This window comes from Myiozetetes cayanensis, unplaced genomic scaffold (assembly GCF_022539395.1).
Source record: "Myiozetetes cayanensis isolate MyiCay16 unplaced genomic scaffold, myiCay2020 scf4, whole genome shotgun sequence".
NCBI lineage: Eukaryota > Metazoa > Chordata > Aves > Passeriformes > Tyrannidae > Myiozetetes > Myiozetetes cayanensis.
Window position 1 is genome coordinate 17,737,082 of NW_026087631.1, and position 72,089 is coordinate 17,809,170.

Below are 72,089 nucleotides of genomic sequence, written 5' to 3' on the forward strand. Positions count from 1 at the left end.
TCTTGGCACTTAAACTCCACATCTTCCTGTTAATGATGAATTTGTTGTGGATGTATCGGTAACACTCCAGTGCCTTCCATTTTAATTTATCGAGAAAACTTTGTACTAATTGTGTTTGAGAGTTGAGTGGCTTTGCTAAAGGGTCCATGCATAGTTTGTATGTCTGCTTTACACCTGGTCGACAAGAGAAGGTCTAAAGGGCAGAAGGACAAGAGTATATCCTTACTTAGAAATATGTCTTGTTCAATATTTATCCAGATGTTTCTTGGAATGAGTTTGGTCTTTGAGCTTGGTCACACTAACACTGATATACTTCATTCTGTGTGGTTATTCTTAAGTATACTGGATTGAATTCAGGATCAGACATAATTTTTCCATCTCTGTTGTATGCCACAGTCTCTATTAATGCTTATGAACCACATCTGCTATTGAGAAAAACTGTCCCAACAGATGTACAGGATCACTTAATAACCAAAGACTTGCTCAGACATCTCTAGTTCAACCACTCTAGAAAAAGATATGTAACACACACACACCCCCCCCGTTAATTTTTTACTGCAGAAGTTGCAGACCCAGCTATCTAGGGTGACTTTGAATTTGTTTGTGTATTATTTATTTTCTACTCTTCTGACATTTTTTGAGCTTCAATTAAAATTTCTATATAACACTGGGTTTACACTGTCTTTATTGTGGTAGGCAGGTGGGGCAGAATTTTACTGCATTTATTTCTTCTGGGAATCGTTCTTGTACTGTCCAAGATATCAAAGAGCAAGATTGCTATAAAGAAAGAAGATTATGCTTTCATTTTACCTCTCTCTCTTAAATTTTCAATTTGGTAATTTAAACAAAACCCATATCTAAGTTCCTGTCATCGTCCTCTAGAGTTTTCATGTTATCTGTCTTGTAAATTCAAGGCATCCCTTGTTTTTGGTCCATACAGTTGTTCTTTCAGCAGTTAATGCCAACAGTTAGGCAACTGTGCTAAGTAAAGGATTTGGTCTCCATGATTATATTTTACTTTTCTCATATGGCTATAAGATTTTACTCATAAGATTTTATTTCTCAGTAACTGTATTTGCCCTTTTTATTTAACATAAATATAGTTCAAGTAGTTTAAATGTATGCAGTGCTCAGCTTAAATGTATGCAGCATTCACTCACATAACAGGCATTACAGCTGAGCTACAGAAGTGGAGGATGACTGCTAGTTGATTAAAAGAAATTCTGTTTCATCTGGCATTAAAGCTTTCTCTTATGGCTTTTCAGGACATTAATTTGCTTACAGTTTTACAAATAGAAGTGTGGAGGCCTAAGTTTGCATATCTTGCAAATTTAACGCAATTTAATCAGTCTCTTTGAACAGCAATTAACTGCTGGTTTCAAATCCCCTCACAGGAGTAATATATTACTCTATTGAGATACCTGCTTATCAGAATATTAAAAAAAAGTATCTTCCCCTGTTCCTATTTCCCCATTTCTCTGATATTTCAAGTGCAAAAGAAACTTTACCTAAAAAATTAGTTAAGCTCTCTTCACCAAAAAGTGTCTACCCTCAGTATGCAATCAAAATGGAAAATATCCACTGCAGTTACAACATCCACAGATTGGCTGCTGGCTAGCACATTGTCCAAAATTCTGATTTCACACATATTGTTGGGAAATTTAAAAGCAATTGATTCTGATATACACATTCAGAGTTATAAAATATTGAGTTTTTTACAATTTCTTAACCTAGGAATTTTTGAGGTGATGAGTGATTATTGAGCAAAAATACAGCACACAGTATTCCTGCAGCAAAGTTTGAAAACTCTACATCAGCACATCAACTGTTTGGCTTCCATGAATTTCCTGATTAATGTTATAAGCCATAAATGTCATTCACTGAATGAACTGCTTGTGATTTATTCTACCTGTTCAATTATTCAGTGAAGATTTTCCAAAAAACCTTTATCAAGCCTATAAGACATCCACGTAGAGAGGTTCTTATCCAGTATGCTACCTAACAGTATCCTTTCCCTTCATTCAGAACTGTTTCTGGAGACTTTAGGACTTTGCAAGTGTAAGGTATGGAAATGGGAGATATTGCTTATGATAAGATGATAGTTATAAAGCTGAAAATTTTAACTCAGATCCTTGACTGCCCATAAAGCAAAGCGAGCTTACCTCCAACAAGCACTTGCAAAACCATAGACATATTCTGTGAGGTTTCTATCAAATTGTCTAGTCCTGCTATTTACAATATACTGCATGTTTTTTGCTGGTTACTGAAGTCATGACTGTGTTAATGCCTTAATATTAATTACCAGCATCTTTCACCATACTCACATTCTCAAACTTCCCTTTTTCCCCTCAGTTCTCAATGCCAGAAGCCTATAAACACCTTGCTAAAATATCCAGCATTTGAGTCAGCATTTGGTGGTTAGCCATTTTTGACAGTGTAATAAATGTGTTGAATTAAGCCATGGTAACTGGACATGTGGTGCTCGCCACACTCTGGAAACAGCCCAAACCATTCAGTGCATAACTAATCACGGTAAGTAGACACGCATAAATACCTGGTGGAAAACCATACATATACTTTATAGAGTTGGGAATTAAACTGAAGAAATGTGATATTTGGAAGGATAATGTGCTCCTGCCTTCTTCAGTCCTTCCACTTACAGAGCCCCGGGGAAGGATGTATATAGGTTTTCCTCAGCCTGCCAACTTATCCATTGAAATTTGGCAGTCTGCTTGCCTTGAAGTAGGGTGGGTGTGGGGTCTTGCAGAGAAGGGGTCACTCTCTTATAAATTCACCAAGCTTATCATCTTGTGATTGAAATTTAACTACTCTCAGTTTAATGTTGGATAGTAGAGGGCATCTACAAAGATCAGGTGAAATATCTCAATATTACATATAAACTTATTTAGCTTATTATGCATAGTAATCCATACTCTATGTATGAATTCTTGCTAATACGTCAGTCCTGGTCTAGGACAGTAGAAACAGCCTTATATTTCTTATGAGAAACAGATGAAATACTAAGGAAGACCTGATCTGGGTGGTTCACGTGTTTCTGTCAAGGAGTTGCCCCTTCAGAAGGAAGATCTTCCTCTGTGACAGTAACAAATCACAGGCACCACTTCCACTTCCACCTGTTCACACACGTGCCAAAAAAAAATATAAAATCCAAGAAAACAAGATGTAAAAAAGAAAGTGACTACAGGTGCTACTGACTGGAAGCAAGATAGGTTGTATTGCTGGTAAATGGAAAAGTCATTAAAACCTCCTTGAGTGTCATTAAATACAGTGTGTAACTTGAGAGTGCAGCCTGACATCACTACTTGTGCAGACAGTCGATCCACTGTCAAGACAGCCCAAGCAGGGACTTGGCTGAGGGTACAGCAGAGTTCAAGGCACACATTGTGTGCTTTCCACAAGAAGCTGTCAGCTGGTGGAAGATTTATAGCTGTGGTTGGTAGGGATGCCAAAGCAGGGCAAGAAAGATGAGAACTGGTCTGAATTTTACATTCCATATCTCTCAGATTTTTGAGGTGGGAAGGGTATTTGTAAATAAAACCTTAGTGCAGAAAAGGTTTGAGTATATCATTTACAGGTACCAAGTAACCCCAGTAAATACTCTAATAATAGTGGTAAAGTAAATTGGCTCATTTGAAAGAAGGGGTCTCAGTAAAACAATGGACAAATGCTTTTAAAGTAAAGATATATGTTTATGAACTTGTATAGTCTGATGTCAAAACAGTGATACAATGGTGAAATAAAATATTTTCACTGATAAATATAGTATCTCCCCCAAAAATTTACTAACAACCATATACAAAACATATTAGAATTGTCCTTTCTTTGTTCCATGGAAAAAAAAAATGTGGATTTTTTTGAGAATGTCTTCTCTACTTTGAAAATTTTCATTTTCTATATGCTTGGAAAAACAAAGTGTAAAACACTTGTTTATACCTATCAGTTAGTAAAATCTCCTTTTCCTATCATTTTCCCTTTCCTTGATTAACTATTACACAATTTCAGTTCACTGAAGTAGTAAACAGCAAGAAGATTTTAAGGACTGTGAGTTAAAAAATTAAATACAAACTAGTTTGCAAACATTTATGCAAGGATTTTCATGGGAAGAATTATGGTCATGCAGTCAAAAAAATATATGTCATGTTTCTTTCTAAATCAGACTGACTCAGACTGAGAATACTGAGCACCCATGATTAATCTTGAGAAACTAAGTTAGAGATTTGAATTATTTTTGGTGCATAACTGGTATATCATTTAACAATCAGAATTCCGTATAGGAAAGTTAAGAAGATTAGCTGTACTAAATCTGGATTTTCAGGAATTGACACCCGACAAAGTCATAGAAAATATTCATCCAGTTTTCATTTTTCCTTTACTCACTACCTTTCTGAATAAGTCAACTGATTCTACAAACTATTCTTTTAAGTCATTAATCTTATAACACCATAACTAATTAGTAGATACATAAGATAATTAAATATTACCTGTGACTGTTAAGCCACTTAAGAGCTCTATAGATGTGAAAAAGGAAGCAGATTTGTCTAGATGTGATATTGAATGTTAGATATTCTTTTATGGACTTCTAGTGTGAGGGGAGGAAGATATTCCTATGTGAGAAAAATGTAGAAATGGGGCTGTTGTACCCTGGGATCTTACCAACAGATTTTATTTGTCTCCTGGCAGATGGCAGAGATACTCTAATTGTGCTGGATCAGCAAAACTCTTTTTTTTCAGTGGAAGAATGAAGAAATGCACCATCAATTTATCTTTCAATCTAACAAATTTTTAACACTCATTCTGTAGCTTTGATCTTCCTTGTAGACTACTATTGTCTGAGGAGTGGGACCTGGTGCCTCTCAGATGCTTCAGGAATGTGCACAGAGGATGGTTCATGCTGGTGGTTTTCAGGGATGGACCTTGCATGGGATCCTGAAGTTACACCACAATATGTTCAACAGGCGAAATGATTGTGAACTCTGAGGCAAACTATTGCTCAAACTGTTAATGATAACCTCCAACTAACAATTTAAAAAATGCAGATCAGAAACCCAGTCCTAAGAATCATTCTTCTCAGTCAGGAGATAGAAGTAACCCTTTGGTTTGCATGACAGTAAATAATCACAAAAGAGTTCCAGTACCTGGAGAACTGATGATCTCTTTCTAATGCAAATATTAAGTAATTTTTCTTTACCCAATAAACACTCCTACAGTATACATGAGACTGGTGTACTCTGGAACTGAAATTACTACCCATTTCTTCAAAAATTTCACATAAAATAGGCCACAGAAATAATGGTGTCCTTGACAAGTGATCTTTAAAAACATTTTCTGAGACCGTTCTTTTTCCAGCAACCTTTTCATATTTGATTAATATTCCTTCCTGTTTTCTGGTTCAGCACATTTCTTCTTTGAGGTACACTGGATCTAAAACTGAAAGTGAAAAAACTCCACAACCTTTTGATCCTAAGAAAACTGACTCTATTATTTCCATGTCTTTGGAAGGCACAATAAAGATAGGTTTTTTGTCCATGGTGGAAGAAAAAGAAAGGAAAATGTAGCTAATGCTTTTCCAGCTAAACTTGCTTTGCAGCACTTTTCAGCTGTCCCAAAAAGAGTAGGTCAAATATTCTAGGATTATGTTCCTTTCTCTCTGAGAGCAAGTTCATTTCAAATACTCCATAAAAGAAAACAATGGACAAATTCTTTTATAGTAATCACTGAATTTCCCTTTGCTTAAAGTTATGTATTAATAACCAACAGAAAACACTGAATCTGTTTTAGTGAAATAGCTGATACTTTTCCCCTCTGGAGACATTAACTATACTATTCCAAATATTTATGAATTAAGTTGATGTGATCTTCCAGTTACCCAGAAATGTCTTGGACACAGTGGATTGTGTACATATATTATCTGGCAGACAAAATGCTAAATGCCTACAAAAGGCTTCTTGTGAGAACAAGGATGAGGTCTCACAGGCTTCTAACATGCAGACTAAATAGAAAGATGGTGTCTAGTAATGTGTGGACTTTCCATAAGTAGTCACAGAATTACAGAATATGCTGAGTTAAAAGGATCCCACAACAATAATTGAGTCCAATCCCTAAATCTGCACAGGACTATCCCCAAGGATCACACCATGTGCCTGAGAGTACTGTCCAATCCGCCCTTGCTACATCACTGTTAAACTCTATCAGGCTTGGTGCTGTGACCACTTTCCTAAGGAGCCTCTTACAGTGCTCAACAGCCCTCTAGGGGAAGAACCCTTTTCTAATATTCAGCCTAAACCTCCCAACACAACTTTAGACCATTCCCTCAGATCCTGTCACTGGTTACCAGAGAAGAGATCAGTGCCTGCCCCTCCACTTCTACTCACAAGGAAGTTGTAACTGCAATGAGGTTTTTCCCCTCAATCTCCTCCAGGCTGAACACACCAAGTGACCTCAGCCGTTGCTCACATCACTTCCTCTCTAGACCCTTCATCATCTTCCTAGCTGTCCTCTGAACACTCCCTAATAGCTTAGTATTTTTCTTATATGGCACTGACCAGAACTGCACACAATATTCAAGGTGAGGCCCCCACAGTGCAGAGCAGAGAGGGACAATCCCCTCCCTCGACCGGCTATGTTGCAACTGACCAGGAGCCCCAGGTCCCTTTCTGTGGCATTGCTTTCCGGCACCTCATTCCCCAGTGTGTACAAAGTGAGGGTTGCCCCATCCCAGGTGCTGAATCCAGCACTCACCCTTTCTAAATTTCATGTTTAGTGATTGACCAGTCCTCTAATTTGTCAAGGTCTTTGTGCAAGGCCTTCCCAAATAAAAGAACTTACCTTAAACATTTATATATAAATTATCTGCTGAAGTGCTAAATGAAAGGAAAACACAATGAATAAAAGCAAGTGTAAACTCTACATCCTAGTATTTCACAAAGGTCAGTTAATAAGTTTTATCACATTTTGTGAAGAGGCAGTCATACTTTACTTTTACTTGTTCTGAGTTACAGTTGGACTATCCCAACTTTGCATTATTTTGCTTTAAAGTTTGTTTTCTGAGAGCAGTCATCATTAATCACTAAGATTTTTTTTAAAAAAGTACCCCCCACAAAAAAAAGCCCCAAAGCAAACAAACAAACAAACAAAAACATTAGAAACACCCACAAGGCCTTTACTGTGAGATACTAGCATTCAACTGGGTGTATTGGCTTATTTGTTTAACAGCTCAAAGGAATAACTTCCTGGATTCTGTTACTCTTTGACATAGTCTGTTGTCAATTTTTCATTCTTCAGTTTTGCTTTTAAGGGGCTTTCACTTCCTGCTTTGCCAGATTTGATTCAGAATTTAGAACTGCTCCTTCATCTTCAATGAGCATTGGAAAATACTCTGGTTGACACTGCTTATTTATTTTTAAAGAGTTCCTTTATCACTTTCTACACCACTATATGTCAAGACTTTTTCCATTACATTAATGGTATCTGAGACATGTATAAAAGATAAAATACCCATATTAAAGATAATGTGTCCACTGAAAATTTGACAAAGGGTACTGCTATAAGTATTTGAACTCAGTAGGCATCAACTAAAGTTAGGCATTAAGCACTCCAACATATAGGTAAGGATCCTTTACATGGGAGTATGTAGAGTGCCAAAATTAGTCTAATCTTCAGTCCCTGGGCAGCTCTACAGACCCCAGTGAGACAGAGGAGAAGATCTGGGGATTTATAAAAAATCAAACAAATGAGAAGATTTTATAACAACATCTACACTCTTGCATTTAGTGATGTAAACCAAAAAGTGAGGCACTTTTTTTCCTAAGAAAAGAAAAGAAGCTATTCTAAAGAGATGCATTTTTGTTGATAAAACCAGAGTGAATAATTTACACGTACAGCTGCCTTCAAAGCTGACAGACATCCACTTGACAGAATTGAGCAGCCAGATGCACCAGAAACGAATATTTCATAGCAAAACTTGGCTCTTTCTGATAAACATGAAAGATGTTCTGGTGGCAGCATTGCCATAGGCCAACTTTTGCTGGCAATGAGTTTGTGGCATATAAATGGTGTCTTTGACATCCAGTCTTTGACTAAGGAGTCTTGAGTCTGTGACAGCCTGATATCCTTTCACATTTAACGTTATTTTATGTCTTCCATGATGTCAGTATGTTTTTCCTTGGAAGAAACTAACATGATGTTGATAGTAGTGATCTATGATAATTTTTGTTTTCTGTTAGTACAGGATAATCAAGGTTTTTGTTTTAGTTAAGGAAAGTGTTGAGAGACTAAGGACAGTCACAAGAAGAACTGTTTATCAAGTCTAAAACAGAGAAGGTGTCTATCAATCATTTACAATTATGCAAGCATTATTATGTCTACGGTTATTTTTATTCAGTGGTATATTTTCTGTATTATTCATGTGCATATTGTTCTTACACTACATAACTTATTCAGTTATATTACTGATTTTTTAATAATAGGTCCTTAGTTTTTCTGAATGAGTAATTGGTATTTGTTTAAAGAATATGCCTAGGCACCTACTTAAGCACTAAGCCACCTTAAATTAATATCTGGACTTCTGTATAGAGAATTCATTCTCTAACTTGGAGATATCCATCTTTTGAAGTCTGGTATTCTACTGGTTACTGTATGTTAACAAACTACCACAGACCATCTATCTTTTGCTTAGAGTAGAATGGAACAATTACTTCAAGTTTTTAGTATCAGAATCATTTGGGAAGCTACAAATGTCAGCAAAAATTAGTGATATTTAAATTTCATGGATGGCTTGTTGAATTTGAAATAACAATGCAGAAACAAAAGCCATCAAGTTATAGCTTTCTGATCTACATATTCATAAATCACCCATTTGAATAATCAAGATGAATTGCTAGAAAGATGCTTTTCCCAAGACGTTCCATTAACTGAAAAACTAGGTCTAACACAGTCCCTTTGAAATAATTAGGTCACAACACTCCTGGACTGACTCATTGAACATCTATTGTCTTCCAGAAAAATAAAACACACAGTCAGTTTTATGTCCTTATTGAGTAAAACTTAGAGGCTCACTGGTTGTCAGAGACACCTCTTACATTGTGCTATTAATAAACAGAAACCGAATAAATTTAGCAATTTATTTAGCCAAAATTTAGCCAATTCCTCAAAAAGAGGACAAAACGCATCTTCTGTAATTTGTAGAAATCAACTGTTGTCTAAAGAAAATGATAAACATAATTCTCTCTTTTATGTATATTTTGCAACTTAATTGATTATATTGAGACTCAACCAGCTTTCCACACACAATTAAGTTTTTCAGTCCATGAGTAGTCACAAACAGCTGAATAAGGTTATGAGAGAAGTATGGTATTAATCACTGCTAAGAAGGATAGCAGGATCTGCTTTCATTGGTAATATAAATAAAAAGTATTGTACGTTTAACATTTTGTAGTCCAGTCATTAAAAAATTTACAATATTAACCAGAAAAAAAATCTTTCCTCTCTCTCATTCTTTCCTAATTTTATTTGTCTACCTTCTGGTAGACACCAATTAGACTGGAATTCAGTGCAAAATACAAAGAAATAAAAGGAATTAATAAAGTTAAGAAATTGTATAGAAAGTTTCAACAGTGTTGCTGTTAGGTTTGGGACTAGAAAAAAAATGAACAAATGCTGCAGAAATTTATTTTCTTATAGGTGGAACTCTTGTTCATTGACTTGTGCCTGAAAGTATAACAAATTTTGCTGAAAAATTGTCCTTTATATATCTTCTTGCAGTAATTACATACTTGGTCTCCAGGAAGAGAAGCATAAATATAGAAGTCTGTATCGTGTATAGCAAATGAAAATGTGACAACATATTATTTTTCACATGTAAACCAAAAGTTATCTGGTGCTTCTTGGTACATTGTGAAATTAATTATTTGTGGCTCTTCTGACATGTCTAAGGAGAGCTAAAAGAAGAGCACTTGGGTATTGTGCTTTTTAAGACTTAGAGAATAATGTAAAGAAGCGTCCCAGCATGCTTACTGATTAATATCTACAGAACTGTCGTAAGCATCTAAACCCATTTTCTGAGTGAAAATGAATACAGATAAATTTGAGATCCTTCCTTTTGACTGTGTTTGGGTCTTAGCTGTCAATGCCATCACTGCATCAGGTGAGCTCAGTTCTGGCATCTGCAATTCCTCACATAAGTCACAGAATTGCAGAGTATGCTGAGTTAGAAGGGATCCCATAAGAGTCATCTAGTCCAACTTCTGGCCTTGCACAGAACTATCCCCAAAAATCACACCATGTGCCCGAAAGTATCATTCAAACACTTTTTGACCTCTGTCAGGCTTGGTGCTGTGACCACTTTCCTAAGGAGCCTCTTACAGTGCTCAACAGCCCTCTGGGGGAAGAACCCTCTTCTAATATTCAGCCTAAACCTCCCCTGACACAACTTTAGGCCACTCCCTCAGGTCCTATCCCTGGTTACCACAGAGAAGAGATCAGTGCCTGCCCCTCCACTTCCACTCACAAGGAAGTTGTAGACTGCAATGAGGTTTCCCCTAAATCTCCTCCAGGCTGAACACACCAAGTGACCTCAGCTGTTGCTCACATCACTTCCTCTCTAGACCCTTCATCATCTTCCTAGCTGTCCTCTGAACACTCTCTAATAGCTTAGTATTTTTCTTATATGGCACTGACCAGAACTGCACACAATATTCAAGGTGAGGCCCCCACAGTGCAGAGCAGAGAGGGACAATCCCCTCCCTCGACCGGCTATCGATGCTTTGCCTGATTCTTCCCAGAATATGGTTGACCCTCCTGGCTGCCAGGGTACTGCTGACTCATATTCAACTTGCCACTGACCAGGACCCCCAGGTCCCTTTCTGCGGCATTGCTTTCTGGCACCTCATTCCCCAGTGTGTACAAAGTGGGCATCAGGGTTGTTCCACCTCTCTGCCATTTTCCGGTGTTCTTACATGGCTATCTTCATAATTTAAGAGTGTTCAGATATATTTTTAAACAATGAATAAAAAAATAAGAGCTAAAAAGATATAAAATATTATCCCCTTTTCCTTTCTTTCAGAGAATAATCATGGCCAGAGAATGGTTTTTTATTTGTTATAACACAGTTTCTTTGGGAAAGAGTTGCTTTCAGGCCAGAGTCAGCTATTTCAGGAAAAGATGCTGGCAATATCAGACCAGGACTTCTATCAGTGAAGTCACATGTCATTGTAGAAGAAAACTCTCATTAATGAAGCAGGTGATGGTCTCAGAAGTCATAGTATTACATTTTTTAAATTGTATAAATGTTTCAGAGTGAAATGTTAAACAAACTCCAGAGCACTACTAGGAGGATTTCTTTGACAACACAATTACAAAAGACTAGAGCAAAAACTGTAGTAATGATAGATGGCAAGATAAGTTATGAAGGAAATATAAATGACTAAATACACATAATATGTTTAGAAGCAGCTGAAATGTTTTGCACCTCCAGAAAAAGTTAACAATAGGGTAATGAATGCAAATTGATCTCAGAAAAGTATAAATTTGGAATTGTTACTAAGAAGGGTCAACTGGGTGCCTTAAATGTGTGACTATAGCCATGCAGAACATTTGAAAATATGATATTGATGATAGGATGGACTGAACAAGTGGCCCGTATTAATTACCCTCATAGGCTTTTTCTGTGGCTCCATGAACACATTCGAGAAATCTACAGTACATAAAAAGCTGCTGTACACCCCTGTCACACATAAAAGGGCCCTTAAAAACTTGTATGACTGTAATATCATCCATATGTTCTTATCATCTAAAATAGCAGCAAAAAGCACAGTAATGGAATGGAGCTTCTGAGTTTGGTCCATTTTTAACACCAGAAAACACACCACGTAATCTAATTTAGAGATCTGTGAAGCTTCATTTCAAACCTAATTTGATTCTGCCCCTCTGATTCGATCCAGTAACTGCTGTCCCAGTACTTCACTCCTTTCACACAAACCTTCATTTAATTTTAGCCTATATTTATTCATGACTGCTTACACTCATTTGTTCTTGTACCAGCACCATCCATTGGTTTTTATAGCTCTTCTCTTCCCTAGTTTTTTTAGAAAGGACAATTATACCCCCTTTTATTCCCCTGTGCTGCTAGGCTAAACAAGCCAAATGTCTTTACTCTCTTCTTATAAGATGGGCTTGTCATTCTGCTGATCATCTTAGTAGCACTGCTTGGCACTTTCTGCAGCTTGAGTTCATCCCTCTTGCATGCATGACCAAAGTCTGCACAACATTCCTGGAGAGCTCTTGCCAACGATTTATGCAGGGGGATTTATAGTTTCCCTGTCGTTATGGGAATACCTCACCTGACGCATTCATTTTCATAACAACAGCAACATTTGAGGTTCATAGTCATGCTGTGATTGATTAAAACACTAAATCTTTCACTTTTACTTGATGAGTTCCCTGTTTATACCGGTGGATCTTGCCAAGTGCATGAGATGGCACTTTGCATGATTAAATTTTATCCCTTCCCAGTGAGCTCTGCTGACCAGGTCACACACATTTAGTTCTTCCTGGATGGTATTCTGATTCTTCTCTGTATTGATGATGCCTCTCAAATTTGCACTATCAGTAAATTTAATTACTACATTCTCATTTCTTGTTCTCAAGTCACTACTAAGATCAGTCTGTGCAAGTCTCTGATGTCTCCACCAGTAGCTTCAGTCCCGTCCTCTTAGTACCGCGTGTTACCATTTTTGTTTTATCTTCCTTTCTAATGATTCCTGTAGTAATGACTGTTTCTGTCATCTTAACCTGACTAATTCCTGTGAATTACCATTCCGTGATATGTTTTATTGAAATCAGGTGAGATAAGTTCATCATTCAGGCTTTGTTCAAAAAGTATACCTTATCAAAGAGTCTATCTCACATGACTAAAACCATCTTTGGCAATCCTTTTTTATGATTTTTTTGTCAGTGTATTTAATTCAACCTATATTTTCTTATACTCCTTTGTCTATCTTCTAGTATTTGTTCAAAGGCCCTGTACAAGGCTTCTGATGGACAGATTGTATCTTGTTTGTTCTGAATACCTTGCCTTGACATGGATATCTCTACTGCTCTACAGTCAGACAGTATCTCTTCAAGCAGAAGATCAATTATGAGATCTTTCTACTGGACCTAACTCTATGGATCAGACCATATATATTTCAGAGATTTCATCTGCTACCTCAGTCTGTGTATGCTGACTTTCTATGGATAGGAATGACCGTTTCCATTCCGAATATAATTCTGCCTGCAGTTTTGCATCATATTTCTTACAGGAAAATGAAGCAAAGGACACATCATGTTTGTCCCACATTTGAATCCCTTCTACAGGGCATCCTGGTCCCTGAATGTTTTTCCTGTCCTTTTTTCTATTTCTGCAACAAGAAAATCTCCTTCTCTACTGTATGCAGATTTTTTATTTTCCTTAGCAAGGCCTAATGTGGTTTGATTTTTTTGGCTATTCTGACTTTATCATATGCCCCCTGCTCTCCAAAAGATAGCTGACAGTCTTTTTTTAACAATCTGCCATCTGTTCTGTTTCTTGCAGCTTTTTGTTTGTTTTCAGCATCTTTTACCAAGAGAAAGAAAGATATTCTTTGTCAGTAGAGTATCAGATAATCTTTTTTTAAGCCTAAGAGAACTTTCCTAAGGCATCTTCTTTATAAACTGCGATACTACAACTATAAAAAAGGCTCTCAAGAACAGAAGAAGCCTGAGGCTTATATAATACAGGATCTCTTCCTGTCAGTGAAAGCAGAAGTGACTGGGATGTTTTAAGTGTGCTAAAGGAAGAAAAAAAAAACAGAGAAGGGGAGGGAAAGGCAGAAAATGAAAGACCTGGGTATTAGCTGGAATTTTCCTCCACAGAGTATTTCTTGGGATGGAAAACATTTATCACAGCCGTTATCAGTATTTTCACATGTCTCTAAAGAAAAGATTGTGTTTTCTCTTAGTTTTTTCTTTGTCACAACTTGTTTTACTATCATGTTAAGTTATTCTTTCTAGCTGTTGTTGTGGCACTGGATAAGGTCTTCTAATGTAGTAATTATGTTCTGAAAAACTGAGACAAATGGTAGGTAAATGAAGAATAACTGAGGCAGGACACAAAAAGAGATAAACTAGAGGAGAGAAATATTTTATAAGCCCAGGAGTGAAGACTGGGAGGTGAAAGAATGGATGGATGGATGGATGGATGGATGGATGGATGGATGGATGGATGGATGGATGGATGGATGGATAGATGGATGGATGGATGGATGGATGGGTGAATGGAAATAAGACAACCACAGTGAGTCTCTGGAAAGAAAATATCTGTTATTCTAATATTCTTATTATTCTAATACTCTTACTCTGCCCTTTCTCTGCTTTTTCAGTTTTAGTAAGATTGTGCCATCTAGAAAATTCTCATCATGTCATCCTCTGGAGAGAGCCGGGTGGAGATAGAGGTAATGGAGTTCAGGCTTCTGTGTGCTTCAGAAATTTGAGCACGAGCTCAGGCACCATCAGTCTGAATGCTGTACAATGGTTCCACAGACACAGGTGGCATCACAGCATCTCTTGGCTGACTAAAAACCACTGAAATGATAAGTAGAAATACAGCAGAAAAATGGCAGTATAATGGAATGAATCTATAGTACCTGTAAAAAAAAAAATTGATATTAGTACATACAGACTGGGGAACAAGATGCTGGTGAGAAGCACTGTGGAAAAGGACCTACGGGTCCTGATCGATGACAAGTTGCACATGAGTCAGCAGTGCCCTGGCAGCCAGGAGGGCCAACTGTATCCCTGAGGCATCAGGCAAAGCATTGCCAGCAGAATAAGGGACGTAGGAAATTGTCCCTCCCTGCTCTTCACTGGCACAGCCTCACCTTGAGTCCTGTGTGCAGTTTAGTCACCACAATATAAGAAGGATATAAAGCTATTAGAGAGCATCCCAAGAAGAACTATGAAGATGGTGAAGGGCTCTAGGGGGAAACTGTACAAGCTGCAGCTGAGGCCACTTGGTGTGTTCAGCCTGGAGAAAAGGCTGAACAATGAGGGGAGACCTCATTGCATTTGATTCTGTGATTTGTAGTATAAATAAGGCAAGGCCCTGATCAACTGTTGAATCAGCAGTAAAACTGTATTCACTGATGAAGTCAATTTTATCAAAGACTTCACTTTGTGACACTGCAGTTTGTAGTTGCTTGTTTTCATAATTTACTTCCTGCTGTTACAGTTTTAGGATTAGAGCAAAACACAGTATGTAAGAAGCTAAGTTTTTGCCCTTGAACTTTACTTGCAACTGAAAATGGAGGAGTAGATAATATGCATTTTTGGTTACAGAGCAAAGACTAATGTAGGTTGTCTAAAATTCTTAGCAGCATTTCTATTGTCTGAAGAGAAAGAGCTGAAGGAGCTGATTCACATCTTCTCACCCTGTTCTTATTTGCTATTACTTTGTCTTGTATGTGGAACAACTGAAAAAAAGATCTTCAAATTTTTTTGTCATCGTGTGAAGGGTAATTTCAAACAATATGTGATGTTTGTTTGTAAAATAGCATGGAGGAAGATGAGATTTTTTTTTTTTTAAAGAGGAAAAATGTCTAAAAGAAACATTTGAGCTTGAAACTGAAATATGTGAAATACAGGAACTTCTACTAACATGTATGGTAGCTGCAAAATATTGATGAATATGTCAGTTTAAATGTACAGGGAAATTACCTTCTTGCAGAAACTAGACTTTAACCTCCAAACACTAAAACAAATGTCCTGGAAAATATTTTCATCTGCTCACGTGTTTTCTATGTCCAGAAAACAGTGTGGGTATGTTTAATAGTTACATTCTTAGAAGGGTTAGAAAACTGATAAATATTTAGAGGCATGTCAATGATTAATTAAAATTACATAAAGAGACAATGTATTACATAAGCAACTTTGTTTATTGCCTTGTTTTAACTGTTGAAGCATTTCACTGAATATACTATTTTAAGAATAACTGTGGAGATCATTAATATGCATCTGTAAAACAAGTACCAAAACATTAATGGTCATATAAGTGAACAACAGCTATGGTATTTTATGCAAAGCATAGAATCTGTGATCTTGTGTTCTATTTCAGAGAAACAGTCAATAGAAATTCCTGTTTTTCTGCACTGTATTGACTGAGAAGTGATTTGTCAGGGATGCATGTTACTGACAAGATTTTAGAGGCAAGGACACAGTTTATGTACTTAAATGAGACTACCTATGGGTCAGTAAGAGTAGCTTTCTGGACCCAGCAGTCCAGAAATCAATCTATCTATCTATCTATCTATCTATCTATCTATCTATCTATCTATCTATCTATCTATCTATCTATCTATCTATCAATCTTAGGCTCCTGTCCTGTTTGAAATCAGTTAGGTTCTGATTTGTTATGTCTCCTGGGAAGCTGATGTCTACTACTGCTATTTTCAAGTTAAGACGCAGCCCAAGATGAGTGTCTCCAGATAACAGAGGTACCTTACATGGTCAAAAGTGTCCTACTTAAACAACTATTTAAGTAACATGATCTTATTTCAGGAGAGTCATGGGTTTGTCACATCTTACCAACAGGCCAGAGAGAGACTGCACCGACTTTTGTCCTCACCTTGGCTCCTGAAAGGCTTCACATCATCTTCATCAGGTGGCTTAGCCTCCTGACAGCCAAGTAAATTGCCACAGTAATTCATATATAAGATTTTTGTATATATATTGTTTTTCTACTGAGAAAAGAGAGAGACAGCATGGCTTATTTCATAAAAACAGAAGAAAACACCTCCAAACTGGGCAGCAAGATTATTCTATCCTTTTTAAGAGAGAGATCTCTTCTACCTAAGAAAAACTTGCTGCCTGTACCTCCTGCCTCATGAACTAGAAGACTCTCGACAGAAGCTTAAAGCACATGTGAATGCAGGGATGTATACTGACTGTGGGACTTTACTTTTGATTAGCAACCTGGTCAACATAGCACGTGAGCCTGCAGACTTCTGTGGTTAGAAGGAATTATGATAGAGACTATTTTTAGGTACAGATCCAGCAATAAAAACTGTAAAAGAATCAAGAAAAAAAATTGGGAGAAAGATATGATAATGTTTTTCTAGAAGGAGTTTTAAATTAATGCAGAGAGCTATTCCTCTGGTAGGTGCATAAAACCTGCAGGCTGAGTATTCAGTATCCAAATAAATTACTTGCAAAATGATTGCTTGGAGCTGCACCAGCTTTTGCCTAGTTAGCATTCATCAACACGACTGCCATAGCTCTACTTGTAGGCCTGCATACCAGCCCACATGCATGCCAACAAAGGGAAACATGAGAAGGGATAAAATGAGAGAAGTGAGAAGAGATAAACACCTCAGCAGCACAGCGTGGTCATTCATTCTGACCAAAGCAGTCTTGCTCTGCTTTCCCAGAACACAGAGATATAATGAAGAGAAATTACAGCAATTGTGCCAGTTGGGTACACAAACTTTCAATGAAACAGTCTTGGTCAGCATAAAGAAAAAGCAGGAAGGGCTGCACTGTTACTGTGAAATGTGTAGAGGATTCATCTTGTATAAATGTTCTATCAATACACAAAAGTAGAAGACAAAGTAGCAAAAACCAGGTAGCATTTCTGATGACAAAAACAAAACTGTTTGAAAGAAAATTTACATATAGCATTATCTTCAACTTCTAAAGCAGGAAGTGCTACTCCCTTCCTTCACTCACTGCCTCCTACAAACTACATTATCAGCCTTTATGAGAGCAGTGACTTCCTCTGAGAAGTTTTCGCATCTTTTGAGTGGGTTCATGAAGTTCAAAGACTTTTATTCAGGCAATAAACTATTTACAGACAAGAGTTGTGGAATATTCTGAGTTGGAAGAGATCCACAAGGATCGTCAAGTCCAACTCTGAAGTGAATGGCTCACATAGGGAATCAAACCCATAACTTTGCCATCGTTAGCACTACTCTCTAACTGACTGAGCTAATCTCAGAGTTTCTCTGAAGCAAGGAGTACATAATAATTACCCAAAGACATTAGGCTCCAGGCTGCATATAGTGAAAACTTCAGCAGCCTTTCAAGTGACTGGAAACAAACAAAAAACCCCCCACCAAAACCCAAACTAAACAAACAAAAAACCAAAACCCAACAAAACAAACAAAAAATAAACAAACAAAAATATTGACATAAACACAGATTCCTATTATCAGAAGCAAAATTGTCAGGCATGCTTTGGGATATATTCAGGACAGTAGAATGCCAACTATGGCTTGAATCTCTTACAGGTTTTACTGTATTTTTAAGGAAGACCTTTTTTTATGAGTTGCCTAAGATTTCTGCAGGTGTTTCTTATTAATTGTCAGAGGAAAATAATCAAATATGGGAAAAAAAAGTTTGACTTCTTAAACTTTCCTTCACTTCCGTGCACTCTCCAATGGCTCTTCAAATTTGAATAACATATTACAGTAGTGTAATTTCCAGTCAAAACTCCATGCTTGTATATAAGTGAAAGGAAAAGAAAGTGAAAGGTTTGTGAAGTGTCTAGCTGCAAAATTCAATAATTTGCCTTTAGAAACAAGAATACTCTGGGAAGATTTTACAGAGGGAACAAGTAAAGCATAAACCCATAAACTGATATGTAGGATATAGTCTAGGTCACTTCTAGAATTTCCTTAATCCTTACTAGATTCCATCCCGATGTCACTATCCTGCGGGAATAGACCCAGAATTTAATGTTACTAATCATAGCTTCATTCCTCCATCCCTTATGGAATCAGTTCCCCATATTTGTTTCACCAGCTGATGGGACTGCCTAAGAGAAAACATTCCCAGTTTCTCCTGCATGGGCACACATCAATAAGGCAGGAAAGGAATCTCTAAAAGGGTGCATAATACATATGAGAGAGAAAATGATTTAGACTCTCAAGCCATTTGAAGAACTTGTGGCAAAGACCTCAGCAATTTTGCTGGGAATTTGTTTTCAATTTCACTTTCTCTATACAGGCATGTGTATTTTCACACAGTATTCTGTAAGGTGATACACTACTGGGATTTCATATAACAGCAGAAATGTATTTAGTGCAATTTCAGTTTTGTTAATTCAAGCAAAGGAAATATTCCCTAAAAGCATCAGTTGCAAAAAAAAAAAAAAGAGTTTGCAACTGGAAGAAAATATCAATTATTAGGCTGCACTTGCTGCACTTGGAGTACTGTGCCCATTTTTGGGATTTTTTGGGCCCCCCAGCTCATGAAGCTCCTTGAGGAAGAGGGGGATGAGGGGAAAAAGTAGGCAAAAACAGTCTAGAACCTATACTTTTGGAAACATTTGTTTATTCATTAGCCTGATGTTCTTAATAGCAGATAACTATTCAGGAACCACATTCAGTTTTATTCTTTCATTCAGCTGACACACATTTCCACACAGTGGGAGCAGCAGTGAGGGGGCCAACCCCAGCTGCAGACTCACAAGCTGAAGGTTGTGCTACCTTCTCCATACCTGTTTGAGAAGTGCCCCAGGGACCCTTTGCTTCATCAGGTGTGTACATAGCCCTGCAGTTGTCATCTGTCCATAGCAGTCTCTGACTCAAGGGCTGTGGTCCAACTTAAACACTAGTGTGCACTGTTGACCTCTGGCAGGTTTGCCTGGCTCTCAGTGTCCAAGTTGATCAGCCCTTTCAGTTTCAACAGGACTTATAGCAGCCAGAGTTTTTCACTCCTTGGGAAATTTCTACGTGTTTCCTTCAACCAAGGTTATATTCCCTTACACTTTGCCTGTTTTTCACAGATAATGCGATGTTTTTCCTTCCAACCTTGCAGGTACCTGTAGACCCCACTTCCATCAGCTCACACAGGAGGATCCTTCATGGCAAAGTGTCCACTATCAGAGCAGGTTGCACGGAATTGTTGCAAATCACCATCCTTGGAGTTTTTCCACATAACAGTGAGATCAGGCTACATCTGACGTGTTTTAGTTTTGGCCACCATCCAGCTTTAAGATGTAGGTTAGATAGATGGCACAGACCCAATCAATATTTCTATGATTCTATGAAACATCAAAGCATGTTTTCTGAAAGATTTGTTTAGGAAGAGGACAGGCTTGGTTTTTTCCACATTGGATAAACTCCCTTTGGCCATGGACAGTCTCCCTCAATGTGATCAAAGCTTCCACTAGAACTAATACACTTCGGAAAACACTTTTTGGCATAAGGTGATGTCTTCTGCTCTGAAGAGAAAAACAAAAAAAATCAAAATCGAAACAGTAGCTTCAATTCTATTATAATCTATTTTGTAGTATTGTTACTCATCAGCCATGGAACGCTTTGGATAAGTCAATACACATATAAGTATGTGAAAAAATGTGATTTTTTTTTTTATTTTTAAATATTAGGTCACTCTTCAAATATGTTTAGTGTTTTTTTTTCACTTGAGATTATAAACCAGATCTTTTAGCTATGATTAAAAGTCAGCCTTTTGAGCTAGGAACTCAGATATGGCTGACAGAGTTTTACTCAGATTTTCCTTCCACTAAAAGTTAAATGGCATTATTAATGCAAGAACCCAGCTGAGAGAGAAACATGAAAATAATCTCACCATTTGGGTTTCATTAGGGAAAGTTTGTTCATCCTTGTGCAACCTTCTGCCAGGTGCTGGCAGCAAAAAGGGCCAAGTCAATCTGCCTGTGGGCCCCTTCAAACACTTCAGTAATATTGGCTCATTCCCCAGACAAATCACCTTCTGAAAGGCCTTTGCTGTGGCAAATCTTTCCTGTTCACAGCTGAGTCCAAAGACAACTTTCTAAGGAGAGCAAAGAGGGTACCGATTAATTTGGGAAAGACAACAGTTAGATCAATGATAGTTTAATTGGGTATCCTGGCAATAGTCTCAGGTGTGACTTTCCTCTTTTTAACAACTTATGAATGTAAGCAGTGCTCCAGCTCCCACTGGAACTTAGGATGTTGGGGCCAGAGGTTTTGTGATCTTCCCATCAATTATAGGCAGAAGTTTTGCTATGAAATACAGTCCCGCATGGTAGCTACTCTGCTCTCTGTGAATTTCACACCACCTCAGCAGCATGTCTATATATCCAGATGTCGTAGAGTATATCCAAGTGAAATCATATCAACTCTGCATGCAGATAGAACCAAGTTTCAATAACAATTTGGATGAATTTCTTGTAGGTTTGTCATCTGCCACATTTTAAGAGGGGAGGGCAAGATAGTTGTTAATATCTGTGCCAGATTTGCTTTCAAAATCTGTCTTGGGCAAAGCACAAACCAGGATGATTTTGTCCAGCTGGAGTTTTTCCGGTTCTGCCATGTTTGCAGGACAGAGGTGTGAATGACTGCCCCTACATAGTTACTGAGTTTGGGGAGCAGTGCACGGTGTTTCCTCTGGTGTGGGGAGAACAGCACTGTGATGGAAGCCAGGTCCTACAACATGCGTTGTCTCTGCTCTTGCCATGATGACCTGCCAGGGTGTAAAATTTCTATTAATCTACAAGGTGTGAGCCTTTAGTTTTCCCATGTAATTGACAACAATGTCTACAGCATGTAGTTAAAACTCTTTACTTTTTATGACTGGTTATAATACCTTCTGAAAACCTAGTGCAACAGATTCTGCAAGACCTAACTACTTCAGTAAACTCTATTATTTTAGTGAGAGAAAGGATTGACTCCTGTGTCCCAGTCATTAGATTCTTTCAACATCTTGTTCTGCAAGCAGCTGCAACATACTTTTCTGTATAGATACTGGATAACAGATGTCAGGCTTAGTAAGGAAAATATTTAGAAAAAAGATTTACAGAATTGTTGAATCCTCATAGCTAAAATGATGAAGAGCAGTGGCTGCAGTTTAAGGTGTTGTAGTCTTGAGAGAGGAGAATGTTTTCTAAAGGAATGATTTTGTGTCAAGTTTTAGCCACTGAAATTAAAATATTAATTTTGTAATCCGATTAAAATGCAAAACAAAAGAAACCAATCTAGTAATGTTAGTAACTGTGATTCTATGACTCTCTTATTGAACAGCTGAAAAGCAGATGTGCTCTAAGTGTACAAATATAGAAACATATTTGTTACAGAAGTGAAGCTCCTTGAAGTGTTCCCTAAAAAGGAATGATGTGTCTTTTACGACTAAAAGGTCTCACTAGCCTTTCCATTTACACAAAGTTTCATGAGTTTGCATCTCAATAAATAACAGATGCTTACTGACTTCTTTATGAACTGTCAGAAACCTGGGTGCTATTATATTGAATAACATTAACAGAAATGTACAGAATCATAATTTGATTTCAGCTCATAGGTGTAACTCTTGTTAACTGCAGGAGACTGAAGCAGAAGAGCGAACAGTGACACACCTGAAATTGTGTAAAGTCTGACCCCTGGGAATCTTTGCAAGTTTACAATCTCTTGCACTAGTATTCTGTTTTACCTTCTTTCCTCTGTTCTGAAACAATTAAATCAAAATTGATTTTTCTCTCTGGATCTCTTCCAATTGCTACTTCTAGTGTACATGAACCAGCCTCCCCTCACACCTTAAGTCATGAAAGTTGTTGCCTTGGTATGTTACATATAGGGAATCTCTTTGAATCAGGTTTATGTCATCCTTCTTTGCTTTCCTATCAGGAGGGGTTATTTTAATTTCTTTCCCGTGAAGACCATGAAGAAATGCTTGCAATAAAATGTAGTATTAGCAAAATTCATCTTTACAATTCTCATTCACTTTAGATATAGGGAATCAACATTACAATTTGGGCCCAGTTCCTTCAGGAAACACTGCAAGAAAAGCATATGTCCTATCCCCCATTACCATACTTTTGTACCGAAGTTCTGTTTGAAGCAGTCCTTAAAATAAATAACCTAGTTAACAAAGAGATTCTTCACCTATTTGTAAACATCTGTAAAACTGCCTATTTGGCAACAGCTAGGAAACTGAAAACTCATTGTGTGGCCACTAAAAGCCAGAAGACTTGTTCAGAGCAATACATTCAAAAGCCATAAAAAGATTGTTTCCACTATTGCATGTGGGGAAAGTTCTGATGCTTCTGGTGGAGAGGTCATGGGAATGAGTTGAAGGTGGCCTAGCCAGCAGCCATTTTTAGGTGTAAAGGACATGGATAGGAAAGTAGAGACTTATTATATTCATATGGAAAATGAATGCAGCATAGTCTAATGAAGTCACCTGTTATTCCTCTTTAAACAGCAATCTTACTTCCATAGAGTGACTTGTTCTGTTTTATGATAGGTGTATAAGCCTCCATCTAGTCTAGTTTTCCTTCAAGAGATTGAACTTGAGGTGTGTTTTGATGTTTTGAAAAACACTAATTTGTATTCAAATCTTACATCTGATCACACATTGTGTCTATAGGGACAGCATGAGGTAATACAGTATTAAAAACCGCTTTTCCTCCTCTCCTTGTAACCACAATGAAGTGCTAACAAGGAGCTCTCTGACAGTGCTGCCTAACTGCCTAGTTCAAATCCTTTTACAACGTAAGTCTTGTGACACAAGTTCAGAAGAAAATGTATGTCATCCAATACAAAAGCGTTAAACTTGCTCTAAATTAACCCAAGTGGCAAAAGCAGAGGGCTAGAGACAGCTCCTAATATTCCTCTACTGCAATTAAATCTTGGGTCCAGTTAAGAGTATAATACCAAACGATTCTATCATGCATTTGCATGCTACTCTAAATAACAGTTGGTAAACTTACTGTCTTTAGTGCCTTCTAAAGCAAGTAGAAGGCTAGGATAAGACCAGCAATATTAGATGAGAGCAGTGGAAAATAATTTAGCATTGAGATTTCCTTTCACTAATTATTTATTTAATTTTCTTCACTTTATTATTTTTTATTTTTTATTTTCCTTTTTTAAGCTATGTATAATATAACTGGAAACTATCATTAAGTATTTTTGGTTTTCTTTCCAGAGAAGTCTTGGATGTCCCAGTCCTAGCTGTAGAAGTGCAAAGAACATCCAAAAAGTATTAGTGGAGTTTTCTTCTCGAAACAAACTAGTAAATGCTTTTTAATCAGTAGAAGGATCTGCAGAGTCATTACCAGAAGTTGGAATATCCATGGTGGTATTGGCAGAGATACTGTAGTTTGACTATATTTAGTGAAAATCACTGTAATTTACATGAGCTGATTCCTAATATTTGAGAAATGTAATGAGGGGCAGTTTGATGGCCTAATTAGGGTACATTTGAATAGTCTATGGTTAGGATAAAAAACAGTACAATGCAAGCATTCTGGAATGTACTTTGAGAAAAGAGTCATTATTCGAAAAACATTTTGTGCTGCTACCTCATGCAGACAGTCATACAATGACTTACAAAAAGTCATTGCAAGAAAAGAAAGAACTTCAGTAACTAAAAAGCAGGACCATTTTTAAGAATATCAAGTTAAAGCTCAAAAACCACAGATTCCCAAAGTCACTGTCATTGTTCCCTCCTGAAAATATATGGAAGAAACTTATGAGCTATATGTGTTTTGCTGGACTGAAAAGGAAAAATAGTATGTCCTTGTTATTGGGAGCCCTACAAGTCAAATGATCAGAAACACATACTCACTGCTCAAAACACAGGTCTTATATTTTAAATGATTTTCCTTTTCACATTTACAGACAAATTTAAAGACCTTTGACATTACACAGGCATTTTTTTTTTTTTTTTTTTTTTGCTGGGACTAATAGAATTCATGCAATACCTCAGAAGAGCAAGCAAGCATACCAACCTTAAAGACATGAGAAGGCTCCAGAAATGTTACCTTTGTGCTTATAATCCTGCCTAAATTGCTGCATTGTTTTGTTGTTTGGCTTTGTTTTTTTTTAACTGAATTCTTTGAGTTTCAAAGTAAGGGTTATCTGGAAGAAGCAACAGTAGTTCAAATTTATGTAAACTATAATAAAACAGATTCATAATAGAATAGTTTATCTACTTGCCCTTTGCCATTACATTTTAAAACTTGGTGTGTGGTACTTTATTTCTTCATTAGTTTTTGTTTTTATTGATCTTCAGGTGACTGATTTTACTCATATTCCCGACCTGACTCTGCAGGCAATACAAATAGAAATAAACCACCATGATATTGTTAGGTCTCATTATAGCACATTTTATTCATTTGGAAAGTTTCAACATACCTGATATGGCGTATCAACAGAAAAATCTCACTGTCAAATATCATTAGGCACAATATTGATGCATAAATATAGAACACTATGATTTTTTTTTCCAAGCTTTGTTTTTCCCAAGCAACTGCTGCTTTCCAGATATGTTAGGGCACATTTGATCTTTATCTGTTTTTAGTTTGTCATGGAAATTACTGTCAGTATTAATGTAGAAGATATTTATTCTCATTATTCATTTTGATAATATGTACATTACACTGAAGAAAAAGAAACTGTTTCCATAAGCCCAGTTCAGAATGCGTAAGTTTGTAAGAATCAAGGTCTTAAAATTCCTTTAATATTTTGTACTGGGTCAGGCGGAGCTGGTGTTCATTTCACCACGGTAACCCTGACAGAGCTGTACTTTGCACTGGTAGCTAGAAGGGGGTTGATAACACAGCAGTGTTTTGACTATTGCTGAGCACAGCATCAGCACTGTAACATTCCTTCCTCAGTCGAGGGCAAGATCCTGGGAGGGGACCCAGGTAAGCCAGCTGCCCCAAACTGACCAAAGGGTTATTCTGTACCATAAGAACTGCAATGGTTTGGGGCAGTCCAATCCTTTGCATACCAGGGCATGTACAACACCATGACATCTGTGAAGGCGAAACAGGTGGGAATGGCAGAGTAGCACTGGTTTAGATCTCACAGTGGTGAGCAATGTGTGGAGCACATTGCAGGAAAAAGACAGAGGAAAGAGGGAACTGAATCTAATGTGTGTTTAATTAGAAACCCATGTCCATTTAAGCTAAAACTACTGCCAAGGCACTTTAATAAAGTGAGGACATTTTCTTAATAAGCATTTTTGGTGCAAAGATTTTAAACTTTCCTTAATTTATTCTGTTCCCTATCCTGCCATAGAGTTTCTTCCATCTTTAAACCTTCAAAGTAATTATTTGTATTTAAACAGCTTTTGACTTCAAAAGAAGTCAAGGAACTTACTTGGCCCAGTTTCCTTGGAAGGGGTTCAAGTTTTTCATGAATGAACTTGCTTCTTTGTCTGATAGAAACACTAGACATTTTATGGTACTACACCATTTTATCCCACCACTCTAAATATTATTACTCAGTAGTTTCTCCTTTGGTATTAAATTACTTCTAAAAGAGTTAACAGTTTCCAGTACTTCACTTGTCACATATGCTATTAGGGATTGAGCAAAGAACAAGAATCATTCAGATTATAGAATTCTAAAATCTAATATAATGTTTCTGAGAAGACGAAAAACCTTATGTTATGTAATTTATGATTTCTAGTTTCCTTCCTGTCAAATTACTCTATACACAGCTCATGGAGCGAACATCTTGACACAGAGGACCCCTGAAAGATAATCTATTCCCATTGTATTTCCACTCAAATCATGGGAAAATGTGATATTAGCAAATATGTCTTCTACTTCCTTCAAAGTGATGGGTTCTTTGCTTTAAGCTTCAAAATATATTAAGTTTGCCTTTCGTTTAGCTATGTGCTTCATGTACTCCATCCTCTATTCCTGTGCCAAATAGCTGTTACTTGGGACTCTGCACTATCCTCCATGAGCCAAGAGGCCTTCTGCTTCTCCCAGAGGTCTCACGCAGGGGAGTTTTGCTTCTGTCCCTGCTTGGGATGCATTGCTAACTCTGGTCACTCCAACATGCTGAATGAAGGTGAGATCTGTATCTTCACACAGTCCTTTGTGTCTGCTGTCCTTCCTTCTTGGATATGTTCTTACTTGCATATTTTGAAACCCTGTTAGAAAAGGAAGCATCAATGACTCCACTCACACTCTTCCATTTGACAAGACTGTGTCTTCTTCTTCCTTTTGTTACATACCACAATTTCATATCATCAGTGTACAAGAACTTTGTCTTTTCAATTTTGCAGGTTTCCTTAGCCTCTGAGCTAACAAACCCTTTTCCAACAGTCCAAGTATCTGTGTTACAGATTTGCTCCTAACCTTTCCTCACAGATCTGGTATTTCCTCAGCTGTGTGAGCCAGGGCTCTGCCCATAACAGATCCATACAGAGCTGAGCCACAAACCATGGAACACCAGGGTGAGATGCTGACAGATTCTGGCTAGTTTGACCATGGCAGAAAAAAAGGCTAGAAGGATGAAAGCTGCTGTGGCCTCATATTTTCACTCTCTTCCCCTCTCCTCTCCAAGTGTCTGTTTCTTAGTAATTATTTTCTTCCCTCGGCATTTCCAATCCAGTTGACTTCCTTGAACTTTGTTCCTTTGTGTCATCAGTCCTCTTGCTCCTACTGAGTTCTACTTACTTCCCATTTAGAGCCCTTTGATGCCTCAGCAAAAATAAAAGCCTCCCCAAAAAACTGAGATAGGAGCAAACAGAATGAGATGTTCTAAAATGCAGTATCTGTGTTGACAGCAAGTAACAGAAGGATGTTGTTCACTGAAAGACTTAAGTGAACCATTCAAACTAAGAAGGAAGAAGAGAGGGGATTAGAGTGATTAATTTTAAGGAGCAGCCAGGGAATATGGTGCAATTAATCCAAAATTGAACGAGTGTTAAGAAATTGACTTTTTTTTTTTCCACCTTACTTTTATTACTTCTTTACACCCCTGATTTCACTTGAGTCTAAAGGGCAGAGGGATCAAAAGATTTCTCTCTATTGAATTCCTGATCCTGTTAGAACTGAAAAAGTGGAAAACATTGTTATGAAGCCTGTGTAAATGAGACCCACAGCTATATAGTTATTCTGAATCTGGTTAGATGCATCCACTTCTGAAAGGTCAGTTGTAGCTTGAGTCACTGCCCCTTCACTTCTAATATACAAAAGTGAATTCCTTCCACTGCCTTTTCTCCATTTTTCCCCAGATCACATGAAAGTCTCAAGGCCAAGGAGAATTCTTTCTCATTGTCAACATAATTCTAGAATCAGAGTGGTGACTGAAAGGAGCTGCAAACTGTATGCCTTCCTTTCAAGGCGCCGCACTGAGCGCTTTTCATGCAAACTAAATCTCAAAACAAAATATTATCTATACAAGTAGTATAAAGTTTTAATACTGTGCTTCTTTTTAGACTCCTTTCTGACTCTCCAAATCCATTTTTAATTGTGAAAATATTTTTGGCATGAAAGCACTGAAATATACCATACATTATCTGTGATCATTAAGTAGGAAACATGCATGTTACACCTGGCAATTTTCTGCATTTTCCAACCCTGCCATCACAATCAATGCTTGCTCTGTGCTTTCAAAATGCTTCAAAACAGCCTTACATTTTGGCAGGCTCAGAGGCTTAGAGGTCTGAAGTCTTGAATAGGGATAAAAATCCCACTGTAGGTATTTGGAAGCTGCAGCCCAGTAACTGAGATGCTTGTTTATCTTAGGAGCTGTAAGATGTATTTCTCTAAAGATTGTATTTCATCAGTTTTTTCATTTTAAGAGATCAGGGAGATGACTCATATCTAAGCCATGCTGAATTGTGTTCTTTCAAATGCTTCAATCCAGACTGGAAGGAAAGGACCCTTGAATTTCCTCGATAAAGGTTGGCAGAGAAACAAGAATTCTGCTATTTGAAAAAGTTTAGCGTTTTTATTCTAAAACTAGCTATTGAGGGAAGAAAGTTCAAAGAGAAATTCCAGGAGTACCAGCAGTAGAGAATTTACCTGAAAATCTAGAAGCCTACAACCACATCCTTGATTCTAACTAGACAATGTTCTTTACTTTGTTTTGAGCTGAAATCCCACACTAGATAAAAATGACAAAGCTGGTAAAATATTTTTTTTAGACTGAAAAAATTTTCTTTCTAAAACAGATTTCTATTTTTTTTTTTTTTCATGTTCCTGGCATAGTAACATTTCATTTTGTTATCTATTTAATCAGAGTTCAAGTGGTGGGATTGATATCCCATGGCAGTTTTACTCTTGTGAATTAGGGTCTTATTCCACTGCAGAGTTATTGCATTTATTTTTCCCGTATTGTTAATATTATAATTCATCATGAAATGTATATTGTACCTTAAGTTTGCCAGGTACCCTAGACTTTCTAGCATCTGTCTGTGCATTTCTTAAGAGTTACACTTGGGTCAGTTACAGCTGACCCAAGGAAAAATATTAATTAAAGTGGGTTTTTTTCAGGCACATCAATGTGTTTCCATGACTGTTCCTTGAGAGGTTAAACGTTAGTCTTAGAATCTCTAACAGAATCTTAGTTATGTTAAAGTTTGTGGAAGTACTGGCATAAACTTAAGCCACATCAGGACTTTTTTTCCAGTTTTCCAATGTCAATACTTTGAAACAATACTTGAAAATAATTTTTCCATTAGTATTATGCAATATTTGCTTAAAAACTCACTGTTCAAGATAAAAATTTACATCAATCTCACTACTTTACTTACAGAAAGCAAACATGATGGGATGGGAACACAAAGAAATTAATCACACTTAATAAGTCATCCGAACTAAAAAATCTTAACATGTTTTTCCCATACTGCCAGCCCTAAATTATGCTTAAGTTTGTCTTTCTACAGAGTTCAATGTGTTTTGGAACTAGCAAAATATTGGAGCTTTCCTCTGAAGAAATTCTAATTTTAATTAATTAGCATTGATAAAAATAATTCTATTTTTAAAATGTAGTTAATTGTGAACTATCCAGTTATGATTATTCTTCCACCAGATACACACAGAATTTTGAATTTTAGCTCTAAAAACCTTGAATTGAAACATTTGACTTAGTTCTCTATTGTCTTTACAATTAACTGATGGGGGGAAAAGAAAGCAAACAGAAAGAGCAAGAACTGCTTTTCGCACACTGTTCCAATGCACTCTGCAGGAGAACTGCCCAAATACCTTGGATATAAAGTCCTCACCCTAGCCTAGGGCAGCTCAATGGCTCACAAGCTCAACTTCAGCAGTAGTTTTGCTTTAACACAGTGTTCAAGGCAGATGCACAGTGTGATCACACAGTCACAGCGTGTGTGTTGCTGTGACTGGTTCACTCCTCCCCTGTCACCAGGGGACTTTGTTGTCCAGTGACATTGTGTGCCATGTAACGCCTGTGCCACATAATGCCTTTGGAGTCAGTTGGATTGCTGAAGTCACCTAGCTTCTCAGTATTCCTTTTAATAAACATAAACCTAATCAGTAAGGCTACAAAAGGAAAATCCATTAAGGAGTGGGTAGACAAGCATCAGAGCCATCCAAAGTTGAGGGAGAGAAAAAGGGGAGAAAACAGAAGGCTGTGAATAGATGAATTAATCAGAAGAAAACTGTAACAGAGGGGACAGGGAGAAGGAGGATGAAAAAGTGTGCCTGTGAGAGAGTCCTCTGAAGCTTCTCCTATTTCCTGGAAGAAAAAAAAGATTGGTTAAACCAAATGAAAGGAATTACTGAAAGGCTGGGTAGAAATAAGTAGTCTAAGAAATATAGTCTGAAATATTTACATCATCAAGAAGGTACAACCGTATAAAGATGACAGAAAACGTTTGAGGCTTGTCTATTGATCCTAAGCACTTTCTGGGGATTTCTTGTCCCCGCTGTAGATTTTCTGGTATATTTGTGTTTGCTTTGGTCACAAAAATGAGCAAGAACAATGGTAGTGAAGTAGGGAAGTGGAAACCGCTGATTACTTACATATAGGATACAGTAATTTGAGCTAGTAGCATACCTTAAAAATAAGCATAATACATCTTCCTAGGCGAGAATTTCCTTGGCATGGTTATGGTCCAATTTATTTCCTGCTCTGAGATGAAAAGTAAGGAAGACCTATGATGACTCAGACCTCTAAATTATTCTGGAATCAGTGTAGTTGGCAGAGACCTGACTTTGCCAAGCCCAGCTCACACAGCTAAACTCCATATCTGTTCAACCTAGCTGAAAATTTTGGGAAACAGCTCTTGTAATCACCAAACACATGCAGAACTGAGGACTCTGAACTCACAACATAGTCTGAGAAATAACTCACAACCTAAGTGTATGGAAAAAGCATGAAACATGGAGATGTGAGGGAGCAAAAACCTATGTCTGCTTTCTCTTCAGAGAATTAGTACTGCTGAAAAGCCAGTAATTACTCTTGTTAAACTATTTGCTTACCCAATGCCTACACACATTGAGGAAGAACAGTGTACTTACCAAAACTGATGACATAGGGTTATTCTCCACAGTGTCCTTTTCGGCTAAGAAGGAAGAGATACTTTTCAAAGGACGATACTGAGCCAAAGACCACATTAGAGATAGTGGTCAAAAGACCACTGTGAGCCAAAGACCACATCAGACTTATCATTAAGGAATATTAGATTATGTGCACGGCCATAATCATGATCAATCATGACCAATATACCTTTCAAGGGACATGTTTGTCCAGTGAAGTTTAATAATGACTCAGAAAAATGTTTCCATGAAAAGATCAGGAAAACCTCTTTCTGAGGTACAGATCAATAGTTTTGCAAGAGACACGGAGAACTCTATGGGGCAAAAAAAGTTTCTACAACAGAAAACTAGATATCACATAATACAATAAAAAAAAGATTTTAAGCCATTTGGCTCTAGTCCTCTTATACATCATTCCTATCTATTGATTCAAATCAATTCAAATAAATCTTCCCAGCAAGTTAGATAAAGTTAAAAGCCTGTCTTGCTTCAAAAAACATACAAAACAGTAGGAAAAATATTAAAATGTTACATTTTAAATAGTGCGGAAACATAGGGCAGGCTTAATGATTTAGAGGGAATAATGGAAGATATTAAACTGAAATTAACTTCATCCTAACATATTTCACTTTTTTCCCCTAATGAAGGTACTTGAAATGGTTCTACTTGTCTGAAAGTGGCAGTAAAAGGCTGTAGGATTAGACTCACATTTGCACACTGATCTAATCTCTTGTCCTTCAAGAGCATGTGGTTTACTCAGGCGTGCCATGGGATTACTGCTTTTTTCCGTCTTGGGATTGCTTAAACTCTGTGATTAAGACAACCCGCACCCTTTATGCTACTAATTATAATTTTTAAGAACATAATTTAAATATATGCATTAAGAACTTTACATTTCATAGAGTATACAGTTCCTGAAGTAGAACTTACCTTGAAAGTTGTTAACCATGTTAACTGCAACCCATTTGGACAGTTGCGTACCAATAAGGTTGATAATTTACAGACTGAAGCACAGTTCACATGGTATTAATAAATGCAGTGAGAGAACTCCTTATTCAACTTATAAAAGGTAATAAAAGCAAAATTAGAAAAAAACCCAATGATATATTTACAATCAAGTAGCTATTTATTGAGTTCTGTAAAATCTGATTTTGAATATTTTTTTTAATTGAATCACCACTGTGGCTCAACAGAGAGCCAGAGCACAAATGTACAATTGAGAAAATGTTGATAGAAGGAACATTGATGTCACAGACTCAGTAAATTTTTTTTATTTATTTAAAAGAAGATGAATACAACATAATATAATCCACCTGCATTACTATAAATAACAATAAAGATTAAATGCATATAGCTAGAAAGAAAAGTGGAGCCAAAAACAAAGCTGAAAATAGATACCATATGCCTGATCTACAATATACATCCTGGATGATGAACCTTTGTCCAAGAGAAGTTTTGGACAAACTAGAAAAACAGATCAGTGGAAATATATTTTGGTTTCATTCATTAAGTTGAAGTTGTGAAACTGTTCCTGATCAGGGGAGGGGAGTGATTTGGGGAGGTAGGTAGGAGAGGATGGGAATTTTTGTTTATTTGTCAAACAACCATGCAACTTATGCTCATATAGTCAAACAAAATTTACAACCAGTTTTGGATCTGAGAATTTTCTGAGCTGAAACCAAAAAGTAAATCTGGAGGCAGTAATATAGAGGACTGGTAAAAAAAAAAATGGAGGAAAAGCAGTAGGAAGTGGACAACACAAGGAAGGGAGAGGGAAACAAATGGAAAATATTTTCAGACTGTGAAGTTTTAAAGAAATATTAAAAAATATATAAAGCATTTTCCTGGAAGTAGGATTTGAAAGAGTATTGAAGATTCAGTTAGCTTAGAATCTAAAGGGTGTTATGTTGAAGATCTTATTTCATATGAGCAAAACCTGGTTATTTTTGCTTAATTATTTCTGATTACCATAATGTCATCTGTAAATTAATCAAATAAGTAAGAAAAACTGTCTGACTAAAGGACAACAGCAGAACCATACTGTGGATAACTACCTGTTTCTACCTGCAGGAAAAATACATGTGCCCAAGAGATGTCAGTAAATAATAAAAATAAATGTTCTTTATAAATAAAGCTCAGAAGAATGTATGTAAAATAATTCTTAAATGTATATTTTCTGTATATGCCTATAATAACTTGTGCGTGATTAATGCACTTATGTATAAACTTACATATGAATAATGCACACAGGAAGTTCTTAATTTTTTCAGTCAAATATCTGCAAATTTAGGGGAGTAATAAAATGAAATAGGGGCAGTACAATGTGTATAAATTTTTCCAGTAGACATCTAACATATTTCAGTACTGAAGTCCCGCAGATAAAGACTTCTGTTGTTAAAGAAGTCCAGTCCTTGGCTAACAAAAAATAAAGGCGTTTTGTAAATAATATGAAAGAAATAAAACCTAATAAATATATTATTAGCTCAGAATATCATGAAGACATGTAAAAATCGTAAGCAAATGTCCCTTGCTTTGTTTCATAATACCAGTTGGGCTTAGTTTCACCTTGGTACACATAATAATGATGTGTCAGAAGCTTCAGAAATTAAGCACAGCTAAAATGTTTTTATGAAGTTGCTCATATCATAAGAGAATGTACAAAAACAATTTGGAAACAATGTACAAAAACAGTTGGAAGACACAAAAGGAAGTGTTTCTGTAGAGCAAGCCAGTAGACACACAGTTCAGTATGCTCTGCTGGAGTCTGTAGCAAACACTTCAAAGACAGCGTAAATAAATCTTTTTATGAATCACGATTTCAAAATCCTACCTGCCCAAAGGGGTATTTTTCTTCCTAGTCCACATCCCTTTATATTGAACTCATACCCTGGAGCATTACTCTGTATAATTTCTATTAACATGGACAGTATAATTTAAATATCTTTTCTAACTAGGGCAACAGTTCTAGTGACATGAATAACAGCTTTTCACTCCTAAACACGCATTCGTACTATTGTACTGGGGTCATGAGTTTGTGGTTAATTTGAAAAATTCTTTACATTTTCGTTTAGTTGCCCTAGAAGGAAATTTGTGCACACTTTCCCAGAAATTGGGATTTATCCACCTTTATTGCTTCCCACTCATTCTCTTCCAACTTTCTGTAATTATTCCATCTTTCATCAGAGGAAACTTGCAGGCAGAAGATATGTGATTGTGGGGCATCCTCACAGTCTGGGCATCACTGGGTGATCCCAAAAAGTGTGTTAGGTCTCCTTCAGTTCTACTTCAGGAACTTTCTAATAACCTTTTAGTCCTTTTACTAAGTAATAGTAGATTAATTAATACATTATATTTCAGCTCTCACAGAATACAGAGATTAAACACCAAAATTCTGCCATGTATGCCTTAGGAAATAATTCAGGTGAGGGAAAGAAATATTTTCACTTACTATACCAAAATTACAAATGTCAAATTGGACTCTGAATTTCACTTGCTAGACTACCATTTTCAACTCTTTATTTTTTTCCTTTTATGTGTGTTTTAAATGTTCCATATTATGACTCATTGCACAGTTACCCTTCTGCCTTTTTCTTAATTATCAAGCATAACAATCACACCTAGAGGCGAAAAAAAAAACCCAAAGATGGAGAAACTTCTCCATAAGTCATAAAACTTAGTATCTCTGAGGACTGACAAGAGAAAACTGGCTGTTGATCACCATATGGAACCACAAAATATTTCTATGAAATCAGTCAATTTTTTTTTTGTAAAAAGTTAATTTTTTCATCATTGTAAGAATAGTTTACTGTATGATCAATTACTTCATCTGAAGATAAATACATAAAATTCATTAGTATTTTCCCCTTGCCACTTCTGCAATCACTTCAAGGTTAGTCATAAAACTTGAACATTTGTGTTCTCTAAACACAGAGCATGTGCACATGGTTTCACATACCTTGACTCACTTTCACCCCCAGCTGGAGGTCCTGTGCCATTCTTTCAGAAAGTTTCTATTGATATAGAGTAGCAGTCTTAGAAATCTTGCTATTCCTGAATTTTGAAGACAATCTGGTGGTACAATGTATTAGGCTTTCATGTTGACAAAGGAATTCAGAATAGATTGACAAATTAAAATAGGTCAAATTTGGTTACTTGGTTTCCTTCTGTCAGAAGCTCATTGTGCTTAGCCAAAAAGAAATTAAAAAAACCCAAACATAAAAAAATCCTAACAGTATATATTATGTAGAGTAAGCTGAGTATTCTCTTTGATGAATAATGTCTGGCAAGAGAGTAAAGACACTTAACCTCAAGATTGAGGTTTAAAAATTTTTTATTTCAACAGTGTTTTATAAGCATTCAGGAAAATTTGCATTAAAAAATAAGGCCAAATTCTGCTTTCAGGCTGCATTAATACATACAGTTCACAACTGCAGAACTCAGGGACTTAACTACATCATGCTGTAACTGCCAGATGAGTGGTAAATCCCATTGCATGCCACAGTGCAATTTGAAAGGGTATTGAGTTGCTGTGCACAAAACCAAAACAAATCATACTTATAAAAAATTTCAAGAATCACATCAAAATATGTAATCAGAAAGACAGTGTTTATATATTCAGGGAAAAAAAAAAGGTTGGTCTTTCTTTTTTTTTTTTTTTATGGTTGAGTAGTTCTGATGTTTCAGTGTATTCCAAATTACATTGTACCTTCTGAAAAGCCAGTTAGTGGCTCTATAAATGGCTGTGTGCTCTCAGGTTTTACTGATACTAGTAAAGAAATTTCTAAATACAAGAAACTCCCCTAAAAAAACCTCCATTACAATTATTTAGTCTTGTACAGAGGCCCCTTGTTCAGATCTACAACTTGTTATAATAAAGTATCTTTTTCTGAGTGGTAAAACAAAAAAAAATTAAATTCTTATTCAGTAGATAATGAGGAAATACTGAAGGGAAAAGGTTAAGAAAGCAACTTTCTCTGGCAAAAATAGAATCTTCCAATTAAGATCAGTATCTTGTTTCAAAATTAAAGATGGCATGTCTATGTCAAGAATAATTCCTTTGGAAATCACCTTTGGTTGCAGGAAATCTATGACATCTTTTTATTCATAGAACTAAATCACATTCTATTAGATGTATGTTTATCTGATATTTAGAAAAAAATACTAGGTCATCTATTCTGGGCCAAGAGACTGTCTTGTTAAAATAAGATTATTATAAATTATTGGAAACATTTGCTTTCCATCTGACTATTAAATGGGAGCTCACTTTGTTTGTTTATTGGCATTTACTTCCTTCTCTACAGTTATTTTGGTCACCTGCATCCCTCATCTGGATATTGTTATCCACGAGCTATGTGAAAAAATACTTTCTTATGTATCATAGGCTAGAGGAGAAATATACCATCTGGCAGGGCTATGCTCATAGCACTACGAAGGGATTCTTCTGGGGGCTGGGGGGAACATTAACATTTTATGATCTTGCACAGATAACCTGCAAGTGTTACCCTTACTGATAGTAATACATGCTGAGTACTACAGAACCGAAAAGTTTCAGCTAGGTAGTTGAATGGTATTTGCTCCCTTAATATTCTACAGAACAAAATTTTCATCAGAATGCACACATACTTGCAGGACTTTGCTGAAAAAAAATGCAAATTAGTATTACACTGTAGGAAAAGTCACATTCAAAGGAACAAGAGGAATAAAGTTAAACTTTTTCAAACAACCTGCAAGGGACAAAATGAAAGGAGGACTGTTTAATGCAGCAATAAATAACCTAGATCTCAATACGACCTCTGTGTGGAGTCAATACTAATGTTTACTGATGTTTCACCTGGCACCCAAGGGCAATCATTCTAAGTTTAAATCAAATTTAAGAGTATCTGCAAAGGCACAAACTATGCAAACTCCATGGAATGAATTTTTCCAACTTCTTTCCTGGTAGACCTTTTGCTATCACAATTTATCCTGTACCAGACAGGCTCTGTTAATTTTTTCATTAGTGTAAGGACATTCTGTCAAAGAAACATGTTATTATAAAGTTTACTGAACTTAAAAAGTACTCTGTAGACAAGAGCAATTAAGTTAAACAAATATCTGGAACCTGTATTTCCACATCATACAGAATGAGATGCTTATTATTCAAGATGCCTTTAATAGTCCAAGTTTAGAGGCTGGAAATAGTTCAAGAGAGGAAGACATACTAACACTTTGGACTTGGGCAAGTTAAGGGTGTTCTAAGTCACCTCAGACAACACGAAAAGACATCATTGAAATGTCATCTTCTGAGTCCTGTAGTACGTGCTGGCAAGCATGGTCAGCCCTCTACAGAGGGTTCAACAGACACTGAAGTCCTGTTTTGAAATATCTTCACCGAAGGTCTTGTCTGAGCTTTTGGTTGCTTTCTGCTAGCATGTGTATCAAGCTTTCTTTCCCCTAAGCAGAGAAAGAGGTAGAAGAAACGTAGCGTGTGAGGACCTCATATTAGATATAAGTAGGATGAAAACACCCATGTCCAGAGCTGGAAACTCTGTAAGAGGATTATCTCACTGAATCACTAGGGTTTTCTCATTGTTTTGTTGCTTCCAGGTCCCTTCCACCACTTGATGGAAAAATGATACCCTACATAATCAGAAAGGGTTTTTTTAAGAATTATTTTAGTATATGGTTTACAAAACTTCATCAAGACTAAGCTAAAAAGCCTTGCTTTTTTAGAGAAGACCTTGAACACATGTATCTTTTCAGGCTTTCATTTTAAAAGCCCCAGGCAGAATCCCTCTCTCTCTTTGCCCCATCTTAAAGACTGTTCTGGCACAAGACAATTGATTTTCAATCTTAAAGCTACACCATTACCTTACCATTATCTTTTTAAAAGGAAACCTGCAGTACCTTTGCATTTAAGCACCAATGACTACCACTTACTTTTATTTTCTCTCTTAAGCTTTTTCGTTGGCAAGATGCAAGCAATTGCTATTTGACTGTGTAACTTTTCCCTCAGGGACTGTATTTCCCTCATCTGCCTATTGACTGGAATATTTTAACTTCTGGCAGCCAAAGAACTTTCTTCTGTCTTCAAGGTTGCTATGATCCCATCGCTGCACATATGACCTTCTCAACCTGTATATGGCAGTGACAGTCTTCCTTCCTCCTGCTACTGCATTTCCTTTCCCCAGTGAGAAGTACTACATGGATTTTTGTTTGATTAAACATGATGAGTTGGGTGGAGTTTATATCATGATCTCTGTTTTGAAAAAGAAAGGAGCCTGATGGTATTTTTCAGGCAACTTAAATACTCCTCTTTTGCACATTGTTCCATTTGACTTCTGGCAGCTCACTAAAGGGCAACTAAATGACTGCACTTCTCACAAGTCAGATATAAAGTTGCTTTTTGGAAAATTAATAAGCTGCCCCTTTCCTTTCACTTGTCAAGTAGTTCACATGTTTTGTATTCACAAAAACAATAATGAACAGACATCTCTTGTTTGTTTTTTTTTGTTTGGGTTATTTTTGTGGTTTTTTGGGTTTTTTTGGTTTGTTGTGGGGGTTTTTTTCGGGTTTGGTTTTTTTTTTTTTTTTTTTTTTTTGTTAGCAGGCCAGAAATTTCTTTTTGATTTGGTTTTTTTACTGGTTGCTGTTTAATTTTTTGTGGGGTGGTTTGATAATTAATATATATTTGTTCAATGCTGATGAATTTCGGTCCAACGTGTTCCCTACTGAAAAGCACTTGTGTTGGTTAAAGTGTAAAAATTCTGAGACTGCACTTGAACAAGGCCACTTCCTCTCTGGGTCTGGGAGCTAGCAAAAAGGGTCGTTAGGGGAATTATGTTCCCTGACAGATGAAGGAAAATTAAATCAAACTCAATTTTTTTGTTTACAGTGTTCCCTTTTCATGCCATCTGACACACATACTCACAGAAAGTCATTTATGATTCTCAGAAAAGTGCCAAAAAGTTAAAACTGAGGTGGTATAGTTAATAAACTATATAAACTCTCCTGTGGGAGATGTGCAGACTGGTCTTGTTTAGCTTTTGTACCTCAAAATTTAAGCCAGAAGTTTCCAATTCTTGTTGTATGGTAAAGGTGTAAAAAAAGAAGTGGAAAATATGTTCAGAGCCTTGTGAACCACTGTCTGAAAAACAAAATTAAAATACTTCCTTTTCAATAACATCTGTTCTACAACAGGCAATTAACAAAGAAATGTTACAGTCTATTCCTAGTTAAGAGTCCCTGAAGAGCTTTGCATTGGCATGGCAAGGACCATGGAGATACATGACCTATGCTAGGATAGTAAAAAGCTTGTCTGTATAAGAACCAGTTGGAAAACAAAGAGGACATGACAAATGAAGACTCAGAGGAAGGAGAGAGCAATCTGCAAGAAACACAGGGGAGGAACAATCATTTAAATGATTTTACAATTAGCTACTGCATAGCTTTAAAATAGAGAAAAGTTCTCTAATTTCTCTGCATAAGGAATAGCAAAACAAATCACTACAGTTAAATAGTATTCTTCTCACAGTCTAACCATGCTTGGGAGTAGTTTTCCCATAAAAGCACTAGACTTTCTAATGTTGCTATAAATCAAAAAGGAGGAACACTCCTGTATTGCTTGTGTATACTAGTGGCAGGTGCAAAAATATGGTGACACTGAAAATATTTGCTACATTTTTCTTCTTTACTTCTTACTAAACAAAGACTTAAAATGCATGTTTCAGCTTTCCAAGAGTTAGGTCACAAACCTCTGCACATAGTGTCGTGCTATATTTTATATCCTATTGATAGCTTCCTTGTCAGATGATGTCCCTGATTCTCTGAAAGGTTCAGGGCTATTTTGTTTCAAATTGCATCAATCAGTCCCTAAAAATACTGAATTAAAGCAGTGTGCACAGCCTATGATAACCTTTACATTATAAAGGACAAGCTTTAAGTGTTGAATGTAGTGTAGACAGCTTTTTTCAATAATTCAGCTTGAGGTGTTTGAGTACAGCTGTAGCTGTATGTTGTCATACATGTCTTGCTTAATTATTGCGCTAACTTTGGCTAGGATAGAGTTGATGTTCTTCACAGTAGCTAGTATGAGGATGGGTTTAGGATTTGTTCTGGAAATAGTGTTGAAAACTCAGGCATGGTTTAATTACTGATGAGCAGGGCTTATGCAGAGCCAAGGCCTTTTGTGCTCCTCAACCCACCCCACCAATGAGTGGGAGGCACTGGGAGAGGACCCAGTTGGGAAAGCTGACCCTGACTGACCTAAGCAACATTCTTTACATTCTTTACATCTTTACATCTGTAACATCATGCTCAGCACATAAAGCTGTGTGAAGAAGGAGGAAGAAGGGATCATTGGGAATGTTAGTGTTTGTCTTCCCAAGTCACCATCATGTCACCCAAGCAACCAGCTGCCTGGTTGCCCTGGAGATGACTGAACACCTGACTGTCCAAGATGAGGGGTGAATGAATTCCTTGCTTTGTTTCACTCATGTGCACGGTTTTTGCTTTACCTATTAACCTGTCTGCTTCTCAACCCAAGAATTTCTCACACTTTTTCAATTCTTTTAACCCGTCCTACGAGGGGGAGGCCCTTTGATACTTATTTGCCAACTAGGATTAAAGGGTGACATTATTTATCATGAGGGTATAGCATAGAAGCTTGTTGCAAGGTATGAGAGAGAAAAGCCCTCTCAAAAAAATTTTTTTAGCATAAAAAACTGGTATTAGATTAATAATCTCATTTTGGTTTCAGTTTAAATGACGGAACCCTCAAAATCATTTACTTCACAGTTTAGTTATCTCAATGGACAACACCTGCAAGCTATAAATGGATTTGAGTTTCTTTACGTGAGGATGCAGCTTTTGTGTGTTGACAAGCGTTTTTTATTAATATGACTCGAAAGAAGACCCAGAAGATGTGCTGAATTAGATTTGTATATTTCTGTCTCCCTCATGTTTTGTTTTGTTTTGATTTTTTTTTATTTTGGTTGGTTGGTTGGGTTTTTTTAGCTTTCTTGCCTAAATGTAGTATTTGTAAGTTTAAATATTAGGCTTTTGGACTGAGAATGGAAGAAGGTCTGGTACGCTGAGAATATAACACTAATGGCCAGTCTTCGCGAGCGAAGATCCGGGGAAGGTCTTTACACCTTCCAGCCTGCGCATTGGATTTTTTAGGTGAGACACAGTGTGCGCGGAACTGAGCCCACCCTTTAATCCTAAGGTTCATCTGCCGGGGCCAAGCGAGCTTGGACGGTGGCAGCGAGGTCCTTAGGACGTAGGTGGGTTGCCTTTAAGGGTTAACGAGCTCCACCTGCCCGGGAGTGGCCCTGACTGGGAATCGAACCCGGGTCTCGGCGGTGATAGCGCTGCGCCTTTACCACTAGACCACCAGGGGCTCCGAATATAACACTATTTATACATAAAAAGCGGGATGGAGAGCGGGGAGAGGGCAACATCGCAAAGTAGTTAAGGTCAGAGGTGAACCTGCAGGAGCTTAGCTGTATCCAACAAATTGTATACATCCTTCTTAAGCAGGCTACACATACAGAAGCTTTGCTTTAAGAAAGTTTCTAATGTTGCTTGTCTGAGTCCAGTCCATGAATAGAAAGAGGGGACTGAAAGTGATTGACAGCCTCTGATGGTATAGATGAATCAGAACTTGCAGTAAAACCAAAGAAACCATAAGTCTTTAGTATTAGATCATTTACTAAGAGAGGTTGAATAAGTAAGCTCATGAAAGTAAAGGAGATTTTTGAGGGGAAAAAAAAACAGGGAAAGATGTCGGGGGTGGACCAGAAGAGGCCTACAGAGAGTGGAGAGAGATGCAAAAGAGCTACAAGGAAGGCTCAGAAGAAGAGATCTCTCTCGAAGTCTTCTAGCAACTGCAGCTGCGCAGAACTGCTTGGGACCCAGCTACAAGGCCGCAGCGTTGCAGCTTCTGCAGATTCCCCCGTCTGTGCCCCTAGGCCACTCCTTCCATTCCTCCCTAAGCTCTCCCTTCCCCCTGCGTGACCAGACATATTCCATGCAGCCTATCCCTCCAAGTTCACTTATCACTGACTCTCAGGATTCGATGTTCCCTAGCAAGAAAACCACCTCTGTTCCTGAACCTTCTGTATGCCCCTGTATATAAACTGTCATCTTGTTTTAATAAACGCCATTTTGTGGGTCACACTCGTGTGCCTCTTCTCCCATACAAGATGTGCCACTGGGTCTTTCGCGGGACAAAGCCCCACCCGCGATAGAAAGAAATTAAGAAACTACTGAGTCACAGAAAATGGAAAGGTGAGGGAAGTTTGTAATCTGAAAAGCTGAACAATTCTGCCAATAATAACGCAAAATTAAAAGAACCCAAAACAAAGAAAATGCACCCCACCATCCACGAACAAACAAACAAACCCCACCAAACAAACAAAAACCCAAACAAAAACCCACGAAAAAACCCCAAACCAATAGGGAAGTTCAAGGGAAATTAACTATTGACTATTCTCTGCATGGTTTACCACCAAAGTGTAACGTCAAATGCCATACTAAAAGTTACCTAGTATGAGGTCCTTTGTCCTCTAAAACCAATTCACAGTCAGTTGTGCTTCTTTATCCCACACAGAAGTCATTTATGTTTGCACTATCAACAAGGAACCTGTATGTTTCAAAATTAATTCATGTGCTTAAGATGTCAATTTTCAAGATGAAAACTCACTGTCTCTGAAATGGCAAGAGTGAAATTAGAGAAAACCAGTAACATGCTATATCAGGGCTCTCCTGTCATCTTTCCCATAGTTCACTACTGAATTAAAATTACTATTATTGGAATTTCTAACGTTCATCATTTAAATAAGTAGACATTTCTCAGTTCTAGAAAAGCACCTGTTCTTTTTGCTACAGAAACCAAACAGTACTCCCACTGGGATTTAGCCTGAGTCACTACTGTAGCAGGCCATACTCTTTAGAGGCATTAGATATAGTAACACTAAAAGTGGGGATGCCTGTGATGCCATCATTTTGTCTTCTTTGAACCTTTTTCCAAGTCAAAATAACTACTTAACGTGTGAAAAATGAAGACATGATAGGCAGTAACATGTTGTCATTATTTTCTTGAAGTAAAGTGTCTGGCATTAACATGCTGAAAAGTTAGAATGCTAATCATGAAGCTGATTTGAATTGCTGTCTATAATAAATCAGCAGAAGGGATTGTCAAAAATGATCAAGTGACAGATCATAAAAGTTTCTCTTTCTCTCAATTCAAGCTTTACTGTTAGATATACATTCTCTGAAAAATCTGTGGCACAAAAGACAGGTTAGGAATATGAATCCAAAATTCCTTGTAAAATATCTATGTCTACGCGTTTTTCTAAACACAGCTGATGTAGCTGCTGACAAGTATTGGATGACCTTGCATTACCGATTGTTTGTTTCACAATAAGTTACATATATTACAATTTCTTATTTTATTACCTTTCTTAGCCATTGAAATAAAGTTGACATACTGAGTGTCTGAGATGGACCACTCTGCACTGCAGTAACCATTTATAACTTTCTATTGTCTTCATAAATATGATTTATAACACTCATAAGGATATAAAGCTATGGCAGCGTGTAACTTGTTCCTAATAACTAAATGCTAGTTAGTTCCTTTATTCATCATGGTAGAAAGTCACTACCATGCTGCTTAAGCTTAAGATTCAGAACATGATAGTTTAGGCTATTTATCAAAATTAATTTTTTTTCAGAATTCTTCTCTTTTCCTTCTTAAAAATGTACCATCATGAACTCATACAATAAGCATACTTCTGATCTTTTCTTTTTATGTAAAAACAGTAAAACATCCCACAGTTAGTTTTTTAAACAGTCTTGCTGGATGGAATTTCAGTACATGATGATCCTTCTGGTCACTATGGTTTCAATAGAAAATTGCCTTTAAAAGATGTAAAACCTAAGACTTCCAGGCTACCTCAATCTCCATTAAAAGTACATAAACAAATTTATTTTCTAAACAAAACCAATGAAGACATGCATTTGGACTTTGCTTTACTTTCCCTTTTTCATTCTTGTTTCTGTCTATGTCCATTTCTTTACATACAAGCTTTCTTCAATATGATACAATACAACTCTCACATTTATATTACCTTCAAAGAATTAGTGATATTTTCATTGTGAGGGCAACCTTTCTTCTTATTTTTCTTCCATCTTTCACAACTTGCCATTTCTAAGAAACTCCTCTTGCTCTCTTTCACTTCTCAATTTCCCAGTTTCTCTCTTTTTTGTTATTTTCTCCTTACTTAATTCATGAGTAGCAAGCCATATTTCATAAAGTTATCATGCCCCTGGTTTTCTGATTTTGTTCTAGACTAAACAAAAATACGTATCTAACCTGACACTTTTTGTCAGTCTCTACAGAGAAGAAATAGAACTGAGGTTTTCTCAGACCACAATCCTCACCTATATTTCACTGACTGTATGTGAAATTCTGTGTCACAGAAGAATGCACCAGAAATATTCTCTGAGCTGTATTGCAGAACTCTGTGTTCACAGATGTAGCAAATCAACCTGCTGCCATTTACCCAAGCCTAGGAGATGATCAAGTATGTTTGAAAAGTTGGTCCTTATTTTGATTTCAAGAAGTCTTACCTTTGCCAGAGCTCAATTCAGGTGTGATTTCAGGTGCTAACTCACTGTGGGTGAGGTTCTGACATTTTGCTAGACACCTCCACCTCGAACTTTCTATCATCTTGACAGTAGAATCTCATTTGCAGCAAAAGGATAAGAAAGACAAATGTGTGGCTTGACACCTTATGACACTCTCTAGGGTGATGAATTTCTGTTACATGACAAGTTCAAAGTTACCAAGCAGTGAATGGATGAGTGGCACAGTAACTTCAGGCTTGCTGAGAATGACAAGAATAAGTCAAGTCATAAAAATCAAAGCTGTGTGACACGTTTAGGAATGGGTTTTTCTATGTACTTAAGTAGAAGTGAACATATTTTAACTCATAGATACTTAAATTTTGTTAAAAGTAACAGATCCAGAAGAGACCTTATAGATCTTATAAATTAATTTATAAGAATGAATTTACTACTGCTTCCAGCCTTTAATATTTTAATCCAAATAGAACTGCCCCAATGTAGGGTATGTCTCACTTTTCCATTGACCATCATGGGTTTTTTCCTTATTGTTTTTTGTCTTCTTTCTCCCTGTTTTCACAGTTTTTGAGCTTTTTTTCTTCCTGTCAGTTTTCATTGTTATAGTTTACCTCTGTTTATCGTTTTAGATCTCTATAACTTTTCTTAGCTCTAGAGTCATGCTAGTTTGGAAGACAATTTCAAAGGGAACATACATGTTGATATTTAGAGTATACATACGTAGGTACTGAAATGTGCATACAGAGACACAGAGCTCTGGTTTCAACTGAGAAAAGGAAATGCATGAATTGATATGACTCTGCATCAAGTCCACCCAGACTATGGAATGTCCTGTAATGTCCTTCTCTTCCTAACTTAATTTGAGCCTGTTTTTCTGAGGCAAAAGCCTTGAAAGTGTGATTAATTTTTAAAAAATTTGTAATATATATTATATAAAATTACATATAGATGTGCAAAATAGATAAATATAAAGCATTAAAAAATAAATGTAAGTCAGATTCACTGATAACAAGAGTTCTAATAGGGAATATAATAATGAACTTTGTGGAGCAAATATACATTATTTTGTTTGTTTTCCTCTTCTTCTGGAGAAATACTGACCCTCCAAAAAAAAAAAATCAAACCTCTAAAAAGCTTATAATAATAAACTATTGACCTACCCACGATTTTTCTGAATTTGGAGATTTCTCCCTTGATATTTCAATAAGGGACAATCCATGCTTAATAAGGTTTTGGTAGCAGTGGTTAACTGAAGAATTGTCCTTTTGTGACAAAATGTTCTGTTAGTTGTAAATGTATAAAGAATTGCAAATTAACACCTAGAAGTCTAGAAGTAATAATTGAAGCCCATTAATTTATAATGTTTTTAATCCTTTCAAGTTTCTCTTGGCGTTCTGTTAGCTTTTAAGGGAGAGAAACAAGAAATTTGGTTTGCATCCCACTTTCTCAACTACTGTCTTGTCTGACTACAGGTACTCTAAACACATCAATGTAGTCTGGAATGATAACTATCTCCAGACAGTTTTGTTGGCAATGTAAGATTTCACCTTTAAATGAAGTATTTTCTTAGTTTTATTTCCTCCATAGGTTAATGGAATGAAATTTCCCTAAAATATCCATAGGTTTTAAAACCTCTGTCTCTAGAAGCCAAACTTTTTATATGAGTCATAGATACTATTATTTGAATTCTTTCTTTTTCCTTCATTGGCAAAGATGCCCTCTCTGCATCATAAACTTCCCAGACTGCCCCTCCTTTTCCTGTGCAGAGCAGCAAGGTTTCTTCTGGCCTCCCACAATGATCTCTGGCTTCTCTAGGACTGCGATGATGAGAATGATCACATGTATGTTGATTTCTCCTTGGCCTGGATGTACTCCCAGAGCAGTGGAACTGCTGGCTCTGGTGACTCCTGGTGTTTCAGCCCTTCCCTTGTGGGGCCTGCTCTCACAGTCTACCACCCACCTCCAGAGGTTCTGGGCACTCCTTTCACTGCTAGCATGGATTTGACATATCTCCTCGTGTCTCTTTTCTGTGATCCTCCCAAGAGCCAGGCTTGGCAACCTCACCTAGCTTCTCATGTGTGTGCACAACCAGAGAATACTCTTGATAATATGACTTCTGCAACAGAAGAAAAGCAGGAGAAATGTTGACCATTTGTGGATTTTTCTTTTTTCTCACATTAAAAAAAAAAAAAAAAAAAAAAAAAAATTGGAATGTTGCTACATTGATTTGAACACTTGAATTTACCACTGTAAACAAAATCAGGATTCTAAATTTCCCGGTGTCTGTCTATGACATGATAAGGACATAGTTCTTCAAGACTCTTCAGGACTGTTAAGTAAAACAACAAATTCCAAACTCCAGCCAGAGAGGCTGGATATCATCTGCCTCTTAGGATCAGTGGAGTTTTAGTAGTTTACACTTTGTTTTCAGATATTTCTGCTGGGAAGAGCCATTTTATTCCTGTTGTCTACTGAAAGTTATTACTCCTAAGAATAATCATCAGAAGTCACTGACAGAGTTTGAAAAAGAATGTTGATGAATCATATGTAGTATGGCACAAGCTTAGTGATGCTGAACTTGGTTCAGATATTTTTAGTTGATGAAAGGAAACCTGATGTATTACATTCTTAGGTTATCTATCTTTTTTTCTGAGGATGTGAATTGTGCATGTTTCCATTTCAAAGACTAATGCATTAACAGGATGTTTGATATTTTCAATTTCTGTCACATCTGAACACTTGATGGTTGCTCTGAGCCTAAAGTTGAAAAGATAAAAGCTTTTAAAGTTATCTAGAGACCTTCTATTTCTGGTATTGCAGACCAAGAAAAGCTTTAGTGACTTCTAAATTATCTACTTGGTTTAGGCAATATAATAAAACTTTTTCTAAAATTTGACAGATAAGCCTAGGGTTAATTTTTGCCATAGTTTTCAGTGGAATTTTTGTTATAATCTGATAAATAAGTCCAATTATAATTTCTTCCACAGTGATGATAAAATATGGAAAATTCTTCATTTTTCTTGTACTATTTTCTGTGACATCGTCTTAATCATTATAGAATGGTAATCACAACTTATATTTTCTTGCAGTCTCTGACATTAGCTGATTTCCCTTTTTAATTTTTTTAGCAAGGTACTCAAGCAGTTATTTCTTGGTGCTCTGGATAATAGTGAATGTTCCCAACAGCACTCAACAGCCACTTTTTGCATGATGCCTAATGCACACCCCGGAAGGAGATAGCCATTGTGCTATCAGTGGCACACTATGGCTATAAAACGGAGCACCACTGCCTGTGAAAAAAGAAAGTTGAAGGAAGATGAACGAAAGTTAAAACCAACATAAACATACTAAGACTTAAGATGTGGTAAGCTGTAATGCCCTCTTTCCTCCATCTGTTTCTCTTCTCTTCACTCAGAAAACTACTATCAATTTTCTAGCACTACAAAGGCTGGTTATAGCTGTTGCACAAGGGCTCTGCGGGATGAATGCATTATAGATCAAGACCCTCTTTGCACCCTCAAATTCCCATTTTCACCTTCTCATGTGGTATTCAGCCATAGCTTGTAAACAATGTGTTCCTTTGTTGAGTGAAGGAGACTCAAATTCAACATGAACCTGGCAAAATTACTTTTTTTCTTGTGTAATTTTAAGGCACTATCCTTGAGAAAGTGTGTATGAGAGTCTGCTATGTAAAGCTTAAGAGATTGTGGTGAGAAAGGAAAGAAAAGAAGTAGCAGGTAACAAACGCTTGCAGATCAGAAGTTAGAGGAATATAAATGAATGCAGATGAGAAGTTAGACTAATATCAATTAATAACATGTAAGAAGAAAAACAACAGAACTTAAAAGCTACAAAGAGACAGTATATTGCACCTGTCTTTATGCTAACTGCTGTTCAATTTATTTTATAGTCTAGAAGACTAATACTCATCTCTTCTTGTTGCACTGAGAGATATTTAAACCTGTGCAGTTTAAAAGATATTTTTTGTTTATCAGACTCAAACCGCATTTTGGATCATATTCTGCTTGGAATGGAGCTGGTAGACTGTGCTAATAGGATAATAAGTGTATGTTAATATCTAGGAACTAGAAGTAGGTGAAACAATATTCTAACTTTTCGGATTAATTTCTTCTATCAAAACTTAAGATATTTGATCAGAATTTCTATAAGCATTCTAACGCAGATTTCTAATGAATGGCAGAATAAAGTCTGCACCAAAGTCACAAGATACAGATTTACCATATGCAACATGGAGAGATACTGGTATCACTGTAAATTAAATAATAAAATTAAAGAGGCAACAATAACAAAACCCCCGACATTTTAATTTTCCTAAATAAAGGCTTAAATAAGATTGCTGCTAGTCTAAAAGTTATCTTATAGTAAATAGAGAAATTTTCTTCAAAGTAAAAGAACATTAAGTAATGTCTTCTCAGTAGATAAGTAAGATATGTAAGTCAGAGATATCACTGAATATAATACTTGCATATAAAGACAGAAAATATGTTCCTTGGATGCTAGAATCAAACTGACGTATTCCTGAATTTTGTAACTATTAGTAAATAAAACACTAAATTAATTAGACACTTTATCTCATTAGCAACTGGATGTAAAAATGCTAAGCTTCATGGGTGAAAACTGAATAGACTACAGTACAAAATTTATTGTCAGGTAGGATACTTGTACTTTGATTATCTGTTTTTGTCTATAGACTTGATGTCTGTTACTGCATTGTAAACACCTCTATGTCCCAGAAATTTATTTGGAGGCTGTTATTGCTTTCATTTGTGTCAAAACAGTGGAAGTTTAAGGGACCTCTAGAAAGTCCAGTTAAACACTGCAGCAAATGGTTTACTTCTAGAAAGGTATTTGAACTACCTTGGTGAAGGCTCATACAGAAACACACAAATCTGTCTTCAGTTTTATGAGAGAAGAGGAGAGGGGAATTCTGTTGCATTCCCATCATATATAACAAACATCTCTCTGCAATCATCTCTAAAACAAATATTCTATTTCAATGTGATTTTAATCTTTATTTTAGCCTTCAATAGACAGTGTAAGTAACAGCATAACTGCACTCTAAATTACTTATGGTATTATTTATAGAAACAGCTCGTATCAAAGGGGTACAAGCAAACACTAAGAACATGTGAAAGGAAAGATGTCTAGTTGAGATTTTTTCTCTTAAATCCATAATTTCAGAGTTATATACATAGGAACTATTGGATTTTCAATGTGATGTTTCAATCTGTCTACACATCCTGGTTTTTTTCATTTGTTTAGCATCGTTACTTGACTGACAAGGAGACACAACGTTCAAGCAAGACCTATGGTTTTGTTGTTGACTTCCCTGTGTTTTTCTGCTTTAACTGAAAGAAATGTCCCCTTAAACATAATCTAAAACCAAAATGGGGAGGAAACTCTTAGAAATTAAGCTGGCTAGCAAACTGGGGGGAGAAAAAGAGCTTTCTATTCTTATTAGGTTGAAGCATTTAAGTGTTATTACCATGACAAATGCAGTCAGAGAAACGGAAGAAGCCTACCAAGAATACTGAGAGAATGAGAAGGGCAAACTGAAATTAGAGAACTCAGATAATGTGAGGGCCCACTTCATGAGGGCTCCAGATGAGTAGGGATTGCACTGACCTCTTTTTCTTTGGCAATAAGATATGTTTATTGACGAAAACCAGCACTTAACACGAACAAGTCTCACAGAAAGTTTGGATGCATTTTTTGATGTTCTTTTTTATCCTTGGTGTGAGTGAAACAAATTCTTCAGAGTTAATAAAAAGTTAAATGTTCAAGAGCCAGCAGTACCTTCTATGATACCTCACTCAGTCTTTTCTTATCTTGAAGAATACCAAGATGAACAAGACCAACAGTCATAGTCATTATCCTCCAACACTAGCTCATTTTTCCAACCATTTATCAATATTGCAAATTCTCTTCTGCCTGACTCAGTTGGGAATGCCTATTTGTGACTCACTATTTAACAAAGCAGTGTAAACTCAAGAATGGAGGACAAAAGCTTTTGAGGATTTGTCATATTGATAAAGATGCCTACCCTCATATTTATTTGAATGCACTAAATCTACATTCAAAATATACCAATAAAAACTTCAAGAAATAATTAAGGCTATGACAGGGAAAGCTTTCTGGAAGCCCTTGCCTTCCTTGTATTGCCAACATGATGGCACTGCATGGGTGTCTGAGACGTGATGGTGACCAAAGCATGCCTGGCTTTTCCACACTGTAGGGAGTTCTTGGACTTCTGCTAATAGAAAACAGAGTTTCAAAGTCACCTTCTGTCAGATGCCCTTTGTAGGTTTGCAGAAGAGTTTGGACTTGCACCCAAGCAGTACATTCAAGTATGGACATAACAAAAATGGGGGACTTTTTTCAGTGCTGAGTGATAGTAAAGCATCTTTGTTACAGAAAGTCATTTCACTATGCAATATTAATGCATAGTGATAATGCAATATTAATGCAATATTAACAGCAGCAAGTAGATTATTGATGTATGCTTATTACTTTTTGTTATCTAAATCTATGTTTATTGAGCCAAATACCCTTAAATTCAGAGATGTAATGTCTTCATTGTAAGCCCCTCCCCTCTGCAACCAACTCCAGTTAATGAGTCAGGACACTGGGTAAGTATAGAAAGAGTGAACAATGTAGTATAAAACTTACCCTGAATGCTTCTTGCACCTGAACGGAGCAAAGTTGATAGTTGCAACAAATGGCATTGAAATTTGTAGGAATGCTGATCCTCAACAGAAAAGTTGCTTATGTGATTGCCTCAGCCAGGACTTCACAGGAAATAAACTGGGTAAATATGGTAAACTCACCTCATGCATTTTCCAGCATTCTCCCAGTTGATAATTTTAGTTGAGCTTTCTGAGGTATTCTACTTCACAGAAGAGTTCTGACCAGACTCAGCCTATAAGGAAGTCTACTGTGTCCCTGAGGCCCAGGTAGGGGATGTTAGTAGAATGCAGTAGTAGTACTAACATCCTGGGTAGGGGATGTTAGTAGGGGATGTTAGTCTTGCATAGCTGTCTGATTATTATCTGCTATTCATTCTTCATTTCAGTGATGAAATAACAGAGAAGTCCAAAGACAGTCAAAAGAAATTTCAGGGTCTTGAGGTGATTGACTGAAGAATAAGGAACACATGTAGCATTTTTCTTGATCGTTTCAGTAGTAAGGAAGGATATTGAAGGGAAGAAATAGGTAGACCAATCAGGTCAGCACATAGCTCCAAGGCTGACATTTTGGTTTTCATCTTGGGATGATCTATAAAACACAAAATCTGTTGACAGCTGATAGGCTCAGGGGGTGAAGGACATAGACGGGAAGCCATATGATGAGTAGCTGGGGCAACTTGGTCTGTTCAGCCTGGGGGAGACTGAAGGGAGGTATTATTGTGATCCATAGCTTCCTCATGAGGGACCGTGGAGCAACTGATCTCTTCTCTTTGGTGACTAGTGAAAGGACTCAAGAGAATGGCATGAAACTGTGTCAGAGGAGGTTTAGTTTAGAGATTATTCATCCAGAGGGTGGTTGGGTTCTGGAAGAGACTCCCCAAGGAAATGGTCAGAGTACCAAACTTGACAGAGTTCAAGATGCATTTGGACAACACTCTCGGTATATGGTGTAATTCTTGTGGTGGTCCTGTTCAGGGCCAGGAGCTGCACTTTAATGATCTTTGTGTGGGTACCTTCAAAGTCAGGATATTCTATGATTCATTATCACTGTTATTTATTTGTCTCAAAGAACAAAGACTGTCAGTAAAATTCACAGGAAACATGCAAAATAAAAAGGATGCTTGAATGACATAATTTTTTTCTATTTTTGTGGGGACTCACTCAATTCCACCAGCCTGATGATGACTAATATAGCTAGAGAAGGAAGGTCATTATCAGATAATGAAACCTGTTTACTGTGTCTCCTGCTACTAGGATGAGCTATTTTCCCCAGTAGATTATTCAGGATTTCTCAGGGATAATATTTCTACAGCACATCTTGCTTGGTGGTGGGGTTTTTGTTTGTTTTGTTTTGGGTTTTTAGGTGTTTGGTTTGTTTGTGGTTTGGTTTATTATTATTATTTTTGTTTGGGTTTTTTTGGTCTTTGGTTTGTTTGTGGTTTGGGTTTTTTTATTATTATTATTTTTGTTTGGGGTTTTTTTATGGTAGGAGAAAAAATAGCACCCATGATAGCAAGAAGTAATTTAATGGTAAAAAGTTTCTCTAACATTCGTAGACTCCTCATATATCCTGGGAGTTAGTAAATTTCTGCAACCATCGGGAGTGAAGAACTTTATCAATTGTAGGCATGTTATGTCCATAATAATTGTATTCAGGGCTGCGAAATGGCAAGAACCTTAAAAAATATCTCTGTTATAGCCAAAAAAACACACAGGAAGCATTTTATATTATTAGCCTTATGTCTACAGATATTGGTCCTATACCTGGGATCTGCATACCTGGGATCTGTTCTGCCTGGAGGGAAACGGGATCCCATCTGCAATCTGCAGCACTTTGGACCTTGCAGTCCCAGTGACCCGCCAGGATCAGCTGCACAAAGTCAGAGTGAATTGAGTTGTTCTACAGCTTCAACTCCACCTGTGGCTTTGTGAAGTGACAGGGAGATGTGCAGGAGTAACCCTGTACATCCTCCCCATCAGGAAGGTTGGAGGCAGCTGGCATGTCCTAACATGGGGAAGGAATACCTACAGCACTGGTCTAGGCTAAGCACTTCCACCCTGCAGAGCACTCAATCCAGCAGTAGATGCTTTAGCATAATAGAAAAAAAAGCCAGACTTTGGAAAACAATGAAGAAAGGGAGTGAAAAGTAGTGTCAGAGGTAGAGTACCAGTCCTGTGAGCCTATGGGATGCCTCTGTTTTTCAGTAGCTGTAAGGATGAACAGAGGCAGATTTCATTTACCAGTCTTGAACTGTACAATAATAGAATTCAAGGGTTTAAGGGAGCCACCAGATAAACTGAACTCCAATGTTTTTCCGATCTCTGTTCCCAACCTTTGCACTGCCTCAGTGCACACTAAAAAAAAAAATCTGATTTCATTCATTTAATTTCTAGTATAATAAGAAGTATAATTGTCAACATTAGGATGTCTAAACAGAATGTTTCAATAGTCCCACAAATTAAATGCTAGCAAATTAAATGCTATATTTATGTAACAGATTTTTATATTTATAATTTTTACCTTTTCTGATAGAAAACACTGCACTGAAAACTGTATCATATCAATAATATTTGGAAATTGACATAATGCAGAAACTTCTTTATCTTTATATCACTAATGTTGTTAAAGAGTTGTTTCTTGATGCAATTTAGCACATGCTGGAAAATGAATAAGATCTCACAGGAAGCAACTACTTCTACAGCTGGTTTTAGTTTTTTGGTTCCTCCATATATCACGCACTTGTTTTTGTATGAATTTTTTATGATCCTGAAGGAATTATATAATTAATCTTTTTCACATTTATAAGTCTCATCTTATGAATATTTTGTCTCACTGTGGTGAACAGGGATTAATTATGCTTTAGTAACAATTATATCTACCATCCACTGTGCAGTAATGTTGAAGTTTGCTCAGGATCAGCACTTATGAAAATATCAGCACAGGTAAATGGAAGAAACAATAAGCACAACAAAACAAACTGAGAGGAAATAGCCAGAAGTCATCAGGTTAAAGGGAGTTAAAACCTATAGGGTGAAAAGGTAAAATTTTATTATTTAAAAGGCACACCTTATCGCAAAAATAAAACCAGATCCTTTATTTGGGGAGAGAAGATGAAGGATGACAATTGGAAAATTGCATTCATTATATTACAGTATATATTGCCCATGTTCTGCTGAAAACTTTGCTGTAATAATGCTAGCCTAGTCTACTCACCTAAAGTTTATCCTTGTTCCTACCAAAAAACCCAATTAACTGCATATCTATGACTTCATAAGGAAAACATGTTTCTACCAAGATTTGCTGAGTTAGCACAAGAGTAAAACAAAGCATTACAGGAGTAGTAACACCTACCTTATGCAAAACCTTAAATGATAAGAATTAACTAAAATAATAAATAAAAAGAATAAATAACTTTATTCTTGCCTTACTGCTTTTGACATTGGTTTTTAGTAGATTTATGTGCTTCATGTATTAGGCAGTTAGAAAGTCTATGCTTTTTCACTGAATGAAAAGACAAATCACATTAAACAGACTTGGGTTTGTAATGAAAGTGGGAATATAATTCTTTTTAGATTCTGTCAAGTGTTGACAAGCAGCTAGCATAGGCACAGGAATGCTGTGGTTTTTTTCTTTTTTCTTTTTTTTTTTCATTTTTACTATTTCTATGATTTTAAAATCACAAAATAAATTTGGGTATTTGTATATACAAGGTCTTACCTTTACATTTTTGTCCCAGAAACCTAGACCAAATACTCATTGCTTGTGGCAGTGTTAGAGAGGAGAAGTGCCAACTGCTAGTCATGATTAATCATCACTAAGGGTTGAAAGCTGTAAAAAAAATTTAGATTAAATGAAAGCTGACTTGTTAGAAGTATCTACAGAAATCTCTACGAACATATTCTACTGCTTTATATGCTTAGAATGATTTGAACAAAGCATAGGATAGAAGGAATAAAAAATTGAATTCAGCAAGAGGTGGTATCCCCTGCTTAGTGCTGTCTAAAATGGAGAGTTACAGAGTTTGGAGCTCTATTATCTATCATTAAGTAGATATTCCATTTCATGTAGCACATAATATGGGGATACTGGTAATACATATCTGTTAAACAGAAATAGTGACTAATCTGAGACTGTAAGGTCTTTCGTTCCTATAGCAGTAACGAAACCCAGAAGCACATAGACAAGAGAATAGATATTGCTTACCATTTGTCTCCACTGATAAAACAAAAAAAAATATAGAAATTAATGTCTACTTAGAAGAATTTAAGGAAATAAATTCCAGTGAGAGTCATGTTTTTCATTCTAGTTGTGTCAGATTTTACCCTCAGCTTTCTGTTCATGCTCATTTCTCACAGTAAATTGTCACTGCATAAGGAAACATTTCCTTTGATTTCTGTCACCCAGAAAATATATGCATACATTCATATTGCATTTTCCTTCTTCTTGAACCCTTGAAGATAGAATCTGTCCTTCATGGTTCAGCAAACCAGTGTCTCACAGCTGTTTCCATAAATACTTCAGTACTTGCTATGGTAGCAAAAATTATAATTTTAAAGGAGAGTTTCAAAAAATTCTGTACCACAGGCCTTCCTTACTTTAACAGTACTGACTGTTTTAAGAGGTTCTTGAATAAATAAAATAAATATGCAATTTGGTAACAGGGGCTGTTGTTACCAACTCCTCAGCCCCTTAATTCAGCTTAGTAGAGAGCTTTGTGGATTTGAAATAAGAGTGTGAATATCAAAGGCAATGGAAAAAACACAGAAGTGGCAGTAGACTGAGATAGCTCTATTAAGTCAGGGATGCAGCATACAAATTTCAGGTGAAGGATATTTTTCTTTTCAACTGAATAATTTCAAATAATTTAAAAATAAATTAAACTTTCTCTGAATGTATACAGTTCATTTAGACTTACTTTGCATTTGCAATAAAAAAGTAAATTTGAGGGAAACTATAAAAAAGTTATGTAAACAATGAATTAGTTCTGAATTTTCCATTCATTCTTTGAGTTTTTGCTCACAAAGTTTACTAAAAACAACACATATTCTTAAAGTTTTAGTGTCACTGAATGAGCAACTTATCTCTGGGAAGTTCACCTAATTCTAATTTCTCTCAGTTTAATGCATGAAAAATCAATAAGTACACTGCATCACTATGATCGTGATATATCTTCACCCCCTTTGGTAAGAACTGGCAGTTTCTGACAGACTTTGGGGACTACTTTTCACGCGCTTGGGTAGTTTGCTCTTTGTACCACATAGTTATTATACACTATGTCAGTATACTGTAACTACTCAATGGTCCTACTAACTAAAAGTCTGAGACAAAGACTAGACTGTCACAGTAAAATGCAAGCATAGAACAAACAAACTAAAAAAAATAAGTTAATGATATCATTAGACCAAAAGTCATAAACAGAGCAATGTAAAGAATAAGGAAATGTGAGCTTGACATAAACAGTCCTGGCATACAAATGCCATCAGGAGCAATCTCAAGCTAGAGAAATGGGCCACTATTCATCACTCAGTTTTTTGCATCTTTTGTCAGAGCTCTGTGTGTCAAAACAAGGGTCAGTAGTCCTAAGCTGAGATAAGAATGATGTTGACTAGTCATGAGGGGAGACTTCCCCATCTAAGTGGAGAAACACTGAGCAGCCTGCTACACACCCACAAAGACGTTAGGAAAATAGGTCACCATTTAAATATGAAAACTCAGAATGCATTATATTATTTTATTTTTCTTCTTTATTAAATTTTGTAATTTAGAGAATCATGGTTAGACTTTGCAAATAAAGATTTGAGAGGGGCTCTACCCACGCTTGCTACAAGTGCGCTGATGGCTGAAAAGGCCAATGTGAGATAGACAAGTCCGGTTGCAGAAGGCACAGCAGAAAGACTCCCCAGGTGATATCGACAAGATGCGATTCTTTCTGCGTTGTCTTTTCTCCTCGAGAGTGATCCTGTGTGTGTTCTCAAAAGCAGCAGCAGCGTTATAGATGGTGTGTCTCCAGGCCTCCCGACTGGAGGCCAGGGTAGACCAATGGTGGTGATCAATATGGCCAAGGCTGAGGGATTGTTTCAGGCAGTCCTTGTATCTCCTCTTCAGGGCTCCTCTCTTGCGGCAGCCAGTGGCAAGTTCCCCATAGAGCACGATCTTAGGGAGGCGGTAGTCCTGCATCCTGGAGACGTGCCCTGCCCAGCGCAGCTGTGTTCTCAGCAGCATGGCCTCAATGCTCGTGATTGCTGCCTGTTCAAGGACAGACGTGTTGGTCACACAGTCAGTCCAGTGGATGTTTAGAATTGTATGGAGGCAGCGCTGATGGAAGCGTTCTAAGAGATGCAAGTGGTGGTGGTAAATGACCCATGATTCAGAACCATATAAAAGAGCAGACAGTACGATGGTTCTGTAAATGCTGATCTTACTACTGTTCTTCAGGTGTTTGTTTTGCCACACTCTTTTATGGAGTTTACCGAAAGCTCTGTACGCCTTTGCTAACCTGTTGTCTATTTCTGCATCAATCTTACCGTCTGAGGAGATGATGCTTCCCAGGTAATTAAACTGCTGGACTGATTTGAGCTCTGTTTCACCAATGGGGATATGGGGATGATGGGAGACTTCCTGAGGTGCAGGCTGATATAAAACTTCTGTTTTCTTCAAGCTGACTTCCAGCCCAAAAAGCTCAGCAGCCTCTGCAAAGCAGGATGTTAAATGCTGCAGAGCTACTTCTGTGTGGGCAACGAGGGCAGCATCATCAGTGTAAAGCAGCTCACGGACAAGATGATTTAAGGTCTTAGTGTGGGCCTTCAGCCTTCAGCCTTAGGTTGAATAGGCTCCCATCAGTACGATATCGAATGTAGACACCATTTTCATCATCGAGGTCTGCTGTGGCCCTTTGGAGCATCATGCTGAAGAAGATTGTGAATAAAGTTGGTGCAAGAATGCAGCCTTGCTTCACACCATTGGCTATTGGAAAGGGCTCACAAAGTGCATCGCCAGATCTGACTTGACCGCGCTGGTCCTCATGAAGCGAGATGATCATTTTGAGGAACTTGGGAGGACATCCTAAATGTTCCAAAATCTACCAGAGACCTTTTCTGCTCACACTATCGAAAGCCTTGGTGAGATCAACAAAGGTAGCATAGAGTCCTTTGTTCTGTTTCCTGCACTTCTCTTGCAGTTGTCTGAGAACAAATACCATGTCTGTGGTACCTCTGTTGGCTCGGAAACCACACTGGCTTTCAGGCAGAAGATCTTCTGCTATGGTGGGTATTAATCTGTTCAAAAGAATTCTTGCAAGGATTTTATCAGCAGTGGAGAGTAGAGTAATACCTCGGTAATTTGAGCAGTCTGATTTATCTCCTTTCCTCTTGTACAAGGTGATGATGACAGCGTCACGAAGGTCTGAAGGCAGTTCACCTCGTTCCCAACAGCGCACCACAAATTCCTGAAACTTAGCATGGAGTGCTTGGCCACCGTGCTTCCAGATTTCAGGTGGGATTCCGTCAACCCCAGCTGCCTTGCCAATTTTCACCTGCTGTATTGCTTTAAGAGTTTCCCCCATGGTGGGGGCAATATCCAGTTCAGTTTTCACTGGTTGTTGTGAAATGTACTGCATTGCTGAGTCTTGAACTACACGGCTAGTACTGAAGAGAGTCTGAAAGTGTTCAGACCATCAATTCAAAATGGAAACTTTATCTGTGAGAAGCATTTGGCCATCTGCACTGAGTAAAGGGCTTTGAACCTGGTGTGTAGGACCATAGGCTGTTTTCAGAGCCTCATAGGATCCCCTGTAGTCACCTGTATCTGCACATAATTGGATTTTTTCTGCTAGATTGGTCCACCACTTGTTCTGGATGTTATGAAGTTTCTGTTGTAGCTTACTGCATGCGAGTCGAAAGGCTGCTTTTCTTATATGACAACATGGCTGAGCAAGGTGGGCTTGGTGAGCAGTTCTCTTCTTACTCAACAATTCCTGGATCTCATGATTGTTTTCATCAAACCAGTCCTTGTTTTTCTTGAAGGAGAACCCTAAGGATTCTTCAGAGGACTGCAGAATGCTATTTTTAATAAGTTGCCAAAGCGCTTTGGGAGAGGGATCTGTGGAATGAACTTCTAGCCTGGATTGAAGATTTGCCTAGAAACCGTCCCTCACTGTAGCTGATTGAAGACTGTTAATCTGAAGTCTCCTTCTAGGAATGCCACCCTTTCTAGGCTTGAATTTAAGGTGGAGGTTAAGTTTACAGCGCACAAGGAGATGATCTGTTTGGCATTCTGCACTAGGCATCACGCGGGTGTGACGAACATCACGGATATCTCTCCCAAGATATAATCAATGAGGTGCCAGTGCTTGGACCTAGGATGCATCCAGCTTGTCTTCAAGCTATCTTTCTGCTGAAAGATAGTGTTGGTGATGGTAAGCTGCTGCTCTGCACAAAACTCTAGCAGAAGGCAACCATTATCATTGCAGTTCCCAACACCATGCTTGCCTAGTACTCCTTTCCAGGCTTCAGAGTTCTTTCCTACTCTGGCATTGAAATCACCAAGGATAATGATCTTATCATCTGCAGAAACCTTTTGGATAAGACGGCATAGGTCGCTGTAGAATTTATCTTTTTCGGCAGGGTCATCTTGGAGGGTTGGGGCATATGTACTAAAGAGAACAGCATATTGCTTGTTGTGTAGTGGGAGGCGTAGGGAGATAATATAATCAGAATGACCAGTCAGCAGATTTTCGAGTTTAGAGGCAATAGAGTTTTTAATCATGAAATCAACTCCTGAGAGATGCCTTTCAGATCTGGGTTTACCTGACCAGTAGAGTGTATAACCAGCACCATGTTCTCTAAGGCTGCCTTCCTCATGGAGACGAACTTCACTGAGAGTAGCGATGTCAATGTTGAGTCGTGACAGTTCATGGGCAATTAGAGCAGAGTGACGCTCAGGACGTGCACTGTTCGCAGTATTGAGTATGGTTCTGATGTTCCAGCATGTGAGTGTTAATTTGAGTACACCTTTGGAGGCAGGTGTGTGCCTTTTAATCTTTATTTGACCACATCAGAAGATGCCTGTTGGCCGCAGTTAACCAATCGGGTGAAGCATGGAGATGAGCTTTGGTTAGGCCACCTTTTCTAGGCACCTCTCCATGTGGAGCAAGCAGTGCTCTCCTTGGAAAAGGCTGCTTGGTCATTCAGGATGCTACCGAGTGAGTCTGTCATCTCCAGGGTCAGACTCAGGCGACCAGTGTCCTGAACCGCCTGCATGCAGGGTTAGGACTGCGGCTTCCAGTGCACCTTATCACCTGCCATTTAATCCCTCACCTGTCACTGCAGGACTTTACAAGTGTGGGTATAACCCTCGAGCCTGCGCAGTGGATTTTTTTAGGTGGGGCTCAGCTTGCACAGAACCGGTCCCACCCTTTACTCCTGAGGTTCATCTGCCAGGGCCTAGCAAGCTTGGACGGTGACAATGAGGTCCTCAGGACGTAGGTTTAATTAGAGTATCCTTCTCTTGGATGGATGGCCTTACAGGGCTAAGCGAACTCCGTCTGCCCGGGTTTGAAATTAGAGTTGTCCTTCTCCTAGGATGACCACCAGAAGGCTAGTGAGCTCATCCTGCCCATGGACACATTTGACCCTTCAGTTTTGACCTGTCTGGCATGGGAGACGCTACTGAAGGCATATGCCACCGTCAGCACAGATCGCAACCTCATAAGGGCATACTGAAATAGTTTGGACAAGCCCTTCTCTCCCTACTTTTCCTTCACATCTTCCTACAGCTTAACCCAGGGACATTTCCTTGCCCTGAGCACCCCTCTAAGACGCTATGAAAAAAAAACACACACACACACACACTCAAAAACCACAAAACAAACAAACAAACAAAAAAACCTAAACAAAAACCAACCAACCAAACACCAACACAAAAACCCACAACCCACAAAACAACAACAACAAAGAACACACCACATTCCTGGGCAGAAGCCATAAACAGCCAAACCCATCATATCCCACTCCCACTCTCCCACTGTGACAATGCCCAAAGAGGAGCGATCCCGTCATTCCCCTGGGCAAGGGCGGGCACACGTGTAAAAGGTCCCCGCATCCACCTAAGCTTGGGCACCCTCCACAGCCCCTGCCCAGCCCAAACTCCCCAACCTCCAGAGTAAACCCACTGCCCACCCCAAACCTCAACCCCCAGCGTGCCACCGCAAGCTCCCCTTCGCACTGCCCACCCGCGGCACCCCAAACGATGCCACCCTGCCAGCCCCCCCACGTCGGCCCGAGGAAGCCCCAGGTCCATCCACCCTCCCCCCTGCTCCTGCCCGGCCTCACCTGGCTCGGCTCGACCTGGGGATCTCCCCCCCGCTATGAACGGGACCATCCACCACCCCCCCCAAAATCTGGAGAGCCCCCAGGACTGTCCGGCCCCCTCCCTGCACCCGCCCGGCCCGACCCGGCGCGGCCCGGTCCCGCGGCCCGGCCCCACATGGCCACCGGCCATCTGCCAACCGCCCCGCCACTCCGACTTCGAAGCACAGCTCCCGACGGCTTCTCCATGAGGTCGACTGCACAGATCGGCGCGGCAGCGTCTCCCATGCATGCAGCGCGGCAACGAACCGTGAGAGCAGGAGCGAGTCCCTCACGACCCACGACCCAGCTGCAGGAGGACACCAAACGCGTGGCCGCCTGCCCGCCCGACATCTTGGCCCCCCAATGGAACAGTGTTGATAGAGAAACAAAGGATGTAAGAGAGCTTGGAGATGATGTTGAATAATGCTAGTATGTCTTATTCATTAAGCATTCTGTGGTGATCTATTTATGAATTCTAGTAAATAAGTGGGTTTGGTGTATTTCTAAGAGGAATTGCACAATCTTTTATTCCCAGCTCCAATTCAAGGGTAGACTTTGAATAATACTCCTAACATCTCAAATTTCAAGATCAGGAGGACTGACGAGATTTATTTTACTTTAATGATCTCTCAGAATTCAAGGTTGTGGTGGGTTGTCCCTAGCTGAACACCAGTTGCCCACCAAACCAGTCTATCACTCCATTTATCAACTGGGCAGGGGACAGAAAATACAACAAAAGGCTTGCGCATTGAGACAGGGCAGAGAGAGATTACTCTACTGTTGCCATTATGGGCAAAGAGACTCAACTTGGGGAATTTAATTTAATTTATTACTAATCAATGAGAACAGGATAATAAGAAATAAAACTAGATCTTAAAACACCTTCCCCCCATCTCTTTCTTCTTCCCAATCTTAGCTTCAGTTACAATTTCTCTCCCTCCCTCCTTCCCCTCAGTTACACAGAGGGATGGGGAATAAGGGCTGTTCATCACACGCTGCTTCTGCTGCTCTTTCCTCAAAGAGAAGGACTCCTCACACACTTCCTCTACTTCAGTGTGTGGTCTCTCCCATAGGAGACCATCCTCTACAAATTTCTCCAACATAAGTCCTTCCCATGGGCTTCAGTTCTCCATGAATTGTTCCAGTGAGGATCCTTTCCGTAGGGTGCAGAGGTTCAGGAGCAGATTGCTCCAGCTTGGGTCCTCCTTAGGGGCCACAGGTCCTGCCTGGAGCCTGCTCTGGCACAGGTTTCCCACTGGATCTCAGCATTCTTCTATCATCCACCTGTTCCAGCATCCTCAGGTGGATATCTTCTCCACAGTGGACCTCCGTGGGCTGCAGGGTGACAGACTGCCTCACCATGGTGTTTACATGGACTGTAGGGTAGTCTGCCTGGAGCACCTCCTCTCACTCTTTCTTCATGGATCTTGATGTCAGCAGTGCTGTTTCATTCACATATTTTCACGCCTCTTTTTTCTGGCTGCAGTTGTCATTGTACAGGTTTTTCTCCTCCCATCTTAACAATGTTATCCCAGAAGCACTACTGCCATGGCCAATGGAATCAGACCAGTGGTGGGTTTGTCCTGGAGCCAGCTGGCACTAACTCCATCAGACATGGGGAAAGTTTCTAACAGCTTCTCAGAGTAGCCCTCCCACTACCAAAACCTTGGCGTGCAAACCCAATACACAAGGAAAGACAGAACTCTGCAAAGACATTTTAAATGAGTACTGCCAAATTCTGTCATCAAAGAAATTTAGTTTCCAGTACACTTTAGAGGTCCAATGATTTTCATAACTATTCAGCTAGTGATTTGAACACTTCTGATTAAGCAATTCTGCAAAAGAAAATATTTAAGCATATATAGTTCTGATTAATTATGATGATTAATTTTTTGTCTGTGTGTGCATAGGGCTGTTTAACAAGTGTAAAGTAATATCAGTCAAAATTTTCATTTCGGTATCCAAGTGATGAACAAAATAATTAAATAAGGTGACAGATAAAGCTTGCAGGTATTTTTTTTACTTTTCAATCTGTGAAAATTTTACAGAAGTATTTAAGTTCTTTGTTCTTTGGGCCACTTTTAATGAATTTATGGAAATTAGTATATTCCATGTACTGTTATTTGCATGGAATTTTGTCAGTTAATAATTTCAACTGGTGACGTAGTTCTTGTGGTAAATTATCTGTGAGCAAAGAAATTATCCACTTACTAAAAACAAGGTTTCTGCATAAATGGATTGAATGGTCATACTTTATTTTCTTATGAGTTAAAGATTGCACTTAGAACTATTTTTAAACTCAAAATGGAGTATAATTTGGCATTTTTAATGCAGAAATTTTAATAAAACTAGAAAAAATAGGGGTTTGATCATCAGACAAATTATACACAGCTTCATTCAGGTCTGAAGATTTTATTTCTGTCACAAAATCTTTGATCAGTAATAGCACTTGCTTCTGATGATCATATGCTATTATTTACACTTATAAAAAAAAGGGCAAGGAGAGGGAACATGGCACAACTAGACCTCTTGGGAAATCATTCAAGCATATTAAATATTTCATTTTAAAGGAAGAAACAATGAACCTGCAATTTTGTCTGTATAGGCCTAAAATATTCCTTATTATGAAAGTTAACTATCACTTTAGAGTCAAACCTATTCTACCTTCCTCAAATGCCTCTTACTTTTTTATCATACATTTATACTTTAAATAGCTAGCAGTTAATTTTACATTATTTCAGATTATGGTAATATGAAATCTAAACTGTAACATTCATCCTTAAAATTCTAGCTTCTTTCAGAGGCTTTCCCAACCCAAAGAACAGATTATGTTTACTTTCTACTTGCTCAGCTTCTTTCAGAGAATCTAGTCTTCTGTGTTATTTTTCGTTGTTTAGAAAGAGATTATGAAATTTTGTAATATATTAATTATTCAGAATTATCTATTAATTTTCTCAGTCAAATAGCTTTGGTCTGTAGATCATTGAAATTGCAAATATTGTAAGAATGTAAAATTGGAAATAGAATTTGTATACAAGGCAGGCAACAGTAGCATAATTAATATCCCAACAAAAGGGAATTCAAATGTTATATGCAATATGTTACAATATTCATTATTTATAATGTGTTATTTATGTAAATCACCTACTGAGATACCAGCAATACTAAACCATGCTTTATAGACTTTATCAATGTAACATAAAAATTTAATATATACATTTTCAGTCAAACATTAAATGTAGGAGTACTTGATCATGTGATCCAAAAAAGTTTGACAAGTCGAACAGAACTACATCCTTGCTACAGAACTAGTCCTTGAGCTCCTAACTGCACTACCCTAATACTTATAATCATAGAATCAACAAGGTTGGAACAGACCTCCAAAGTCTCCAAGTTTAACTGTCAACTTCATGTTTGCCTCTAAACCATGTCCTCAAATGCCACATCTACATGTTTTTTGAACACTTCCAGGGATGGCAACTCCCCCACTTCCCTGGCAAGTTTATTCTAATGCTTTACAGCCCTTTCAGTGAAGAAACTTTTCCTGATACTCAATGTAAATTTCTGCTGGTACAACTTGAGGTCATTTCCTCTTGTCCTGTCACTTGTTACCTGGGAGAAGAGGCCAACATCCACCTTGCTACAGACTTCTTTCAGATAGTTGTAGAGAGCAATAGGGCTTCTCCTGAGTCTCCTTTACTCCAGCCTAAACAAACCCAGCTCCCTCAACCACTCCTCAGAAGCTCCATTGCCCTTCTCTGGACATGCTCCAGCACCTCAGTGTCTTTCTTGTAGTGAGAGGCCCAGAACTGGACACAGAATTCAAGGTGCAACCTCAGGTGCCAAGTACAGGGGACAATCACTGCCCTGGTCATGTTGGCCACACTTTTTCTGATACAGGTCAGGATGCCATTGGCCTTCTTGGCTACCTGGGCACACTGCTGGCTCATAGTGCTGAACAGCACCCCAGGTCCTTTTATGATGGGTAGCTTTTCAGCCACTCTTCTCCAAGTCTGTAGTGCTGCATGGGGTTGTTGTGACCCAAATGAAAGACCTGGCACTTCACCTTACTGAACCTCATACAATTGGCCTTGGCACACTGATCCCTGTACAGAACCTTCCCACACTCCAGCAAATAAACATTCCTGCCCAACTCAATGTCATCTGCAAACTGCACTCAATCCCCTCATCCAGATCACTGATAAAGATATTAAAGAGGCCTGGGCCCAGCTCAGAGCCCTGGAGAACACTATGGTGACTGTCCTCCAGCTGGAAGTAACTCCCTTCACCAGAACTCTCTGGGCCTGGCCATCCAGCCAGCTTTTATATCTGAAAACAACGCAACCATCCAAGCCATTGACTGCCAGTGTTCTCCGGGAGAATGCTGTTGAAGACTGTCAAAGGCTTTGCTGAAGTCCAGGGAGACACATCCACAGCCTTTACCTTATCCACTAACCGAGTCACCTTGTGACAGAAGGACACCAGATTGGTAAACAGGACCTGTGACACGGCTTGGTGCGCTCGGGAAAGGAGCGGATCAGCATGAGAGGTTCTTGACCTAGCCAGGGAGCGATGGCTCAGCAGGTGAAGCTGCACTGGCTATAGTCTTAGCTGACATATGCTACGAATATCCCAAACCCTTAAATAAGGAGACAAGAGACACAGATGGTGCAGGCAAAGGAGTAGGTTTATATAGGGTTTGGGGGAGAAAACTCCGGAAAGGGGGAGGACCATGCAAATCCTCCGAACACTATTGGACAAGGGTAATGCATATGCATAACTGGGTGTTAACATTACAGAACTTCCCACCAACAGACCTAGGGAAACCTGCTAAACAATTCTATTGGTTGGTACTGTACCATAGCCAACCTACCACAGGCTGTTGCTGCGCCTCTGGGGCAGCAGACAAGTCCATGAGGGAGAAGAAGAAGACAATATGGAGGATTAACCTACTCATAGATTTACTCCACAAAAGTAAAACACATATGAAAGCAGTTCATCACATAGTGATTTCCACAACAGGCATTCCTTCCATGCTGCTACCATCCACGTAGCGCGCTTTCCACTGTTCAAATGATGTCTCATCTTCTTCATGGTCCTGCTCACTCCCAACAGACCTGCATTTCCTAAACCCATAGTGACAGGGCCTGATCCCCTGGTTAATCTGCACATGCTGTGCTCAATGACTTCCCCAGGCACCAAGGTCATGCTGGTAGGCCTGTAGATTCCTGGATCCTCCATTTGGCCCTTATCACATTTGCCAACTTCCAGTCACCTGGGACCTCCCTGGTTTTCTAGGACTTATGGTAAATGATTGAAAATGGCTTGGCAAGCCATCTCCCTTGGTACTCTTGGGTGGATTCCATCCAGCCTCAGGCTTGTGCAGGTCTAATGACATAGCAAGTCACTGACTATTCCCTCCTGGATTATGGGGGTATCATTCTGTTTCCTAAGTCTGTTTCACAACCTTCAGGACAACTGATCTTGCTATTCAAGACTGAGGCAAAGGAGTTAAATACCTCAATCTTTTTCTCATCCTTTGCCACTGTATTTCTGCCACACCCAATAGAAGATGGTGATTCTCCTTGGCCCTCCCTCCATTTGTTGCTGATGTATTTGTAGAAATACTTTTTGTTGACTTTTACAGGTATGCTCAGATTAAGTTCTTTGTGGGCTCTGGCCCTTCTCATTTTCTCTCTCATAACCTCACATTCATTCAGTCTTCCTGAGCTGACAGCCTCTTTTTTCCTTTTTCCTCTTCCCTTTTTACTTCCTTGATCTTAAGTCAAAGCAGTTAGATTCTTAATCCAAATAAAATGCTAGATCTCTCTTGAAACAGTACAAAATTTTATAATTCAATTCATATTGATACTCCTAAAAATATTTGATCTAGACATTTTAATCTTTAAATCTATTTGATATTTTTTAAAATATAAGTGGAATTAAAAGTTCCAGAAAGTTAATGATAAACTTAAATATGATATGTTAAAGATAGAGGAGGGTAGAAAATTCCTAACTTTAGGAGGACTGAAATGCACTATTTTAGAAAGATATTCTGATTTTTTTTTTCATTTCTTTCCAAGATGATTTGTATGTCCTCAGATTTATTATTGAAGTGCACTCTAAAACCTGTTGATATCCAGACTTTATTCTGGCTCACTATGGTTCAGCCCTCATTAAGCAGGTCTCTTTTCCTAGTGTGTGCCTGGTTTTTGTAAATACATTGTTAAAACTTGTTGCACAAGAAAAGTTTCCACTTGTAATTGATGTTACGATTGATTTTCAATGCTTGTAATGAATTAAGTTGTTAGAATCTACATATTAATACAGATAATAATTTCTTGTCTCAATTAAAATCAAGATTAATTCTCTCTTAAGAGAAATCTTGACCTTAGCTTCACCTCAGCTAGTATTTAACTTTGAGGTCAATAAATCATAATGTCTTTCTCTGAAGGAGTCAATATCCACTTACTGTGAGTATAGTGAAGACTTAAAAACACATACATGAATTTGTATTAGAATATACTGGCAAACACATGAAGAATTATGGCAAATGTATTACATACTTTGGTTTAATTATAAGCCAACTTTCCTACCTTGTAACAAGATATGATTGGATGTTATTTTTTAAAACTTTCACCTACTTTTTGGTTACTGAATGATTTAGAAACATTTTCCATATGTTTTTATATACATATATATTTAATGTTCACATGATCTTGCTGAAAATCATTTCAATATACTCTGAATAGTGACTTGCTGTTTAAAAATTCAACATAAAATGTGGTTATGGCATGCATAAACCTAAGAAGAAAAAAAAAATTTTTGCTGTGATAGGATCAAATCATGCCATCTACAGATAGATATAGACAAGTGAACCTCAAACATCAACATACATTATTCCTTTGAAGACTAACCTAGCCAGCACCCACCTCTCCTACACCCAGCTAACCATATCTTCTTGGCATCTTTCCACTCTCTGGTTCTTGTGATTCCTCTCACAACATGAAACCAGGATAAATCTGTCTTTCCCCCTTTTGGGCAAATGGTGGATATACATGATCAAACGCAGATCACAGGGTATCTACTTAGTGTAAACATTTGTATCATATTTTTCTCTTCCTTCACCACTATGAGAAAACTCAAAGCTATTCGTTTTGCAGAGTATTTATCTGTTGATAGGTAGTAGGTGAGGAAGGATTGCATATTAAGTCTTTAAGTTTCATGAATACAATACCGCATGCTTAAAAACCGTATCTGTGCTATTTAATGGTGTCATTTAACATCTGAATGGACCATAACCAGGAATAAAATTTACTTCTGTTTGACTAACAGGTTTGATTGTGCCAGGAGTGTGACCAGATCAATAAAAGGTCATTAAAATTAATGAAGCTTTGAAAACCTTGAAAACCAGCTTAAGACAGAATTTTTAAACCTGGAGAGCTTTCATGTCTTAAGAGAGCTTAATGAAATTCTCACCTAACTCCTTCTCACCCTAGAATGAGCAAACATTTAAAACAACTGAGTTCCATTCCCTTCATACTTTTTCTGTACTGCACACAACAATCTTTTTCCCTGTCAGATTTCACACTAAAATGAAACAATCAACTCTCTGGAATGAAATACTGTCAGCTTTCAAGATGGAGTGTCACCCTGGCAGCCAAAGAGCAAGGAGTTTCTGAGCTCTTCTATCATATCAGACTTGAAAGCATGCAAAACAGGTGGAGGATGAGTCTTTCAGTGATTCACTAGTCTTTGGCTTCAGTGGAGAGTATTTAATCGCTACTGGCCTTCACACATTTAGACTGAGCACATAATGCTATTAAGGTTAGATTGAACAATTGTGTTATTTTTGTACAGACACCTCAATAGAATCTTGAGTTCTGGAAAGTGCTTTTATGAATGTTATTGACACTTTAGCAGACTAAAACTATAGTTTCCAAGTCTGAGCTTTCTCCTGTGCAGGACTCAAGATGTGTGTTTTCCCATTCCTTTTTATGGCATAGGAATGGAAAAACTGGCAGGACAAAGTCCTGAAGAGGAGTATTAGTTAATCCCAAAAGCAACTCGGTTGCTTTAATTAACTTTAAAAAGTATTTAAAAGAATTCTTGTCTTTCCTAACTGCTTGGTCTCAAGAGCAAGATTGCCAGCTTTGATCCTGGAGATCTTACAGAGATGAATGTATTTTATTCTATTTATCTCTAGCTTCACATCCACTGGTCAGTATTTTGCTCTCATCTGTGTATTCAGAAATTAAAAATGTAAAAACTACCACTCCAAAATATTTGCTTAATGAGGTCATAAGATAATTCCTTTTAAATGGTAATAAAGTCCAGTGACAGTGATCAAGGATAATGGGACCTTGCTGCATACTTTCATTTCCTGTAGGACCTACCAAAGGCTTGATATATTCTGCACTCTGCAGTAATTTCTAAGAATGAAATACAAAAAACATAATTTAGTTTGTATACCAGTAAACAAACTGCATACATGTCCGACAAAAACTACAAAACAATCTGTCAGAAGTAATTATTCAAAGTCCTTGGGAAAGCTGATGTATTGTGATTGCTGTGGAGATTTCTGTTTTTCAGTAGTGACAGCACTTGGCTGGACTTAAAAGTGTAGTTCTTGTTTTCTGGGTGAAACAAATTAGTGGACGCTAGAAAATCACCTACTGTGTAGGTGGACCTTTACACATAAATTGAATGGGAGTAAATAAAAATTTCACAGGCTGAAGTCTGATAGTAAACTTGAGAGCCATGTGACATCTTCATCAAGAACATGTTATCCCAAGAGGGGTTTGACATAATGACAGTTATTTTCAGTGTACACAGTAGAGTTTAACCATGTATGTAAAAATTATATATAGTTTTCTTCCTTGCTGACTTTGCTAACTAAATTAGTAAGATCCACCAGATTTTCAACTATTTTCTTAAAAGAAAAAAAAAAAAAAAACCAAAACCAGACAGTAGGATATGGGCCACATTGTAAGTGAAAAGCATAAATATTGAAAGAGTTCTGATAAAAATTAGATTTACAGTTCTGAATCTCAAGCTTTAACCAAGAAGAAAATAGGTTTGATCTTCATTTGATTGTCATTGCTGCACCATCCAAAAAAGAAATCCCAGATCTGAAGACCTATGTGGAATCATTTAAAAATCTGGATCTGATTCTAATTTTGAATGCTATGACTCATGCCCTATTTAATCTAACTAATATGAAAGTTAAGGCTAAGACTAAAACAAATAATCTCTTACCAACAATCATACTCAAGTAGAGACCTGGCACTGTATTCTCTTTCTGCTTTTATAAAAGCATGCTGTGACTCTTACACAGTGGTCCGAGTAATTGGCCTATAGACCTAGGTAGAGACAAACATTTCAGAAGGAGATAGAGTGTCTTTAATATTGGCTTTCAAACCACTTTTTTGCATGGAATTTTTTGGATCAGGTTTCTAAAACACCTGAATGTCCCAGAATACTCCTCAAAAAGCCTTCCTTTGTCACTAACATAAGGTTCTGGCTTACATCTGGGATTCAGACTTTGAAATATTGCAGTAGTGTACTTGCAAGTAGCTATGATTTTTATTGATGTTGAATCCTAACTAAAAATCAAATTGATACTAAAATTATGCAATAATTTGCAAATGGTTATGTCTTTATATCTTTTGGGGATTTCTTGTAGTCTGTGTTAGATTTTCTAGAAGGATTTAAACACATGCATTTTAGAAGATATCATTAAGATAATATTTGGTTAGAAATTATGAATTTACTATTGATTATGAAATCATTCTCTCTTAAGATGAATGTTAGAGGAGGTTCATCCCGAAAGTTGAAAGAGCTTAAGGAACACAAAGCTCAACTGACTGACCTTGCATACCTTCATTAGTAAAAATTTTGCATTGCCTGCAGGGATTGAACATTTTTACATTCAAATCTTCTCTAGCTTAGAGAGGAGCATTATGGTGCTAAATTTGTACATGGAAAATCTCTGGACAACATTATGAATTATTGTATTTGAAGGCATTGAAATTTGTTACACTGTGTTGCATGGAAGTCTAACTCAAAATCAGACCTTGAAATTGAAGGATAGAAATGGACATAATAAATGTGTTTCTCAATTTTCCATTTAAAAA